The 72,089-nt window shown below is 40.1% G+C and overlaps 2 protein-coding genes across 2 annotated transcripts; both read left to right on the forward strand.

Annotated features, from left to right (window-relative positions):
• Nucleotides 1-26,444: 26,444 nt before the first annotated feature.
• Nucleotides 26,445-27,500, forward strand: LOC104114174 (uncharacterized). The gene is made up of 2 exons (XM_009624550.1): nucleotides 26,445-27,050; nucleotides 27,108-27,500. Exons 1-2 carry the CDS (start codon nucleotides 26,445-26,447, stop codon nucleotides 27,498-27,500), a joined length of 999 nt encoding a protein of 332 aa, XP_009622845.1.
• A 54-nt stretch (nucleotides 27,501-27,554) lies between these two features.
• LOC138902627 (uncharacterized) lies at nucleotides 27,555-28,906 on the forward strand. The gene is made up of 4 exons (XM_070190512.1): nucleotides 27,555-27,848; nucleotides 27,966-28,034; nucleotides 28,244-28,526; nucleotides 28,767-28,906. The coding sequence occupies exons 1-4, from the start codon at nucleotides 27,555-27,557 to the stop codon at nucleotides 28,904-28,906; spliced, it is 786 nt and encodes a 261-aa protein (XP_070046613.1).
• The last annotated feature ends 43,183 nt before the right edge of the window (nucleotides 28,907-72,089 follow it).

The following is a 72,089-nucleotide window of genomic DNA, read 5'->3' on the forward strand; positions in this document are numbered from 1 at the left end:
TGCACGGTACCATAGAATCATCCGGGTCACAATTCACACAGTGCACGCCCATACGACCGTCGCCTAGCATGTGCATCACCTCAACACCAAACACGTAACATGTATATTCAGGGTTCATACCCTTAGCACCAAGTTTAGAAGTGTCACTTACCTCGAAAGAGCCGAATCCAATACCAAACAAGCCAAACAATACTCTAGAAATTGCATCCCATGCATATCAACCTCTGAGCGACTCGACACTAGCCAAAAGTAAACCAAATACATCAAATAATGCATAAGGAAACAAACCCAACAGATAAAGGTCGAATGTTTAATCGAAAGTTCAAAGTCAACAAAAAGTCAAACCCGGGCAGGCCCGCACCTCGGAACCCCACAAAACTCATAAAATTTGACAACCCATTCAATTACAAGTCCAACCATACTAGTTTCACTCAAATCCGACTCCGAATCGATGTTCAAAACTCAAAAATTCACTCTATGAAATTTTAGACAAAACCCCCCAATTCCTCTCTTGAAATGATCAATCAAATGCCAAAAGGGAAGATAATTCATGAAATATAATCAAAACCGAGTATAGAACACTTACCCCAATCCATGTGGTGAAAATTGCCTCCAAAATCGCCCAAACCCAAGCTCCCCAACTCATGATATGAATAAAATGACCAAGCCCTCGATTTATAGCTTCTGCCCAAGCCTTGCCGCATGCGCGGAACAGTAGTCGGTTCTGCGGCATCGCTTTTGTGACCAAGAATACGCTACTATGAAGAACCACTGGAATCTCGCCCATCGCGCATGCGGGACAATCACTGCTTCTGTGATAACGTAGATACTGCCCAAAACGTCGCATATGCGATGCTCCCAAACACATCCCTTCTTCGCTCCTGGGACCACTAGTCCGCACCTACAGGATTGCATCTGCGACCAGCCCTCCGCAGATGCGGACACACCAGAACCAGCAGCCTCAGCCAATGCCACGTCTGTAACTCACCCGAGCTCCTCGGGACCTCTTCCAAATATACCAACAAGTCCCATAACATAATACAAACTTACTCCAGACCTCAAATCACACATAACAAAATCAAAACCACGAATCACGCCTCAAATCGAACTTAATGAACTTTCAACTTCCAAAGCTCGTGTCGAACCATATCAAATCCACTCGGAATGAACTCAAATTTTGCGCACAAGTTCCAAATGGCATAACGAAGCTATTGAAATTCCCGGAACCACAATCTGAACCCGATATCATCAAAGTCAACTCCTAGTCAAACCTGCGAACATTCCAAACCTTAAAATTTTCAACTTTCGCCAATAAATGCCGAAACCTTCTAGAGATATCCAAATGCAAATTCAGGCATACACCCAAGTCCAAAATAACTATCCGGACCTAATGGAACCTTCAAACTCTGATCTGAGGTCAAATACTAAAGAGTCAAACTTTGTCAACTCTTCCAACTTAAAGCTTCAATCTGAAATTTGTTCTTCCAAACTAATTCTGAAACACCTGTAAACCAAAACCAACGATTCACACAAGTCATAATACATCATACGAAGTTACTCACCACTTCAAATGGCTGAAAGAAATGCAATTGCTCAAAACGACCGGTCGGGTCGTTACATTCTCCCTACTTAAACATACGTTCGTCCTCGAACGTGCCTAGAGTCATTCCAAAGCCATCAAAATGCCGTGTAACCTTACCATGCACATACCCCGAGGTTGATACCACGTCAGCCTACTCCATATAGGCCCAAAAACACAACATAACTGAATATCATTACTTCAACCTTAGTCCGTAAGCCTCAGAATCCAATTTCCAGCATCCGGAATTTCCTAAAAGACGTGAATCTCGCATTTAAACATTGTATAAGTCTGAAACAAGCAATATCGAGCCATAACCATAACCCAAGATGTAATCAAATGATATACCAAACAACTCGTATAATTGTCGCAATAATTCCCAATCACAGTAGCTGCTCAAAACAAACTCAATATCGACCTCATATCAAGTAAAGCCTCATTCGAAAACTTTGTACACTGCCGATGATGAAAGAAACATGCAGAAACACATAACAACTCATCAGATCAACAAGTCATGGAGACCTCTCGCCTAACCAAAACCATAGCCCCAAATTCTAAGCTGACCTACGATATTACTCTTCCAAACACACTGTAATCAAATTCGATAGCAATCACTTCAAGCCCAAAGACTTCATCTTATCAAATACAAGCTACTCTACAGACATGCCACACCAATACTACCTAGAGCCTCAAACCGTGCAATCCGTGCACCAATATGCAAAAATTCAAATGCACTCAAAAATGGAAAATGACTCAAATGAGAGAACCGTCTCGCAAGCTCAACAAGAACCACCACAACGCAATGCTAAGAACCCATCACACACAGTATAACCAAAACACACGAATCTATCACAAAGGATCATATCCCATCATAACACTGCTACAATACGTGATCCATCCAAATACCGATCTCTATGAAATACCTCGAGCCCCAATGGTCAAAATCAACAACCACAAACAATTCGACATCAAGTACACATATGCATGACCATAACAATGGAGAACCAAACAACACAATATACCACGGCCTGAAAAGAACATAACCAAGGAAAAATCAACCATTCAACACCCCAATAACCATCTCGCTCGAATTTCGCTGCAAGGCCCAAACAGAACTGCATCACGTATGCATATAACCAATAAATCACAAACCTTCGTAGCATAGAAGAGTAACAAATAGAATATATCAAAACACTAACAAGTTCAACTCTAACCGAATACCACACCCCTCAACACTAACAGTTCTGAGTCAACAAATCTGACTTGATGTGGAATACACCTCCCCATTGGGCCTACCAATGGGGCACCCTAAATCAACTCCGGTCATCCCCAAATGGATAAATGGATCTCCAAAGTCCACAATGACCTAACCATAGCACGTACTACCATCTAGCTAACTTTGGCCATATCTTCACAGTCCACAACCCTGAAATAATCTGCTTCTGAGAACTCCCAGTCTCCAAATCCATAGAACACATGAATCACCATAGCCAATCCCAACTCCACCACTTGAATGACTAACACATCACTCATACATAATCATCCCCACGAGAAATACTTCTATTATTCTTCCATGACACATAGAAAAATATGAACATCAACAGTCGATCAACCAGACAAGTACCGCAATCAATACCAATGAAGCATTCGTAAGTCAAAACACAATGCGCTTTCTACAATGCGCACCCTTCTCAGGCAATACCAAGTAGTAATAGCGTTTATCTAGTCATCTGAAACCGTCCATGTTGTCTAAGAATTCATGACCTTCCCTTCAAAACTGAATCATGACCTTGCACATGCAAATCTCAATCCCACACAACATACTGCATCTATCATTCTATCATATGAAAAACACGAGAATCTCATAATCAACTCTGAGTCACCAGGAGAATATATACATGATCTGTCAGAAACCTTTCATTTGATCCCATCCAGGAGAAAATCACAATACGCAACATGCTCCTCACGCCGGTAGGAAATATCCATCTCAAACCCTGGTAGAAACCATCGAAAACTCTTCGAAATCACATTTCACATAACCAAGCCATCGGAACTGAATCTCTCTAACTCAACCAAGCCACGCAGGTCGCAAAACCCAAGAGTATTGCCACAAAACACCTATAGAGACTCACCACATCATAAGTACCCAAAGAACCAATCATATCTATTACCGTGTTGATCCACCCTACTACCAAGCTGTCCTATTTCTCTGAGTTCCTTTTGAATTACCCTCAAGTTGACACTTCTCCTTGCTAAAACACTACGATCCTTACCTAAAGCTTACTACAAGAGATCCTAGCCCAAAAGTACCATAATCGAGACACCCACTCTGAAGAGACCTTCTGTTAATCTAAAGTTGTTGCCTTCACCTTACTGATACTTAAATGTAGAATCTGCAATGATATGGAAATACCGCGAGTCTCGAGACTATCCAATGTAAATCTCAGATTCTAGCCATATACAAATCCAAAAAATTCTCAATTGCTACATATAAATCTTAAATCCATCAGAACCTTCTCAAGAGTCTTCCACTCTACTCAAATCTCCACTGCACCACCTAAACGGGCCGAATGACTTGTGCCCCATTAGTACGACAACACCCAAAGGACTAATCCATACCTCTAAGCAACCGAGTGAACCCATTTCTTTATCACATCACATCCACCATGAACAACAAACCTGAATCATTCCCAGATTACTACATATCCATAAAGTGTAATACACCATGTATCTAGAAATTTCCTTGCTTAAGTCATCCTCAAAACCAGCCCCTACAAGTCATAACCAATCCATAAGTATGCCTAAGACCAAAACCAATACAACACGCAACCATGCAATCAAATCGCCGATAGTAGACTCCCCCACTTGGCTCAAATTCATAGATCAAAACACTTGACGACTCACAATTACCATACTCTATTACTGCCATAATACCGCAGTGATATTCAACTAAGACCTTCATAAACTCATGTAACACAAACCATATAATACTTCAAATCATCTGATAAGCTCTCATCCATCCTCGTATCGGTCAGGTCAACTTTCTCAACCAATCCAAACTCAAATCGCAACACGTATTGCCACTGGTAGAAAAGAAAGCCTCCACACAACATCATAAAGATCACACATCTGTAGATTACCCCGCAGGTGATATCCCACCTACTTAGCCTCAAACTGACATCTCTGTATTTACAGCCATAACTACCATGCAATCACTTAATCTTCCTGATTCTGAACTCATCAACAAGACATGAGAATCTAATTCGTTCCACAATTAAACAACATGAAAGATCCTTCAACACACTCATAACTCGAGACTATACGTCACATCAAGATAGAATCAAGGACCCAATAGTATTTTTACATCTCAAGCAAACTCTTCTCGCCACATACAAACCATCTGAACGCATACCGCAATCACGTCATACTCATCACATAGCCATCCAACCACTCACCGATCCATAAATTCCACTCATATGGACACTACCAGACATAGAAGTCCAAAAGCACGTGCTCACACAACTGAAACTACCGAGCCTAAGTTGCGGTCCAAACCGAGCCTCATGTCCTCCAGACTGGCCCATCACCAAAACACATAAAACACATCTCGTACCTCTTCCATAGAATCACAAGCCGTCGATGCACAACTGATACCGAGCGCTCAGATGCGCATACGAGTGAGTGAAAGTAATTTAAAGAGATATGCTTCAAGTTGAATCAATGTCGCACGATAAGGAAAGAAAGATGGAAAATTTATCCTAAATGCCTTGTAGCCTCTCGAAGATAGATATGGACATCATCATACTGATCCGCAAGACTCTACTAGACACTTGCTCATGACTTGTAGAACCTATGAACCTAGTGCTCTGATACAAACTTGTCATGACCCACAATCCAACTAGTCGTGATAACACCTAACCAAACTCGCTAGGTAAGCCAATTAGCAATAATCCAATTCAAATGAGATTTACTGAGAAAATAAATGATGAAATAACTGAACTTTTATACACTTTCCAAGGACTGGTAGTACAAAACACGAGCTTCTAAGATTTTGAGTTTACAAAGATGGTATGAAATAAATACATCATCTGTTTGAAATATACATGAAAAGATTAATAATTCTAAAGTTACCAAGAACAAGAGGCAGCTATGACCGCAATGCAGGTACGTCTTCAATGCCAGCTCCCGCCATATACAGCAACATCAACATCCAAAATCTGCACGAAAGGTGCAAAAGTGTAGTATGAGTACAACCAACCCTATGTACTCAATAAGTAACAAACCTAACCTTAGGTTGGATGTAGTGACGAGCTTGGACAAAGGTCAGAGTCCAACACCAATAACCAGGAATAACTCGTAACAATATAAATAAACCAGCATAAGTAATAACTCAAAGAAATGATGCTCAGCTCATTCACAGATACAGAAAATAGGCATGCTTTTCAGGTATAACAGTAAAAAAACCCAAATCTTTCATCGAAGTCACCAAAATGTGTGTATATCAGAAAACTATGATTTTCTTCCAAAACTTTCAACAACAGATAAGATATTTCAATCTCGGATAGCATGAGGAAAGTACATCTCCATGCCTACATATCAATGTGCATGTGAAGTCATGAATGTCATAATACCGTATAGCATCAGAAAATGCATCGTTATGCCTGTATGTCAAATATACATGTCAATGCAATGCATCACATGTAATGAACTCATGTACTCATACTCTCAGATTACTCAATCTCACTGTCTCACACTCCCACTCATCATGCTCAATTCCCCAGCACACTCAGTCACTCAGCACTGTACGGTACCTGCTGCGGCGTGCAGCCCGATCCTATCATGAACAAATTCTACCAGCGCTCGCTGCTGGTATGTTAGACTCCGGAGGGGAGGATCCTGCCCAAGAACTAATATAATCCATCATGGCATATTGTGGCATGCAGCGCGATCCCATAAATAATATATATAAAGCAAATGTGGCCTGCTACGGCGTGCAACCCGATCCCATCAATCTCACTCACAACCCGGCCTTCAGGACCCAACTCAGTCATCAATCCCTCCAGTCTCTCGGGCTCACAAATCTCATGCCAAGCCCAAACAATGATAACATGATGTGACAACAAATGATAACAGAGACTGAGATATGATATGCAAATGAATAAATATGACTGAGTACGTGATTGCAATTGAAGCAAATAATTCAACAACAGAAATGACCTCAGTGGGTCCCAGTAGAATAAGTACATGACCTAAATGTGATTTCTAACATGAATCGCAGCTCAATTACTCTAACACGTAGGAATTTCATGGATAAAAACAAGATTGATAATTACACGGTACCACAGAATCATCCGAGTCATAATTCACACGGTGCACGCCCACACGCTCATCACCTAGCATGTGTATCACCTCAAAACCAAACACATAACATGTATATTCAGGGGTTCATACCCTCAGCACCAAGTTTAGAAGTGTTACTTACCTCGAACAAGCCGAATCCAATACCATGCAAGCCAAACAATACTCAAGAAACGCCTTCCCGTGCATATCAACCTCTGAACAGCTCAAAACTAACCAAAAGTAACCCAAATATATCAAATAATGCCTAAGGAAGCAAAACTGAATCGATAAAGGCCGAATCTTTAATTAGAAGTCCAAAGTCAACCAAAAAGTCAAACTCGGGCCCGCACCTCAAAACCTGACAAAACTCACAAAATCCGACAACCCATTCAATTACGAGTCCAACCATACTAGTTTTACTCAAATCCGACTCCGAATCAATGTTCAAAACTCAAAAATTCACTGTACGAAATTTTAGACGAAAACCCCCAATTTCTCTTTTGAAATCATCAATCAAATGCCAAAAACGAAGATAGATTCATGAAATATAATCAAAATTGAGTATAGAACACTTACCCCAATCCATGTGGTGAAAATCGCCTCCAAAATTGTCCAAATCCGAGCTCCCCAAGTCAAGATATGAATAAAATGACCAAGCCCTCGATTTATAGCTTCTGCTCAAGCCGTGCCGCAAGTGCGGAACAATAGTCGCTTCTATGGCGTCGCTTTTGCGACCAAGAACACGCTTCTGTGAAGAACCACTGGAATCTCGCCCATTGCACCTGCAGAAAAATCACCGCTTCTGCGATAACGTAGATGCGAACCAAAACCTCGTATATGCGATGCTCCCAAACACATCCCTTCTTCGCTCCTGCGACCACTAGTCCACACCTGCGGGATCGCATCTGCAACCAGCCCTCCGCAGATGCGGACACACCAGAATGATCCGAAACTACATCCGTAACTCTCCCGAATTCCTCGGGACCCCGTCAAAATATACCAACAAGTCCCATAACATAATAGGAACTCACTCGAGACCTCAACTCATGCATAACAACATCAAAACCATGAATCATGCCTCAAATCGAACTTAATGAACTTTTGAACTTTCAACTTCCAAAGTTCGTGCTGAACCATATCAAATCAACTTGGAATGAACTCAAATTTTGCGCACAAGTCCCAAATGACATAATAAAGCTATTGAAATTCCCGAAACCACAATCTGAACCCGATATCATCTTAACTCCCAGTCAAACCTACGAACATTCCAAACCTTAAAATTTCAAACTTTCGCCAATTAGTGTTGAAACCTTCTAGAGATGTCCAAATGTAAATCCAGGCATACGCCCAAGTCCAAAATCACTATCCGGACCTAACAGAACCATAAAAACTCCAATCCAAGGTCAAATACTAAAAAGTCAAACTTGGTCAACTCTTCCAACTTAAACTTCAATCATGAAATTCATTCTTCCAAACTAATTCTAAAACATATGAAAACCAAAACCGACATTTCACACAAGTCATAATACATCATACAAACTTACTTAACACTTCAAATGGCTGAACGAAATGCAAATTCTCAAAATGACCGGTCAGGTCGTTACAACTTATGAACTTCAAACTTCTCAACTAGCTCTGAACGTGCCGAATCATACATATACTACTCGGAATGACACCAAATTTTACTTACAAGTCACAAATCACCATACGAAACTATTTCTAGGCTCGAAATACCAAATAAACCTAGATAACACCAAAGTCTTCTCCAAACAAAATTTAAAGAACTTGAAAACCTTCAATGCGCCAACTTTCAACATTAAGCGCCGATAAGCTCCCGGATTACCTGAAACCCGATCCGAACACACAACCAAGTCCAAAATCATCATACAAACCTATTTGAACCATAAATTTCTGGTGTTGAGGCCATTTACTTAAAATATTAACTCACGTCAAACTTGGCCATCCTAGGCCACCATTAAGGAACTAAGTGTTCCGATTTTAACCCGAACCCTTCCAACCTAAACTAACCATCCCCACAAGTCATAAAATAGTAAAGGCACATACATGGAGTCTTAATTAGGGGAACAAGGACTTAGAAAAAATCGACTGGTCGAGTCGTTACATCGGCACTAACTCATAATCACCAAATTTGAACACCACCTTGGTCGGGTCCCAGAACTCTATCAGCAGATGAGTAAGTACCTTGTCTGCTCGGATGTTTAGCAAAGTGGTCAGTGCTCCTTGATGTGTCCTGATTTTATCTCCATGTTCTCAGCAGATATTCTTCCACTATTACTTCTGCTTGTGTGGTGCTCCCATCACCATATTGATCTCGGGGATGTTTTGGTTGATTTCCATTTCTGAAGTGGGTAAAGAAAGGGTTTGATAAGCATTTGCTTCCGATCTTAAGTGTCTCGTCAGGATTTGTTTGTCTTTCCACAGTAATTATGTCATTGGGTCAATGACCCGTTGATATTAGGGTGGCTTTCCTAATCGTGTGTCGATGCCAGGGATCGACTCACCTAAGGTTTATGCACTATGACCTATATTTCCTAGAGTAGAGTGTTTCCTACTTTTTGATTGGACTAAGGACTGAAAGAAGTTATGTCAGTTGAACTGACAAGCCATTCTCTGAAACTAAAGAATTTTGAAAGAAGGTTTGGAGGGGTGTAAAAGACAACCCTCACGCTCCATTATGTGTGATAGTGTATGGCCAAGACTCTATATGAAGGAGTGCGATGATAGTATATATAAAGCGGTAACAGCTACTGATATAATAATAACAGTCTAAGATAAGAAGACAGGCATAATAATGAGCATGTAAGGCAGGTAGGCATATAAATACAAATTAAATACAGTTAAAGCAACGTACAAGCAAATCTAAGTTTCAAGTCTAGTCTAAGTTTGCTAAGGTCGGAACCTAAGTAGGGTTTCCCCAACAGCGTCGCCATGTTGTTGCACCCTATTTTGTACGAGTCAAAATAAGATTCAACTTGTGGTTTCTCTATTGTTGATAAAAGAGAGTCGCCACCTAATATTTAAAGGTATACTAGGGCACCTATTTAATTACTAAAGTCATGTTCTTTATTATTCTGCTAATCTGTGAGATTTTGGGTAAGGGTTCTTGTTCTGGTAAGGGGAAGGTGTTAGGCACCTCTTAAAATCTACCCGAGGTACCTCCATAGGACTTAGACTGGGTTTAAAGGGTTAGTAGTTTTCATTCTGCTTAATTAGTGTTAAAGGGTATGGCTTACCGTATATCTAAGTGAGAATGTAATATTAATAAAGGGGATGTGCGACTTAAAAAGGGTATGAGCTTATAAGGAGACTTGATAAATAATGTTGGTATGTATAATCTGAAAGAGTTTTTTAAAAAAAAAATATGCACATGAGTGGTTTATAAAACATGTAGCAATGGGGATAAGTTATAAACACTTGTTTTTAAAGAATGGATGTTCAGGTAACTCTGAAAGATATTGTAAGAAAGTGAGCCTAAGATATACCTTGGCTTCTAAAATATTAGACTTGAGGAATCGTTTTGAAAAGCTTTGTTGGGCGGCAAAACTTATGTTTTGAAAGAGTCAATTTTCTTTTAGAAGGCCAATCTTGCGATTCAATTCTGGTTTGGAAAAAAGGGTTTCCGTCTTTTGATAAGCTATTTTGGCTTCAAAATTCTTCATGAAAGGTTAGTAAAACATGAAAGATTAATAACGTGAGCATCACATGATTATTGAATTGAAAACAGGTTGCTATCTAGTATTTCTTTTTGCCCTATGTTCTTTAAAGCTTGCCTAAATTATTTATGTAATTCAAAAGGTAAAGTTAAACATTAAATCAAATATGATGAGAGCAGTGTCATATACATGTAGAAGAATATATAGAAAAACCGGATATTAATAAAGCAGTAAGGGGTGAGGAGTGTGTCATGAACCCAATTTCCCTCAGTAGGATGTCGTGACGGCACCTAGTCTCTACGACTAGGTAAGCCTAACAATATGCGGAAACATCAAATAAAAACTTAAAATTTCAAAACATCAACAATTTCATCAATAGACTATAAGCTCAATACGTACAATTTTCCAAAACCGGTGAGATATAAGTCACAAGCTCTAGATACAATGTTGAACAATCCTATACATCATTGTCTATCAAAAACATAAAGAAATAAGAAAAACAGGGTAGAAGGGGACTCTGATGCCTGCAGGCGCGGGCAGGTGTAACTTGAAGTTTCCAAGCAGCAACATAATGCACTAATACCAAGGCTGATAGGATGTACCTGGATCTGCACAAAACATGTGCAGAAGCGTAATATGAGTACACCATAATGGTACCCTGTAAGTGCCAAGCCTAACCTCTGTAGAGTAGTGACGAGGTCGGGTCAAGGCCCTTCTGGAGATAATATGAAACAAGACAGAGATAATATGATATAATGAAAATGACAGGAAAGTGAACAATAATGAATTTACGGGAAATAACAACACGAAAGGAAAATAGGAATATTACATGTTAAGGAAAAACAAGAACCAAAAAATACAACAAATGAAGAATATCAACAGGTCACTCCCGAGGTACCTCCACGTAGTCCCAAATCGTAAAACTAAATCACAGTCTTTCCTTATATCACCACAGGAGCCTTTATATTTGGTTTTTGAAAATCATTTTCCCGAAATAGCATCCCGCGTTTAGCCCACCTTATCATACCGCATGGCTTCTGGTAGTTCCCCTTCTAGCCACACGTATCAAGCCCACCTTATCTCATCTCATACGTTTCAACACCCATAACTTATACCACCGCATGCATATCAATAATCACAACGGAATGGCAGAAACCTCATGCAACAATAACAATCGCACGGTAGAAACCTCATGCAAATAATAATAACCGCACGGCAGAAACCTCGTGCAAAAAATAACAACCAAACAGTCACCTCAACAATAATACGAAAGCCAAAACACAACAACTGAATAAATGATATTCCAAGGATAGCAATTTCAAGCAAAGAATTTCAACAGTTAAGTGATGAATACGAAAATCAAGAAAAGCAAGTAATTCAACTAAACATGTGATACACATTGCAAATTGGAGATAAGATAAGTAAACATGTGAAATTAGGCTAAACATGATGACTATAATGTGCTAAAGTAACTCAATAAAGGCATGAAAAGGAAACTATGTAGCAAAACCAAAATTTTCAACATTTAGCCCGTGTACGTACTCGTCACCTTACGTACACAGCCTTCACATATCATAAATTATCACTAAATTATCAAATCCTAAGGGGAATTCCTCCCCCCCCCCCACACACAAGGTTAGGCAAGTCACTTACCCCAAACCACGCTAAATAAATCAATTAGAAGGCCTTTCCCTTGATTTTCCAACTCCGAACGACTCGAATCTAGCCAAAACAATCTCATACTATAATATAACTACAGGAAACCTTGGCCCATGTCTTGGAACCCGACCAAAATTATAAAATCCGAACACCCATTTGATATTGAGTCCAACCATACAAGAATTACACAAATCCGATACCAAAATCTCGCTCAAATTCCCATAATTCGGCCTCAAAGGTTTCCTCAAATTTTCCCCAAATTTTCAACCCAAATCCTTAATTAAATGATGAAATCAAAGATATAAATATGAAAATTTAACCAAAACTAAACAAGAATCACTTACCCCAATCACTCCCTTGAAAATCTCTAAGAATTGCCTCCCACCGACCTCCCAAAATCAAATTGTCAAAATGAACTCAAACCCTCGTTTTGAAATATTTAAGTTTCTACCCAGACGTTATGCATCGCGATCGCGGAACCTACATCGCGATCGCGAATAACAAATAATCACAGCCTCCAAAATAGTCTACGCGAATGCTAAGACACTACTGCGAGCGCGAGGCTTACCCGACCTGACTCTTCGCGAACTCGTGTACAACTACGCGATCGCGTAGGCTTAAAGCCTGATGCCCAACTAACCACTCCTTTACCCGAACGCGTGAACCTTCTCGCATCTGCGATGATCTGAGACTCTCAAATCTACGCGAACATAGGCCTAATATCGCGAACGTGAAGAATAAATCACCACATGCTAGCAACAAATCTTCGCGGTCGCGTCCCTTTCTTTGCGATCGCGAAAGAGGAAACTAGGGGTGTGTTTGGTATGAAAAAAAATATTTTCGGAAAATATTTTCCAATTTTTCCATGTTTGGTTGGCCTAAATATTTTAGAAAATATTTTCTTCATGAACTCATTTTCCTCCCATTGGAGGAAAATATTTTCCAAAACTCCTTCTCAACCTTCCCCACCCTATTCCCCATCCCCACCAACCCACCCCCACACCCACCACCACCCACCCAACTCCAACCCCTCCACCACACCCTAAATAAAAATATTATTAATAGTACTTTCTTTTCATGTTATAGATAAAAAAAAAATTCACTTCAACAAATGAGTATTTTTTTTTCATGATATAAAAAAGTATGTTTTTTCATTTTAACAAAAAAAATACTTTCTTTTCATGTAGAAAAAGTATTTTTTTTCATTTCAATAAAAAAATATTCTCTTTTCATGATGTAAAAGAGTATTTATTTTTTCATTTTAACAAACTGAGTATTTTCTTTTCATGATGTAAAAAAAGTATTTTCTTTTATTTCAATAAAATGAGTACTTTATTTTCATGTTGTAGAAATAGTACTTTCTTTTTCAACCAAAAAAAAAGAGTATTTTCTTTTTAGTTATTGAGCACAAATTTCAACGTTATATTTGCGTAGAAACGTAAGTCAAAAATTAATCTGTTAACCATCTGAAACTCACCCGAGGCCCCCGGGACCTCAACCAAACATACAAACAAGTCCCAAAATATCATATGAATGTAGTCGAACCTTCAAATCACATCAAACAATGTTAAAACCACGAATCGCGCATCTATTCATGCCTAATGAATTTATGAACTTTCGAATTCCGAAACCAATGCCGATTTATACCAAAACAACTTCAATTAAACCCAAATTTTGCACACAAGTCATAATTGACAATGCAGACCTATTCCAACTTCCAAAACTGGGATCCGATCCCGATATCGAAAAGTCCACTCCCGGTCAAACTTTCCAAATTCTTCCAACTTTTTAACTTTCGCCAATTAACGCTGAAATGAACTACGGACCTCCAAATCAACATCTGGACATGCTCCTAAGACTCAGATCACCATACGGAGCTATTGGAACCGCCAAAACTCCATTTTGGAGTCGTCTTCATACTGGACAAACTACGGTCAACTCCTACGACTTAAACCTCCAATTTAGGGACTATGTACCCCATTTCACTCAGAAGCTCTCTTAAAACCAAAACCAAACATCCCGGCAAGTCATGTAATCACATAATGAAATAGAGGGAGCAATAAATAGGGGATCAGGGCTGATATTCTCAAAACGATCGGCCAGGTCATTTCATCCTCCCCCTCTTGAAACAAACGTTCATCCTCGTACGAGTTTAGAGACATACCTTAAGTGGTGAAAAGATGAGGATAACGGCTACGCATATCATGATCGGTCTCTCAAGTCGCCTCCTCGACTGGCTGACCCCTCCACTGGACCTTAACTGAAGCAATATTCTTCGACCTCAACCTTTGAACCTGCCTGTCCAAAATAGCCACCGGCTTCTCAACATAAGGTAGATCCTTGTCCAACTGGACTGAGCTGAAGTCTAACACATGCGACGGATCACCGTGATACTTCCTGAGCATAGAAACATGGAACACTGGATAAACTGTAGCTAGACTAGGTGGTATTGCAAGTTTGTAGGCCACCTCTCCAACCCTCTCAAGAATGTCAAAAGGTCTGATATACCTATGGCTCAGCTTGCCTTTCTTCCCGAACCTCATAACACCCTTCATGGGTGAAACCCGGAGAAAGACCCGCTCTCCAACAATGAATGCAACATCGCAAACATTCCGATCCGCATAACGCTTTTGTCTGGATTGGGTTATACGAAGTCGATCCTGAATCAATTTAACCTTTTCCAAAGCATCTTGAACCAAGTCTGTACCCAATAGCCTAGTCTCACCTGGCTCAAACCAACCCATCGGAGACCGGCACCGCCTACCATACAAAGCCTCATACGGGGCCATCTGAATGCTCGACTGATAACAATTATTGTGGGCAAATTCCACAAGCGGCAAGAAACTGATCCCAAGAACCCCCAAACTCCATCACACACGCACAAAACATATCCTCCAAAATCTGAATAGTGTGCTCAGACTGTCCGTCCATCTGAGGGTGAAATATTGTACTGAACTCCACCCGAGTACCCAACTCATGTTGTACGGCTCTCTAAAACCGTGATGTAAACGACGTACCCCGGATCGAGATGATAGATACCGGCACGCCATGAAGCCTGACAATTTTGCGAATGTAAATCTGAGCCAGCTGCTCTGAAGAGTAAGTAGTCACCACTGGAATGAAATGAGCTGACTTGGTCAATCTATCCACAATCACCCAAACTGCATCGAACTTTCTCTGATTCCGTGGGAGCCCAACAACAAAATCGATAGTAATCCGCTCCCATTTCCACCGAATCTAGCCAGAATTCATACTTTGAGAATTTTGCATATAACTTCTTTTCTCTCAAGGTCTGAAGTACAATCCTCAAGTGCTGCTCATGATCCTTCCGACTCCGAGGGTACACCAGAATGTCATCAATAAACACAACGATGAACGAGTCAAGATAGGGCTGAAATATGCTGTTCATCAAGTGCATGAATGCTGATGTGGCATTGGTCAGCTCAAAAGTCATCAGAAGGAACTCGTAATGTCCATATCGAGTCCTGAAGGAAGTCTTCGGGATATCTGGATCCCGAATCTTCAACTAATGATAGCCTGAATGCAAGTCAATCTTAGAGAACACTCTAGCACCATGTAGCTGATCAAATAGTCATCAATACGTGGCAATGGATACCTCTTCTTCACTATAACCTTGATCAATTGGCGATAATCAATACACATACGCATAGAACCATCTTTATTCTTTACAAATAAGACTGGAGCACCCCAAGGCGACACACTGGGCCGAATGATGCCATAATCAAGCAACTCTTGCAACTGTTCATTTAAATCTTTCAACTCTGCTGGGGCCATACGATATGGTGGAATAGAAATGGGCTGAGTGCCCGGTAACAAATCAATACCAAAGTCGATATCTCTGTCGGGCATCATACCCGGAAGATCTATTGGGAATACATCTGGATAATCTCTCACTACCGGAACTGACTCGACGGTAGGAGTATCAATACTGACATCTCTCACATATGCCAGATACGCATCACACCCCTTCTCAACCATCCGATGAGCCTTTAGAAATGAAATAACCCCGCTAGGAACATAATTTAAGGTACCTCTCCACTCTAACCGCAGTAGACCTGGCTTAGCTAACGTCACCGTCTTGGCGTCACAATCAAGGATAGCATGATAGGGAGACAACCAGTCCATGCCCAAAATAATATCAAAGTGTACCATACTGAGCAACAATAATCGGCTCTGGACTCAAAATCACCGAGAACAACTAAGCATGACCGATACACATGGTCAACAACAATAGAATCTCCCACAGGTGTAGACACATAGACAGGTGAACTCAAAGAATCACAGGTTATGCCCAAATACGGAGAAAGATAAGACAACACATATGAATAAGTGGAGCCTGAATCAAATAAGACTGATGCATGTCTATGACAGACCGGAACAATACCTGTGATGACAGAGTCGGATGCAACTGCCTCCGTCCTAGTAGGAAGAGCATAATATCTAGCCTGGCCTCCCCTCTAGGGCGACCTCTGCCTGCTCGACCTCCACCTCTAGCTGGCTGCACAGGTGGGGTGGCAACTAGTACGGCTACCATGGACTGAGAATCTTGAGGGCCCGGTGGAATACACGGAGCCTGAGTAGTCTGTGGAAGTGCACCCCTCCTGAGTCTGGCGCAATCCCTCACTATATGACGAGTGTCACTACACTCAAAACAAACTCTCAGAATACGAAGCTGTTGTGGTTAGCTCGGGCCTGATCGGCCAGACTGACCGCTGAAAGCACCCCGTGCAGGAGGTGCACTAGATAATAGCGGTTCATAATAGGGATCCTGAGGCCTAGGAGTGGCCGAAATACCGCTAGAAGCTGGAAGTACTGAATGAACAGCGCTACTCACATAGCCCCTACCATGACGAGCTACAGCTGGGGCACAAGTACCATTATATGTGCCAGACTCTCGAGACCTTTTGGCCTCCCTCTCCTCTCTCTCTCCTAAATCAACATACTCTCCAATCTCCTAGCTATCCCCACTACCTGCTGGTATGCGATGTCCATCTCCAACTCTCATGCTATGCTAAATCTGATACTAGGGTTGAGCCCCTTGATAAATCGACGGACCCGTTCTCTAACAATAGAAACCAAGGATGGTGCCTAGCCAAATCACTGAATCGGATTGCATACTCTGACACGGTCATAGAACCTGGCGCAACTACTCAAACTCTGTGTGCCACGCATCTCTAAGACTCTGGGGAACATACTTCGTCAAGAACATATCCGAGAACTGAGTTTAAGTGAGTGAAACTGCCTCGGTCGGACTACCCAACTCATATGCTCGCCACCACTGATAAGTTGCTCCCTTAAGCTGGAACATATTGACAGCAACCCCACTAGACTCCGCAGTACCCATCGTAAGGAGAAAACGGTGGCACTCCTCAAGAAAACCCAGGGCATCCTCTGACGCCAAGCCACTGAAAGTAAGAGGGTGGTACTTCTTGTACCTCTAGCCTGAGTTGCTCCTCCTCAGAAGCTACTGCCCTATCCTCGGGCTGAACTGGGGCTATGGGCTGCACTGGTATGACCTTTGGGACCTGGTCAACCTGGACCTGTTGATTTGGGGATACTGGTGGCGGGAGTTTGTGCTCCTCCCCGGGCATGAGATGTGGCAGGAGCAAGTGGTATCAACCCTGCTTGAGCCAAAGTGCCGAACATTCTCAAAAACTGGGCGAGAGTCTCCTGGAAAGCTGGTGCAGTAATAGGCATCTCAGGTGCCTAGCATCCAACTGGAGCTACTGGTGGCTCCTCTGTAGCAGCTCGCGCGGGTGCTCTGGCTGCACCACATGGACGTCCTCGGCCTCTACCCTGGCCCATCGTCTCGCGGCTCTAGTAGGGGGCACGGGTGCTTGGTCATCTGATCTAGCTGTACGTGTCCTCACCATCTTTGGGAGAATAGAAAGACAGAAATTTAGAATTTGAAGTCAAAGATTTCGCACGATAAGGAATCAAAGAAGTGAAGCTTTTCCTAACAGTTCCTTAGCCTCCCGAAGATAAGTACAGATGTCTCCGTACCGGTTTGCGAGACTGTACTAAACCTGCTTGTGACTCATAACACATATGAACCTAGAGCTTTTATACCAACTTGTCACGACCCCAATTCCCCTCCGTAGGATGTCGTGACGGCACCTAGTCTCTAAGAGTAGGTAATCCTAACAATATGCAGAAACATCAAATAAAAACTTAAAATTTCAAAACTTAAACAATTTCATCAATAGACTATAAGCTCAAAAAATTGCTCCAAAAAGTCGACCCGGGCCCACGTCTAAGAACCTGACCAAAATTATAAAATCCAAACACCCATTTGATATCGAGTTCAACCATACAAGAATTACACAAATCCGATACCAAAATCTCGCTCAAATCCCCTAAATTCGGCCTAAGAAGTTTTCTCAAATTTTCTCCAATTTTTCAACCCAAATCCCTAATTAAATGATGAAATCAAAGATATAAACATGGAATTTAACCAAAACTAAGCAATAATTACTAACCCCAATCACTCTCTTGAAAATCTCTCCAAGAATCGCCTCCCTCCCAGCTCCCAAAATCAAATTGTGAAAATGAACTCAAACCCTCGTTTTGAAAATATCTTACCCGACCTGACTCTTTGTGAACGCGTGCACAACTACACAATCGCGTAGGCTTAAAGCCTGATGCTCCAACTGACCACTCCTCTACACGAACGCGTGAACCTTCTCGCATCCGCGATGACCTGAGACTCTCAAAGCTACACGAATGCGAGCCTAATATCGCGAATGCAAAGAATAAATCACCACCTACCAGCAATAACTCTTTGCGATCGCATCTCTTTCTTTGCGATCGCAAAAGAGGAAACCAGATACACAGACACCAGAAAACATCAGCCAACCTCTAAGTCCAAAATTGATACATTAACCATCCGAAACTCACCCGAGGCCCCCGGGACCTCAACCAAACATACCAACAAGTACTAAAACATCATACGAACTTAGTCGAGCCTTGAAATTACATCAAACAATCCTAAAATCACGAATCGCGCATCGATTCAAGCCTAATGAACTTATGAACTTTCGAATTCCGAAACCAACACCGATTCATACCAAAACAAATCCGATTAACCCCAAATTTTGCACACAAGTCATAATTGAGATTACAGACCTATTCCAACTTCCAGAATTGGGATCCGACCCAGATATCAAAAAGTCCACTCCCTGTCAAACTTTCCAAAATCTTCCAACTTTCCAACTTTTGCCAATTAATGCCGAAATGACCCACGGACCTCCAAATCAACATCCAGACACGCTCCTAAGACTCGAATCACCATACATAGCTATTAGAACTGCTAAAACTCCATTCCAGAGTCGTCTTCTCACAGGTCAAACTATGATAAACTCCTACGACATAAACTTTTAATTTAGGGACTATGTGCCCCATTTCACTCAGAAGCTCTTCCGAAATAAAAATCAAACATCATATGAAGTCACGTAACCACATAATGAAATAGAGGGAGCAATAAATAGGAAATCAGAGCTAATATTCTCAAAACGATCGGCCGGGTCGTTACTGTGTAACTCTGGTTTGGGCCTAAAAGAGGTAGGCCCAGCAATCAACAGGAACAGACAGCAGTGGACTCCAACTTTTCAGATACATTGGTACGATGTTTGGGCCTGAGTTCCTTGAGAACTTAGTGGGCCCAATGGTTGCACATGTTCAAAAAACAAAGAGAGAAAGTTAGTAGAAATAATATTCTATAATACAACCATACATGAAATATGCAAGCAAATGACTTGAATAAATAACAACTAATAATAATTAAAAATCATGAAAGGTTATACTAATGTGGGGTCACATATGGTAAAGTGATTAACATTGAAAATATTTCGTTGTCATTAAATACTAAACCTAAAAGGAGTAATGGATGCTATTAGATTAGGACCCCTTTGGATCCCCAGACACTTCAAAGTTCTCAAGGGTCTTAAGGCCCGGGGCAATGCTTGTGTCAGGCAGAGTAACCCAACCAAAAGCTAAACTCTACTCCCAAATACCCCTAATCACTAACACTCACTCTTCCCCATAAGTTTAAGGTCCAATGAGGCACTTTCAATATAAATCAATCACCACAGTAATATACCACAGAAGTATATGACTTTCTCATGAGGACCAAAACAGAATACCATAAGACTGCAAAAACGGTTTATCTACATTATCCTAACCACATTTCCAAACTTAATGGATGATGAGCTTGTTAAGCAAGTTCAGAAGGAATATGCTTCAAACATACATAGAGGCAGAGATATTATCAAACTATTGTTAAGAACCAAACACCTGAGGCTAAGTATTTTAAGGTAGAAAAATACTTGGTTCAAGTCTGCAACAGAACACAAACACATTTGCCTTAATAGCCCTCAATTAGACTAGTTAACAGATTCGGTTTTAACTTAAGCCTTGCTCTTTAAATACACACACATGTTAACAATACTAATTGAGGCTTCTGAAAATGTTAACAGAGATTTGGACTAACAGTGGCAACTAAACATACGAGGGAATTAGGAGAGAGTATGTTAACAATCACAACTAAGATCCCTGAAGAGTGTTAACAACATTTCAGGTTCATTACTACAATTGATGCTTTCTAAAGAATGCGAATAAAGACACAAGCCAAACAGTTTCAATTATAAATGCAGATCAATAGCCTTAATCAAGAGGCATAGGTTGATAACATCAAATGGAGCATTCAAAGAATATTGACAGAGATTCAGAGGAACAACTTCATAGCCTAGGCTCTTACAAGTAGTACCAGGGATGTCATACTACAAATTAGAGTTTCTAAAGCATTGGCAAAGTTACAGATTCTCAACCTATAATAGAACTTCTAAGAAGATCAACATGATCATAAATTAGCAAACTATAATTAGAACTTTTAAGGATATTAACAAGGTCACAGGTTCAAAAATCTTATTAGAGCTCCTAAGAGTGCTTAACAGGGTCTCAAATAATCAATCCTACTTAACTTTAAGAATTACTGACATATTGACTTTTTTTTAAGAGTTTTTAACTTTAAACTAATCCCATTAAAATAAAGCAGGCTGTTATATCCAAGCAGTAGTAACAAAAGGGTTTCTTTGAATTTCACAAGTTAAGTCTAGTATATTTAAGAAAACTTGGTGAGGTTTCAAAGTAGCATGGGCATGTATATATAGTCATGAAGGACAAACAGAGACATAACTGAACACAGGGTTATAAACACATGCAAAGGACACTTAGCAGTGATCACATCATGGAAGTGTTAACAACAGTGTCATCATGTGAGGTCCAAGAAAGGATAAAGATATCGTCACATTAAGGGAAACATGCTAAGCATGTTTGGGATTGGGCTTTAGGTACAAAGGAAACTTAGCATCAGTGTTCTAAGTGAACAAATGTGTTACCATAACTTAAGTATATTTCGACAGTTCTGCATAACTTAGGCTAAATATAAAGCAATCTCAGAATCATACACAATGTAGCATGAAGATCCAACTAACTCAAGATTTGCCTACATAAATAGTCATGAATTCAATCATGTAATTGACAGAATTACAGAGATATATTAAAGAGGTAAGAATAGATTCAATAGTCATAAGCTAATGCATCACTACCATAACAATAATCTAATTCTCAACACTTAATAGGATCATGCTCTATTGGATTCTAAGTTATTGAATGAACCAATATAGAACGGTAAAATAATGTTTAGAACATATTAGTGTAACAGTCATGACAGTATTAATAGAACATAAGAGTGAGGTTTGGAACTAGATATTAAGAACATCAAGAAGTCATTTCAGAGTTAACGATAGACATGAATCAACATATACATATCAGTATCAGCATTAAAATATTTTTTAAGAAGTTCATGGTTGCTAAATCTACCTATCAGTCATTAACAAGCACATAAATAGCTAAAAGGAATGAACACATTATCAATAAGATCAATCAACATAAATAATAAAGCATTTCATATTCAAGGATTTAAACTAGTAAAAGAAGAACAAGTTCGAGGTTTTACTGACCTCCTTTGGGGAAGCAAACGAAACGAGTGTTCAAATTAGCCTTTAGGAAGCCAAGAGCTGAAGCTCTTAATTAGTAATACACTCGGAGTCAGAGAGACAAAAGAGCCGAAAATTGACCAAGAACTCAACTTAATCAAAATTTTCCTAAGCTCTATATTACGCATTAACTTCTCAGACGTTATGTGTAGCTATTAGGTGTATCTTGTTGTGTGTTAGGTGAAGGCATTAAAAGCCCCAATTTTATAGTGGATGTAAGCCTTAGGGTTTCATATTCAAATCAATAGTTAAATATGACGAAGGATAGATGATGATAGTAGAGAGGGTGAAATTAGAGTGAATCAGGGTGAATTAGAGAAAAAATGAGTGAGACTCTTACCTGAGTGTGTGACGGCCATTACAAGTGAAGATCCATCGGATAACGACCAGAGGTCCAGAGGTCATTGCACTTGACTTCCAGTTTAGAATAATCATTATGAGGAGCTCATGCGTGCTCTAATTTCATCGCAACATCAGAAGATTTGAAGACTGAAGTTTTATGTTTGTGTTTGGGTAAGAGAACTCGAGATTTTGATTCTGTAAGACGAAACGGGAAAGCAACGACGAGAATCGCGGATAGGGAAGCATAAGGAATAATTCTGAGTCAATATTTGTGACCTTGTACAAATTTGTGCAAGGTCTGTGGTTGATTCATTAATGGCAGGTCGAGAGAGTTTAGAGAGAAAAGGGAAATAGAGGTGGCAGAGTCAATAGCGAAATGATTTTATTGTTTTAGAGAGGGGCTGGTTGTCTCTAGGGATAAGAATGAGAGATGGAATGTGAGCCATTGGATCATTTAATCAACAACTTCGATTACTTTGAGAGTTGGGCATTTTAAAAATAATTTATGGAAAAACTTTGATGGGCGTTGGATTGTTGGAATGGACGACCCAAATGGTTTTTGTTTCTTTTGTGAGAGATTGGGACGGATGATGTGGCGAGGTCTGATTGGTTTAATGGGAGTGGCATAGATTGCCAAAGTGGAGAGGGAGGGGTTGTTTGGAGTGGGTATTTTCGGATTTGGGCTTGTCATTTGGGCCAAATAAATTTAAGAGATAGCCATTTTGTATTAAATAGAGAATTACAATTATAGCCTTTAGCTATTTTTAATCCCTTTTGAAATCAAATTACATAAACTTAATTATTTTTAATAAAATATAGTAAAATCATAATTATCATATACACTACTAATTATTGCAAAATAATTAATTATAAAATACTATATTTTCCAAATCTTAATCAATAATTTCGAGTTGTTAACATAGTAATTTAATTAATTAGAAATTAAGGAGTAATTAATTATAAAGCCTATGTGATGTTCATAAAAGTTATTTTAATAATCTTAAAATAGTAAGCATGATATATTTTGTAATTATAATACTAAATTATCAATTTCAAAATTACTAGTACAAAATTAATTTTGTAAAATAGATATTATTTATTGAAAAATATATTCAAAATATTCATTGTAAATTATTAAGTATAAATTAATTAATTTTGAAAGGGAGGGTCAAAATTGGCCGTCAAACGAGAACCCTAGGGAGGCGACTAGCAATTTCAAGGCAACTCACGAGAGCTTCCCTCCCATGGCTGTTCTGGCCACTGGCTAGCCTCTTGATGGAGCTCATCAGTCGTCTACACCTCCCCTACTAACCACTACATGCATTACACCCACAAATCCAATCCAAAACTATGCAAACCTGTTACAACCAAAAATATTAAATATGCCCATGCAAACCCTAGTCGTTGTTCCCATGAAACCAGTGGAATATTTACATGGGGGACCCATTATACGATGGAAAAAGACAGAAGTGAAGCAGTCACTCGTGAAACAGGGCTTGAAATTGGAAGTTCTAGGCAAGTTTTCTTATGGCAAGCCTGTGATCAACAAGTTGCGTAAAGTTATCCCAATTCAATGCGAGTTGAAAGGCGCCTGTTCTATAGGGCTTATTGAGGATAACCATGTGCTAATCAAGCTGTCACTTATGGAGGATTATGTTCACCTACTGTCGAAACTAGTTTTGTACGTAAAGGCACAAGGAGAGATATGGCAAATGCGATGTACAAAGTTGAACCCTTGGTGGAAACCAGATAAAGAGACAACAATAGCAATTGCATGGATTAGTTTCCCTGAGCTGTCACCTAACTTCTTTGGCAAGGAGTTCGTATTTTCATTAGCTAGAGTTGTTTGTAATCAACTTCATGTTGATTTAGCTACACAAATGGGACTAGACCTAGTTGTGCCAAAGTAAAAGTTGAGGTAAATCTGATTGCCAAATTCCCTCAAAGAATTAAAATTGCGGAAGAAGAAGATGAAACTGGGCCGGAGGAATCCAAGTGGATTAAAATTAAATATGATTATCTCCCAAAATAATGTAAGACATACAAGAAACAAGGGCACAATAAAGTAGAATGTTGGGCCATTCATCCAGAATTACATAGAAGGTTTGAGGATGCTGGTGAAGTTCAAGGGAGTGATAAGGAAATAGTTGGTACTGCAGCTGCTACCACTAATGTTCTTACAAGTGGTAAAGTTCTGGGAAAGCCTATTACAAATCTTGCCAAACAAGAATGGATGCAAAGGAGAAAGAATAGGTATCAAAGGGATAATAGGGGTTACATAATTGAGGATGCAAAGGATCAAGAAGCTGACAATGGAAAGGGAAAGAACAAGGTGAAAATATTTACAACAAAAGAACAAATTTGATGCACTTGAAATTGAGGAAGCTGATCCACCGGTATTACAAATTACAAGTGGTAAAGATGATGGAAAGTCAAAAGAGAAAGATAAGCAACAAAAGCTAAACAAGTCCAACAAGGAGAAGGAGAAGAAAAAGCTGGAAAATTCAAAGAAATCCATTCCAAGTCCTAAAGGAATTGGGATTACTAATTCTGAGGCTAAAGAAAGTGCTACAGGGAGTGGGGTGGAGATACAAAAGGAAAGAACTGTTGATTGGGTGCATAGAAGATTTGGTGCCCAACTAAGGCTATTAATGTGACAACTAATTATTCTGATCAATACATTCCCTCTCAAACGATGGGAAGTGACCTTAGGGCAGCTGTTTCAATTGGATCTAAAACCACTGGTTCTATGTTATGGAATGACAAAGTAGAGCTAATGGAGGAAAATACTAGAGTTACTTATGAAGATAATGTCAATTCTCAAAGGGTGAATATGCAGGCTATAGTACAAGCTGGAGTAGATAAAGGAGTGCCAAAAGATGTAGGAAAAGTTGGAGGAACAAGTGCAACAATGACACCTAAGATGCAGGGCAATGGAACAGTAAATCCTAGTGCAACTGGGGAGGTTATTCCCAATGTTGAATGTGTTCCGGTGGATATTTTAGCTAGGGAACAGGTTGGTAATGTTGATGCAAAGGTTTTACAAGATACAGTGAGGTCAGACATTGAAACAGTGGGTGACAAGCCCCTTGATCCCAATGGAACATTAACTTCTGCAAATAGAGCTATAGTAAACTCTAGTCTAGAATCCATATATGAGTTGCAAGTCACGATGTTGCAGCAATCTTTGGGAACTGAAGATCAAAATTCCATTGTGTTGAAGGAGACAAATGGAGATGAATCTCACCATGACATGGTACCTCATCAAGCAGGTGTAATTGAGCCAAGTCCCATGGCTTGTGCTTCTAGAGCTGGGCTGCCATTGCACATTCAGCTCAACATTCCTTTGACGCCTCTAATGCAAGTTTTGCATGACATTGTATCACGCGATGTTACGCCTATGGAGATTCAGCAGGCAATAGATGATCAAGAGCAAGTTGAAGAATAAGGTGATGAATCAACAACTACAAATTTTAAGGTAGTATCAAGGGAAGCATATTTATCTCCTAGGGCTGGAGATAAGAGTGGTAAAAAGGGAAGGAAACAAGGTCAAAACAAAGAGGTTCCTCAACCTAAAAGAATCTTGCCTAGAAGGGCAACTACACAAACTAAATGATGATTAAGACTCTAATTTGGAACATAACGCCTGTGAAAACACAACAGGCCTTTCAGAGGGTAATCAATATGCAAAGAGAGCATGGTTTTTTCATTGTTGGATTGATGGAACCTTTTCAAAATTTTAGATATATTCAGAGATACAGAAGAAGGTTAGGAATGGATGCTATGATGTCAAATATTAATGGTAAATTTTGGTTGTTCTTTGATATTATGATTGAATGGGAGGTGCTACTAGACACTAAACAACAAGTTACTATTAGAGTGTATCATCAGGACATTGGCAAACACATTATGATGACATTTGTGTATGCTAAATGTTCATCCTTAAAAAGGCTTGAATTGTGGGATAAGTTTTACTACTTATTAAGTGATATGGAGTTACCTTGGGTTGTTGGAGGAGATTTTAATATTATAATGCATGAGGATGAGAAGATAAGTGTCTTACTTATGTATCCACCTGAGTATGAAGACTTTGCATTCTGTGTAATCTCTTGTGGATTATTTGATCTTGGATACAAAGGCATCCCTTTCACTTGGTGGAATGGTAGACCAAACTCAGAAAGCATATTCAAAAGGTTGGACAGAATATTTGTTAACCTTCCCTTTCAGAATCTTTTCCCAAATATTGAAGTGGAGCATCTTATTAGGACAAGTTCTGATCATGCCCCTTTATTGATATGTTGTGGGGAAAAAGCTATGCTGTTTGTTAAGCCTTTTAAGTTCCTTAACTTTTGGATTAAGCATGAGACCTTCAAAGATGTGGTAAGGCAGAATTAGGTGGCAGACTTCATTAGTGATCCATTTTTGATATTCAAACAGAAGCTAAAGTGGGTGAAAGTTGCTCTATCCCAATGGAGTAAGCTCACATATGGAGACATCTTTACACAATTAGCCATTAGAGAGGATATTGTCAGGGTGAAGGAGATGTTATTTGAAGATGAACCAAATATTCAGAATAGAATTATGCTCCAAAAGGCACAAGCTGAATTGAAGAAATATCACAGCATTGAGGAACAGTATTGGAAGCAAAACGCAGGCATAAAATGGTTTGCTGAAGGTGTTAGGAACACAAGGTTTTTTCACAACCATGTGAATGGCAAGAGGCAGAGGCTGCAGCTCAAAAGAATTCAGAATGGAGATGGTGTTTGGTTGGAATCTCAAGATCTTATGGCTGATGATGTAGTAGATTTTTTCCAAAGACAGTTCACATAGGAAGGAGATATTACAAGCTTTGAGTTACTTGATAATGTGCCCAATATGGTGACTATGGATAAGAAATTGGAGCTTTGCAAATTTCTTACCATTAAAGAAGTTAAGGGAGCAGTATTTGCATTGAGTGGAGATAGTGCCAGTGGTCCTGATGGCTTTACTAGAGTATTTTATCAGCACTGTTGGGACACTGTATGGGAGGACATATTCAAGCTACTAAAAGAGTTCTATGGAGGTGCATCATTGCCAAAATTAGTCACTCATACTAACCTTGTGCTGCTGCCTAAGAAACCCCAGGTTCAAACGTTTTTAGACATAAGGCTTATAAGTCTAAGCAACATCATCAATAAGGTAATCTCTAGGGTGTTACACGATAGGTTGGAAAAGATCCTTCCTTCTTTGATAACCCCTAACCAATCTGGATTTTTGAAAGGAAGGAGTATATTTGAGAATATTTTGCTCACACAGGAAATTGTCACTGACATAAGATTGAGAGGAAAGCCTGCTAATGTTGTGATAAAGCTTGACATGGCCAAGGTTTATGATAGGGTGTCTTGGAAATATCTAATGCATGTTTGAGGAAAATAGGGTTTGCTGAGCATTTTATCAACATGATATGGAACCTATTGGCAAACAATTGGTACTTAGTACTAATCAATAGGCAAGCTTCAGGATTTTTCAAGTCCAGTAGAGGGGTGAAACAAGGAGATCCTCTGTCTCCAGCATTGTTCATTTTTTCTACAAAGGTGCTATCAAGGTCACTGAATAAGTTGTTTGGGAATAAGAGATTTATAGGATTTGGAATGCCAAAGTGGACTGATCCATTAAACCACTTGGCTTATGCTGATGATACAAAAAAATTTGCTTCTGCTGATCCTTACTCATTAGGGAAAGTAGTTGAAGTGCTCACAATGTATGAACAAATTTTCGGCCAGCTGATTAACAAGACAAAGAGCTCTTACTATATGCATACAAAGGTGGCAAGGAACTTAGTTGACTCTGTTGGTGCTATTAATGGATTTCAAAAAGGTAAGTTCCTATTTACTTACCTAGGGTGTTCAAAGTTTTACACAAGGAGGAGGAAGTAATACTATAATGATCTCATTGAGAAGGTGAAGGAAAAACTACACTCTTGGAAAGGGAACTACTGTCTTTTGAAGGCAAAGATACTCTTATAACTAGTGTGCTTCAAAGTTTACCAAAACACATTTTGTCAGTGTTGGATCCCCCTAATAATATGCTTGAACATTTACAAAAGATATTTGCTAGATTTTTCTGGACTTACTAAGGAAGAAGGCAGAAGTAGGCATTGGACCAAATGGCTAAATTTGTGTCTTCCTAAGGTGGAAGGAGGATTAGGATTCAAATCTCTATTTGATGTATCCAAAGCCTTATTTGCCAAATTGTAGTGGAGATGTAGGACCTCTAAATCATTATGGTCGAACTTCATATGGAAAAAATATTGCACGAAGGAGATGCCTATTGTTGTGCAATTTAGACAAGGATCCCATGTGTGGAGAAAAATGCTAGAGGCAAGAGAGGATGTAGAACATGAAATTTTGTGGGAAATGAATAGGGGTTCTACTAATGTTTGGCATGAGAATTGGACTGGCCTTGGTGCATTGTATCATGTAGTATTCCCAGAGTTCAATGTTAATGAAGATCTACAGGAGGTGGTAGAATTGAGAGATGAGGATGAGTGGAATGATCAGATTTTGGAGCAGAACTTCCCAGAAGACATTGCCGAGCATATAAGGCAAGAGGTGTACTTTGATAACTCTGATAAATACTAGGATACACCTAAATAGATGCCAACACCTTCAGGCAAGTTTACAGTAAGCAGTAATTAGCAAATATTGAGGCATACGGCTCCTCCAAATCCAGAATACATGCTGCTATGGACAAAAGGATTACCATTCAAGATATCCTTCTTCTTATGGAGACTATGGAAAGGGAGGGTGCCATCGGATGATTTATGGAGAAGGGGTGGATATTTAACCGTCTCTAAGTGTTGGTGCTTCCTACCACTACAAGAGGAAACTTTTCAGCATATATTTCTTACAAGTGATATCGCTACCAAGGTGTGGAAGTTGTTCTTACAAGTTGCAGGACTGGTGGTGAACTTGGTGCTAATTCATCAGGTTATTAGAGCATGGTGGAGTGCAGATTGCTGTGCTAAACTCAATCCATTGTTCCAAGCAGCTCCAGCCATTATTAATTGTGAGCTTTGGAAAAGAAGGAATACAATGAAACATGAAGGAGGTGCAATATCTTTTCATAGGGTAGTGCATAAGGTATACAAAACACTACACTATCTTTCTAGAGCTAGATATCCTTGATTGTCTAACATTCCTTTACTTTGGCCATATATGGTAAGATTCTTTGAAGAATAATTCGTACATTGTTACTAAAAGAATTACATGGCAGATGCTTTATGCATGGTGGTTTAAATGCAACACTGATGGTGCTTCTAAGGGTAATCCCGGACCAAGTTCATATGGATTTTATGTGAGGAATGATGCCGGGGATGTGGTATATGCAAAGGCAGAAGAGATATGGTGGTCAACCAATATTGTAGCTTAGGCAAAGGCAATTATTGAAGGACTTTCGTATTGTATGGATAGACAATTTTATCCTATTATCATTGAGATAGACTCATTGGTGATGAAGAAGATTATAGATTGAGAATGGGATGCACCTTGGAGTATAGGGAAGGAAGTGAAGAGGATTAAGGAGATGAAGAACCAATTCAATGTGATCTTTCAACATATGTTAAGGGAGGGCAATGTAGTAGCAGATTTTTTAGCTAACCTTGTATTTTCTTTTGCAGGTACATTAATATTCCAATAATTTACTGAGCTGCCTACTGCAGGAAGGAAACTAATCAATTTAGACAAGGCTCAAATTCCTAATCCTAGGATTAGAGTTGGAAAACGAAAAGCCCCAGATTGATGTGTGAAATTATACCTATAATGCCTGCTTATGTGTGCTCTTATGTTTGTTATATTCACATAAGGTTGAACTACTATCCAGTGGTATTAGCATGGTTTCATGCTCAGACTGAAAGTGGTTGGACACTATGTGGAATCACTATTGCAAGCAGGCAGCTCTTTAGGCTTTATGTGTTGCTGCAAAGAAAAACACCATATGTGATCATGTGTTTGATTATTTCTAGTAACAGGGTGGAGTACTTAATCTGCTGGATAGTGGATGGTTTTTTGACTATCTGTTTTGGATAGCTTATGTACCATATGGTGTTGTATCATTTCTAATTGGTATTAACATTTGTAACGACCCAACCGGTTATTTTGAGCATTTGCACTTCGCTCGGTATTTTATGAGAGTGAGTAGCTCCGTATGATGTATTTTGATTTGTGTGAATCATCAGTTTTGGTTTTCAGGTTATTCGGGACTGATTTGGAAGAATGATTCTCAACTAGGATGCTTTAAATTTGAAAGAGTTGATCAAGTTTGACTTTTTAGCATTTAACCTCGGATTGGAATTTTGATGGTTCCGTTAGCCTCGTTGGGTGATTTTGGACTTAGGAGCGCACTCGGATTATGATTTGGAGGTCCGCGGTTGAATTTGGCTCGAAATGGCGAAACTTAAAATTTTGGAATGTTTGATCGGGAATGGACTTTTTGATATCGGGGTCAGATTTCGATACCGGAAGTTGGAACAGGTCTGTAATGTCAAATGTGATTTGTGTGCAAAATTTAAGGTCAATCGGACGTGATTTGATAGGTTTCGGCATCAGTTGTGGAAGCGTGAAGTTTCAAAGTTCATTGATTTCGAATTGAGGTGTGATTCATCATTTCAATGTTGTTATGTGTGTTTTGAGGCCTCGAGTAGGTCCGTATTATGTTAGAGGACTTGTTAGTATGTTTGGACGTGGTCCCGAGGGGCTCAGGCATATTTCAGATTGATTTCGGATAATTTCCCTTCATGTTTGCACTGCTGTGTCCTGCTGGTTTCTGGTGTCTCAGTCCTTCATTCGTTCGCATGGCAAGTGTCGCAAACGTGTAGTGTATTCTGATGGCAGCAGCAAATCGTTCTTCGTGATAGCGAAGTATGTCTCGCATTTGCGTAGATTTGGGGCAAGTCCTCTTCGAATTCGCGTATGGAGGATCGTGTTTGCGTAGTGTTGAGGTTGGCAGCTGGTAATTTGAGCATACTTCTATGTGATCACGTATGGTTAGTCATGTTCGCGAAGCTTTAGCAGCAGTATTCATTGCGTTCGCGTGGAGTCCATCGCGAATGCGTAGAGTCTTTTGTGGCAGTGTGAGTTTTATTTATCGCGAAACGCAATAGTTTTCCCGTGTTCGCGAAAGAGGACGTCCGGGCAGTGTATATAGTACTCTATTTCAAAGGTTTCAGACATTTTTACATTTTGGGAGCTAGGGAGTTCAGATTGAGGTGATTCTTGGAGCAATTTTCATCACAAGGATTGGGGTAAGTGTTTTTTACTCGGTTTTGGTTATATTTCATGAATTTACCTTCGTTTTTGGTAATTGGATTGTGAATTTTAAAGAGGAAAATGGGGGTTTTGGCCTAAAGTTTCATAATGTGAATTTATGAGTTTTGAACATCGAATTGGAGTCAGATTTGAGTAAAACAAGTATAGTTGGACTCGTAATTGAATGGGTCGTGACAAGTTGGTATCAGAGCTCTAGGTTCATAGGTTCTACAAGTCATGAGCAAGTGTCTAATAGAGTCTTGCGGATCGGTATGATGATGTCCATACCTATCTTCGAGAGGCTACAGGACATTTAGGATATACTTCCCATCTTTCTTTCCTTATCGTGCGGCATTGATTCAGCTTGAAGTGTAACCCTTTGAATTCCTTCCACACATTCATATGCGCACACGAGCGCTCGGTATCAGTTGTGCAACGCCGGCTTGTGATTCCATGGTTAAGGTGCGAGATGTGATTTTGGCATGCTGATGATGGGCCAGTCTGGAGGACTTTAGGCTGGGTTTTGATGGTAGCCTGAGCACGGAGATTTTGATTGAGTGAGCACGTGCTTTTGGGACTTATATGTCCGTTGGTGTCCCTATTAGTGGAATTTGTGATTGGATGACTACGTGGTGAGTATGATGTGACTGCGAGATGTGTTCAAATTGTTCGAATGTGACAAGAAGAGTTTACTTGAGAGGTAGCAAGGACTATTGGGTGTTTGATTTCTATCTTGATATGGCATATGGTCTCGAGTTATAGGTATGTTAAGGGATCTTTCATGTTGTTTAGTTGTGGAGTGAAGTAGATTCTCATGTCTTGTTGATGAGTTCAGAACCAAGAAGATTAAGTGATTGCGTAGTAGTCGTGACTGTGGAAGGGTATAGAGAGATGTCAGTTTGAGGCAGAGCAGGTGGGTCATCTCCTGCGAGGTGTCCTGAGGTTGTGTGGTCCTGATGATGTTTTGTAAAGAGTTCTCTTTTATCAGTGAATGATATATGTTACAATTTGAGTTTGGATCGCTTGTGAAAATTGGCTTGACTATTACAAAGGTGAATGTGAGATTTGCAGATAATGCGAAGTATTAGATGGTTTGCGTTACAGGAGCTCAGGAAGGATTTGGTTGAATCTCACTGCGGTATTATGGTAGTAATAGAGTATGGACATTGTGAGTTGTGTGTGTTTGATCTATTGCTTTGAGCCAAGTGGGGAAGTCTGCTATCGACAAGTTAATTGCATGATTATGTATTGTATTGTTTTCGGTTTGAGGTATACTGGTGAATCAGCTATGACTGCAGGGTTTGAGAGTGAGGATGACTCGAGTAAGGAAATTTCTGGATACGGGTTGTATTACACTATATGGGTATATGGGCATTATGGAATAATTGAGTGGCTATTCGTGAAGAATGTAGTGTACATGGAGTAGAAAATTGCTCGGTTGCTTAGGAGTGTGGGTTGTTGGATTTTATAAATTTTGTCGGGTTCCGAGGTGCGGTCCCGGGTTGGGCTTTTGGTCGATTTTGGGCTTTTGAGTCAAGATTTGATATTTTTGGATCGGGATTGGTTCCTTTAGCATTGTTTGATGTACTTGAGTTATTTTTGGTCAGTTTCGAGCCGTTCGGAGGTCGGAACGCGCGTGATGGCATCTTTGGAGCATCGCTTGGCTTGCTCGGCATTGGTGGCATTGGTATTAGCTTGTTTGAGGTAGGTAACTCTTCTAAACTTAGTGCTGAGGGTATGAAATCCCGAAATACGTGTTATGTGATTGGTATTGAGGTGACGCACATGCTAGGTGACGGGAGTGTGGGCATGCACCAAGTGAATTGGGACTCTGTTTGTTTTCATGGCACTGTATAGTAGTCTTGTTTTGTTAATATCCATGTTTTCACCATGACATAAAGTAAATGAGCTGTCAATCATGCTAGATATCATGTTTAGGCTTTATTCCGATACTTTTGGGACCTATAGTGGTCGTTTCTTGCTGTCATTTCATTGATTTCATTGATACTTCATACTCAGTCATAAACATGCATTCATATCATATCTCAGTCTCAGTTGTTATTTATTGATACATCATATATCATATCTCAGACCAGTTCTGCGACCGCAAAAATGCCCTATATTTCGAAAACATTTCTTCAACTCCCCAACGCACTGTTCAACCAAAAAAGACTACAATCAACAATGCATAAGTCTACCCTGGCATTACGAAACCCCGGGTTTTAGGTTAAATATTTATGGGGCCTTACATATACACCCTTGTATCATTTATGACAAATAGGATTAACTTCTTATCATCTCAAAGATAATATCTTCTTGGATTTATGTGGACTAACATACAGCGTGATCTAATGTATGCAAATATGGGTTGTAACACCCTCCCCCCTTTAGGAACATTCGTACTCGAATGTAAGGGTTTATGGGGAGTCTAACTCATTGTGGATTTCGACGTAAATATTTGGCCGAGTATCCCCTATAAAATGGACACTTTGCAAGCGGTTAAACCAAACCAATGGCCTCGCAAGGCTATACAAAGCATTATGGATATGTACATTAACTGCATATCAATATTTTTTATTAAGGTAGAGTATTCTCAAGCTATTGTTTACCTCATAAAGCCGTTTAAGCTTCCATTGCGTCCTGCGTTCCCCCGGCATCCTCGTTATCTTCAATCTAGAATAAGTAAGGGTATTTAGACTTCATCTCGTCCTCTGCTTCCCATGTCATTTCTTCCGTGTTCTTGTTCCTCCATAATACTTTGACGGAAGCTACACCCTTTGTTCTCGGCTTGCGGACTTGTCGATCTAATATAGCCACTAGCACTTCTTCATATGATAGATCCTCTATAACTTGTACATGTTTGATAGGGATGCCCCGAGAAGGGTCTCCAATACATTTCCTCAACATAGATACATGGAATACTGGGTGGACAAATTCCAATTCAGATGGTAGTTCTAACTCATAAGCAACCTGTCCAATTTGTCGAAGAATCTTGTATGGCCCGATATACCGTGGACTCTGCTTACCCTTCTTCCCAAAATGCATAACACCCTTTATCAGTGAGATCCTCAGGACAACCCAATCACTAATCTCAAAAACCAGATCACGACGTCGGGCATCAGAATAAGAATTTTGCCTGCTTTACGCCGTCATCAGTCGTTTTTGTATCACTGTCACCTTCTCAATAGCTTGGTGAATCAAATCTGGACCACATAATTCTTTTTTGCCGATTTTGAACCATCAAACTGGATATCTACATCTCCTCCCGTACAATGCCTCGTACGGGGCCATTTATTTTAATACTGGAATGTTAGCTATTATTATAGGTGAATTCTATGAGTGGCTGATGGTCATCCCAATTGCCCTTGAAATCTAGAACATATGCTCGTAGCATATCTTTGAGTGTCTGAATGGTATGTTAAGTCAGTCAGTCTGTCTGTGGATGGAATGCAGTGGTGACATTCACTTGTGTGCCGAAACCCTTCTGAATTGACCTCCAAAAGTTAGCCGTAAATTGAGCTTCTCGGTCTGATATAATAGATACCGGCACACCATGAAGCCTATCAATCTCCTTGATATACAGCCTCGCATAATCTTCAGCCGTGTAAGTTGCCTTAACTAGTAGAAAATGGGAATATTTTGTAAGTCGATTAACTATCACCCAGATGGAGTCAAACTTATGATAAGAGTGAGGTAATCCAATAATGAAGTCCATATTGATCACCTCCCATTTCCAGGTTGGAATCTCTATATTTTGAATCAACCCACCGGGTTTCTGATGCTCGATCTTTACTTGTCGACAATTAGGATATTGGGCTATAAATTTTGAAATAGCCTTATTCATATTGTCCTACCAATACAACTCCTTATACATCTTTGTCGAGCCGGGATGGATGGAATATCGGGACTGATGAATCTCAAACATAATCTTCTCTCGCAGCCCTGCCACATCAGGCACACATAATCTTATGCTGCGAAATTCCCTCTCTCAATCGTACTCAGGTAGGGTCTTTATATTGTCGTGCTTTTACCTCGGCTACCAAAGACGATTCTGTCGTATTTTGTACAGTAACACCTCCGTCATCAGAGTCTAACAATTTTATTCTCATATTGGCCAGCTGATGAAGCTCTTTAGTCAACCCTTATCTACCTGCCTCAATGTGTACTAAGCTTCCCATTGACTTATGGCTAAGAGCATCCGCCATAACATTGGCTTTACCGGGAAGGTGCAATATCTCGACATCGTAGTCTTTCAGTAATTCAAGCTACTTTCGCAACCTCAAATTCAAATCCTTCTGCTTGAAGATGTATTGTAAACTCTTGTGATCTGTGTAGATGTCAACATGAAATGCCATATAAGTAGTGCCGCCATTTCTTCAAAGAATATATTGCTGCAGCTAATTCCAAATCACGAGTTGGGTAATTATTTTCATGCTTCTTCAATTATCTCGATGCATATGCAATCACCTTCCAACGTTGCATCAATACGCACCCCAAACCTATACCCGAGGTATCACAATATATCACATAACCTTCTATTTCTTCTGGGAGAGAGAGCACTAGCGCGGATGTCAATCGATTCTTTAGCTCCTGAAAACTACATTCACAAACTTCAAACCACTGGAACTTGGTAGCTTTTTGTGTTAACTTAGTCAATGGTGCTGATATAGAGGAAAACCCTTCTACAAATAGCTTATAATATCCTGTTAGCCCCAGGATGCTGCAGACTTCTGACGGCATTGTAGGTCTCGGCCAATTCTTCACTACATCTATCTTCTGAGTGTCGTCACTAATACCCTCATCAGATATCACATGGCCAAGGAATGCTACTGAGTTCAGCCAAAATTCACATTAGGAGAACTTAGCTTATAACTTACGATCCTAAAAGGTCTGTAATACTATCCGCAAGTGGCCCGCATGTCCTGCCCCCGAACGAAAATACACCAGAATGTCATCGATGAATACGATCACGAACACGTCAAGATAGGGTCTGAATACACTATTCATGAGATCCATAAAAGCTATTAGGGCATTTATTACCCCGAACGACATCACCAAGAACTCAAAGTGCCCATATGTTGTTTGGAAGGCTGTCTTCAGAATGTCCTTCTCCTTAACCCTCACATGATGATACCTTGAACTAAAGTCAATCTTGGAGATATACTTGGCATCCTGGAGTTGGTCAAACAGGTCGTCAATCCTTGGAAGTGGATACTTGTTCTTTATAGTAACCTTATTATACTGTCGATAATTTATACACAACCTTAGCGACCCATCTTTCTTCCGCACAAACAAGACTGGCGCACTCCAAGGTGAAGTGCTAGGCCAAATGAAGCCCTTATACAGCAAATCCTTCAACTGCGCCTTCAACTTTCGCAACTTTGCCTTTCAGGAGGAAGTCCTGGGAGTTCATCTGGGAAAACATATGGAAATTCATTGACCACGGGGATTGATTATAGAGTAGGCAGTTTCGCCTCTGCATCTCTAACGCGAACGAGATGATAAATGTAACCTTTTGAAATCATCTTCTTTCCCATAAGATAGGAAATAAACATACCTTTTGGCGTAGTAATGTTCCCCTTCAATTCAATGACGGGTTCACCGGGAAACTGAAACCTAACCATCTTCGTACGACAATCAACGTTTGCATAACATGATGCCAACCAGTCCATTACCATTATCACCTCGAAATCAACCATTTCTAACTCAAATAGATTCGCTAAGGTTTGACGACTACAAATCATCACTGTGCAACCTCTATATAACCTTCTAGCAATCACAAAATCTCCTATTGGAGTGGATACCGCAAGTGGTTTACTTATCAATTCAGATTCAACGCCAAATTTATTAGCCATAAAGGGTGTAACATATGATAATGTAGATCACTGATCAATCAGCGCATATACATCATAAGAAAACACAGACAATATACCTGTAACAACATCCTAAGATAACCCGAGATCTTGTCGACCTGCTAGGGCATAGGTTCAATTTTGAGTATCGCTCAAACTCGGCACTGCACCTCTACCTCTACCACAACCTATCAATTGTTGAAAACCCCGTGCTGGGGGTCGAACAGATGAGGAAGAACTGAACACAGATCCAGTCGGCTGAGCCATACAACCACCTCCTCTATTAGGACAATCCCGCATCATATGGCCTGGTTGTCCGTAAGAATAGCATGCATCAGAACCTTGATGGCACAGTCGAAAGTGGGCCTTGACACACTGATCACAACGGGGTTCTGGGGGTCTCGTCTGACTAGTATCCCTATGATATTGCGAGCCTGATGCCCGCAAACTCTTACCTGGACCAGAATAGATTGATCGATCATATCGAGGCCTCTAAAACTGTGGAGGAGCACTAGCTACAGGTGGCACCGAACTCCTTGAAGATTGGGGCCTGATACTACCCAGAAGTCACCAGAATACCTTGCAAATCTCGCCCTCTTATGTTGGCCCCTATCCTGCTCCCAATCTACCCTTTGCTAGCGCTTACGATCCTCTAGTGTCTGGGCATAAGCCTTAATATGGGAAATATCTATGCGCTCGACCAAGGAGGTTGTCGTGCACTCATTTATCAGGTGTGGTCCCAACTCGTTCACGAACAGGTGCACCCTATCTCTCATCTCGGCCGCCATATGGGGATCATGCCTTGCTAAAGAATCAAACTGCATACTATACTCTCGCACACTCATATTACATTGTCAAAGGTTCAAGAACTTATCAGCTCTAGATCGTCGTATCTCAACTGGCAAGTAGTGACGAAGAAAGGCCTAAGAAAATTCTTTCCACACATCTGGAGGAGCGTTTGGACCCCTAGATCTCTCCCAACTGTCATACCAGAAAATCGCTAAATCCCGTAACCGATAAGAAGCCAACTCGACTGCCTCAGTATCACTAGCATGCATAACCCGCAGTGTATGATGAGCCTGATCCATAAAAGTCTGTAGGTCCTCCTTGGGGTTTGATCCGGTAAACACTGGAGGGTTTAGATTAATAAAATCACATACTCTCGCCATAACCGGTCTATCAACAGCACTGGTATTTTGCCTCTGAGACTGAGCAGCCTAGTCAACAATTGCACCGCACTCCGTATATCCTAGTCTGTAGTGCCAGACGGAGGAGCTGGAGGTGTTGGGTCCCTCCTCATATCCACTGGTACCCTCTCCTGCAGCTGTGTCAAGACGTCTACTAATCGCTTGCTTCCTAGTCGAAGGCATCGTTGAAAGAAAACAAGGTGAATATTACAGATGAACACTTACGACTCAACTCTACGCACGATCTAGATTCAGAAAGAAGGTAACAACCCTAGATGTCATGTAGCCTCCTGATTATAAATGCGGTGCGCTACACATCCTTAATCAAGACTCTACTAGACATGGCTCATAGATAACCTCTAGGACAGATTTACTCTGATACCAAGTTTGTCACGATCCAAACTATAGGGCCATAAGTGGCACCCGGGTCATACATGCCGAGCACCAACGTACATTTTATCTAACCTTTATTATTATCTATAGGGGCCGACGAGATCAACATAAATGGTAGACATGAATCATGAACAACTAACAATGACAGATAATGGCATGAACATACATAACATGGGTCGACAAGGCTGTCATGAAGCTACATATAAGGTACAAGCCTACAAGCTGCCATGTGAGACTATAAAACAAAAATCAACCGACAAGGCTATCCAAACTATACATGAGTCGACACTTGTTTAAGAGCCTCTAAAGGAACATAAGTGCTGCAACATTGCCGAAACAGGTCCTTGACATAGCCATAATGCTTATATCAAAAATGCATACCAAACACAACGGCAAGTCCGTAGAATGGATCTCGCCAATAACCGCTGAACTGGGCAGCCTACTGTAGTGGGGGAGCTTCGTCTACCTGTCTATCGAGACTAGCAGCACGACATGCAGCGTCCACAAATAAAAGGAACGTCAATACGAATAAAGTACTGAGTATGTAAGGCAAGAAACATAAATCAGAAGAGTAATGTAAAGAGGGATAGAGAATATACAACCTGTAACATCTGAGTACCCTTGAGGGCGACTGACACGAAATGCATGATACATATATATATATATATATATATATGCATATCCCTTTAAAACCATACCCCACTGTGGGCAAAATCATCATCATATACTACCTGGCCTCGAAGAGGACTCGGTAAAAATGTACCAATACCATAAGGCTCGGTAGAATTGTACCCGACCACGTGGAGCTCGATAAAACTCAATTGATCAGTGGTTGCACAATAGGTGTCGTATCCGGCCAGCTATAGCACGGCTCGGTAGAGTAAAATACATACATATATATAATGTATGTTGGACTCATGTGATCACGTTCTAAAACTTTTGGAGTCACGTAAGGTCGGTAATCTCCATATACATTATTAGAGCTAATCCGTCATCATGAATCTTAGAGGAATAAGGAAATACCAACAATATTTGGTACATAAGAATAAGAGCAGCAACATCAACATCAATCTTTCCACAAGAAGGTAAACAATGTGAGTACTGCTAGCTTCTAAGAGTGGAGTATCTTTGGAATCTCATTCGTTACATTATGTACAATTGGAGTCGTGCAAGAGAAAGAAAGAGATAGCATCACATACATTGTATATACTGCCCAACCTCAAGCTATGCAAATCTCACGGCTCCTTAGTCTACCATAAGAGAAATGGTACTATCGTTATCATTTAAGCATCGTAACTAGTATATATCAACCGCAACCTATTTTACTATGAAACAGACAGCACATCCCCTATTTATAGGACTTCCCACAAGTTACAACAATCACCAAACATCCCAAACAACAACAACAATAGCAACAACAACAATATAATCCAATATGAGCTTCTCCGGTTATCTTAACAATCTTATTGTGCGGCAAGCTCATTTTTACTAATAACAAAATATAAATTAAATCCAACTCTTATTCCATAAATTATTTCACAACCTTCAGAACCTCATACATATATGTACGATATGACTCCTAGTTAAAAGCATCAACAAAATGACTTCCAAAACAGCCCCATACGCCTAGCACCCTAACTTTTATCATCAATCACTTGTGTTTCGTGTTTTCTTCTTCAATAAACTTAGTTAACACCTAGAAAAGCTTAAAAACATCAGATAAAACACTATCAAATTAGTTTTCATAATTTTCAGCCACCACAAACCATATATTTGTCCAAAAAACAATCCAACCAAAAAGATAACCATGTCTCATGTTCTTTCAAGTGCTATCTTGTGGGTTTTCACTCAAACAACACAAGATTAACCTTAGGAAAAATCAAGAAGATGTTATGCATACCTTTTACAGCAGCTACAACTCGAAACCCCATCTCAACTTAGCTCACAATAGCCCTCAATTACACCACAACATTATAGAAGCATTCTCTTGTAGTCTTTAACACATTTGATGATGATTTGAGTTGATTTCCCTTGAGTTTTGTTCTTGGGATCTTGGGATATTTTAGAGAGGTATTTGGAGAACTTTTGGACGAATTATGGGTGAGAAATGACCCGAAACGAGGCTGGAACATCTTTTAAAAGAAGTAAGGTCGGTGGCCGTCTCAAGTGGGTCCCAACCAGAGCTGCTTGCGCAGTCTCGCAAAAATGCAAATATCTCTCAACTCCAATGTCGTATCGATGAACGGTTTAATGGGTTGGAAACTAGACTCGTAGATATTCAATTTGGGGGGTAGCTCACTCAATAATTCCAAGTGAAATTTGAGAAAATCTTAGTATCTTTTGACCTAAAGTTTAAGTAAAATCATGAACGTAAGTTGCGACAACTTTTGTCGACTTTTGTTTCATAACTCGCTTGACTTCTAGACTTGTGATACGGATATTATATGATTCAAATACCTTAAAACATGACCTCTTTAGCATAATAATCTGTTCTAGTTTTACCCGAAAATACGGGTTACAACATCTTTCATTCGTTTAACTTCTAATACTTGTTAACCACTTTTATACACCCTTGTATCATTTAAGACTAATAGGATTAACTTCTTATCATCTAAAAAATAATCTCTTCTCATATTTACATCAACTAACATACGACGTGATCTAACGTACACAAATATGGGTTTTAACAGCCTTGGAGAAGGTAAAGTTGATTCAGGAGTGACTCTGAGTTACACGGATCAGAAGGCACATGATTTATCATTTATGGCGGGCGAGAAGGTTCTCTAGAAAGTCTGGCCGATGAAGGGTATCATGAGGTTCGAAAAGAAGGACAAGCTGAGTCCGAGGTTTAATTGCCCATTTGAGGTGCAGAGGCGAGTTGGGAGGTTGCTTATGAGGTTGCCTTGCCTCTGTCATGACCCCAAGTTTCTTTCGTAGGATGTCGTGACGGCACCTAGTCTCTAAGACAAGGTCAGCCTAAATAACATGCGGAAATAGTAAATAAAAGCTTAGAATTTCAAAACTCCAACAATATCGTATGTAAACTGTAAAACCCAATACGTACAATTCCCAAAACCTGGTGAGATACAAGTCACAAGCTCTAGATACAGTACCAAACAATCCTATACATCACTGTCTATAAAAATGTAAAGATACAAGTAAGAATAGGGTAGAAGGGGACTCCGAGGCCTGCGGACGTGGGCAGGTGTACCTTGAAGTCTCCAAACGAGAAACTCAACACGCTAATATTGGGAATGATAAGATGTACCCGAAAATGCACAAAAACATGTGCAGAAGCGTAGTATGAGTACACCACAACGGTACCTAGTAAGTGCCAAGCCTAACCTCGGTAGAGTAGTGACGAGGTCAGGTCAAGGCCCTACTAGAGATAATAAGAAACAAGACAGAAGATATAATGATATAATGGTAATTACAGGGAAGTGAAACCATAATGAATTTACGGAAGGCAACAACACAGAATCAAGCAGCTAGTATAACACGAAAGGAAAACAAGGAACACAACAACCAAACAAAGTACAACAAATAGAGAAAGATCAACAGGGGCACTCCCGAGGTCCCGCCTCGTAGTCCCAAATCATAAAAGTGAATCATAGTCTTTCCTTATATCACCGCTGGGGCATTTACATTTAGTTTAAAAATTTATTTTTTCCCCGAAATAGCACCCCCAGCTTTAGCCCACCTTATCACCGAATGCGTTTCAACACCCAGACTTTATACCACCGCATGCGTATCAAGAGTAACAACGGCACGACAGAAACCTCGTGCAAATAGTAACTACAACAGCATGGCAGAAACCTCGTGCAAACAACCAAACAATTATCTCAACAATAACACCAATGCAAACAAAAAAACACACAACTCAATGAAATGATATTTCATAACTTACACTTTGTCTCAATAAAAATCACTGCCTTGGCCACTCATACCAAACTCAACAACGAGATATTTTAAGGATAGCAAATTTCAAGTAAGAATTCAACAGTTAAATAATAAATACTGAATAAATGAAAGCAAGTAGTTCAGCAAAACATGTAGGGCAATTTATAAATAAGAGGTACAACAAGTAGACATGTGAAATTAGACTGAACATGATGGCTATAACATATTAACCTAACTCAATTGAAGAATGAAAGGAAACTACATAGCTAAACATCGGAGATTTCAGATTTAGCCTGTGTACGCACTCGTCACCTTGCGCACACGGCTTTCACATTTTACAATTATCACAACAATACCAAATCCTAAGGGGAATTTCCCCACACAAGGTTAGACAAGTCACTTATCTCAAACCACGCTAAATTAATCAACTAGAAGGCCTTTCTATTGATTTTCCAACTCCGAACGACTCGAATCTAGCCAAAATATTTTCATACTATAAATATAACTATAGGAAACTAATTTAAACAATGAAATTATGATATTCGCAAGGAATTGAAAAATTGCCCCAAAAAGTCGACCCGGGCCCGCGTCTCGGAACCCGACAAAAATTATAAAATCCGAACGACCATTTGATATCGAGTCCAACCACATAAGAATTATCCAAATCCGACCTCATTTCCCCTTTCAAAACTCAAGAATTTAGTCTGAGGATTTCTACACTTTCCCCCAATTTTAAACTCCAAAACACTAAGTAAAAGATATAATTAACCGTAGATTCATGGGAATTAATCAAAAACGAGTCAAGAATCCTTACCCCAAAAATTCCTCTAAAAATCCCTCATACATTTGCCTCAAACCGAGCTCTCAAAATCCCAAAGATGAAAATGAAGCAAAACCCTCAAAAAATCCCCTCTTCTGCCCAATTACGTCGCACATGCGACCACACTGCCGCATCTGTGGCTCCGCACCTGCGACCACACTACCGCATTTGCGGCTCCGCACCTGCGGAAAAACCATCGCAGGTGCGGACTTCACTTAAGCCCAAAGAATCTGCTTCTGTGGAAAAAGGCATGCACCCGTGGCTCACACACCGCACCTGCGCTTATGGACGCACCCACGATCCTCTCAATCACAGAAGCGAAGCCGCTTCTACGGAACCGTTTCCGCACCTGCGAGCCTAGACCTAGGCTGCCCTCTCCGCTTCTGTGCTCCCCCACATGCACACGTGAGTCCGCACCTGCGGTCATTTCCTCATCAGGTGCGATGACACCAGAAGATGGAAATTTTCAGAAATTGCACAAGTCCAAAAATGATCTGATATCGATCCTAATCACACCCGGGGGCCCCAGGACCCCATCCGAATATACCAACCAGATCCAAAACACATAACAGACCTACTCGAGGCCAAAAACCACATCAAACAACAAGAATTCAATGAATCACAATCAAAATTCAAGCCTATGAATTATGAACTACTGAATTCCGAAACCAACGTCGATTCATACCAAAACCACTCTGATTGAAAATAAATTTTGCACATAAGTCATAATTGACATTACGGACCTATTCCAACTTCCGAAAGCGGAATCAAAACAAAAAGTCCACTCCCGGTCAAACTTTCCAATGTCTCCCAACCTTCCAACTTTCGCCAATTTATGCCGAAATGACCTACAGACCTCCAAAGCAATATCAAGACATGCTCCTAAGTCCAAAATCACTCTATGGAGCTATTGGAATTGTGAGAACTCCATTCTGGAGTCATCTTCACACAAGGCAAACTACGGTTAACTCCTACGACTTAAACTTCCATTTCACTTCAAAACTCACCAGAAACAAAAACCAAACACCCCAGCGGGTCACGTAACCACACTATAACATAAAGGAAGTATAAATTAGGGGATCGAGGATAAAATACTCAAAACGGCCGGCCGGGTCGTTATATCCTCCCCCTCTTAAAACAAACGTTCGTCCTCGAACGAGTATAGAGACATACTTGAAGTGGAGTAAAGATGAGGATAACGACTGCGCATATCATGCTCAGTCTCCCAAGTTGTTCTTCGACCTCAACTTTCGAACTTGCCCGTCCAAAATGGCCACCGACTCCTCAACATAAGACAAACATGTGTTCCACTAAACTGTGCTGAAGTCTAACACATGAGACGGATTGTTGTGATACTTCCGGAGCATAGAAACATGGAACACTGGATGAACTGCAACTAGACTAGCTAGTAGTGCAAGTCTGTAGGCCACCTCTCCAACCCTCTCAAGAATCTCAAAAGGTCCGATATACCTAGGGCTCAGCTTGCTCTTCTTCCCGAACCTCATAACACCCTTCATGGGTGAAACCCGGAGAAAGACCCTCTCCCCAACAATGAATGCAACGTAGCGAATCTTCCGATCCGCATAACATTATTGTTTGGATTGGGCTGTACGAAGTCTATCCTGAATAAATTTAACCTTTTCCAAGGCATCTTGAACCAAGTGTGTACCCAATAGCCTAGTCTCACCCGGCTCAAACCAACCCACCGGAGACCAGCACTGCCTACCTTACAAAGCTTTGTACAGGGCCATCTGAATGCTCAACTGGTAACTGTTGTTGTAGGCAAACTCTGCGAGCGGCAAAAACTGATCCCAAGAACCCCCAAACTCCATCACACACGCACGAAGCATATCCTCCAATATATGAATAGTGCGCTCGGACTGTCCATCTGTCCGAGGGAGAAATGATGTATTCAATAGCACCCGTGTGCCCAACTCATGCTGTAAGGCCCTCTAGAACCGCGATGTAAACAGCGTACCCCGGTCCGAGATGATAGATACCGGCATGCCATGAAGACTGACAATCTCGTGAATATAAACTCGAGCCAGCTGCTCTGAAGAGTAAGTAGTCACCACTGGAAAGAAATGAGCTGACTTGGTCAATCTATCCACAATAACCCAAATTGCATCGAACTTCCTCTAAGTCCGTGGGACCCCAACAACAAAATCCATAGTGATCTGCTCCCATTTCCACTATAGGATCTCTAACCTCTAAAGCAATCCACCTGGCCGTTGATGCTCATACTTCACCTGCTGACAGTTTAGGCACCGGGCTACATATTCCACTATGTCCTTCTTCATCCACCTCCACTAATAGTGCTTCCTTAAGTCCTGATACATCTTTGCGGCACTTGGATGAATTGAGTACCGCGAACTGTGAGCCTCCTTGAGAATCAACTCACGCAAGCCATCTACATTGGGCACACATAGCCTGCCCTGCATCCGTAATACACTGTCATCTCCAATAGTGACATCCTTGGCATCGTCATGCTGAACCGTGTCCTTGAGGAAAAGCAGATGGGGGTCGTCATACTGACGCTCTCTAATACAATCATAAAGAGAAGACCGAGAAACCACACAAGCCAAAACTCGGCTCGGCTCAGAAACATCCAATCTAACAAACTAGTTGGCAAGGCCTAAGCATCGAAGGCTAATGGCCTCTCTGCTACCGGTAGATATGCTAAGCTGCCCAAACTCTCCACCTTGCGACTCAAGGCATCGACCACCACATTGGCCTTCCCGGGATAATATAGAATGGTGATATCATAGTCCTTAAGCAACTCTAACCACCTCCTCTACCGCAAGTTAAGATCCTTCTATTTGTACAGATGTTGTAGACTCCGGTGGTCGGTGTAGACGTCACAAGGGACACCGTACAAATAGTGCTGCCAGATCTTCAAGGCATGAACAATAGCTGCTAACTCAAGGTTGTTGACATGATAGTTCTTCTCATGCACCTTTAGCTATCTAGACCAATACACCGAGACCAATACGCGATGCATCGCAGCAGACAGTATAAGACCCCGAACCCGAAGGCAACACCAACACTGGGACTGTGGTCAAAGTTGTCTTCAGCTTTTGAATGCTCTCCTCTAACTCCACGGTCCACCAGAATGGAGCACCCTTATGGGTCAGATGGTCATAGGTGCTGCAATAGACGAGAAACCCTCTACAAATTGGTAGTAATACGCTGCCAAACCAAGAAAACTCCGAATCTTCGTAGCTAAACACGATCTGGGCCAACTCTACACTGCTTTAATCTTCTTCGGATCCACCTTGAACCCCTCACTCGATACTACATGACCAAAAAATGCCACCGAATCTAGCCAAAATTCACACTCTGAGAATTTTGCATATAACTTCTTTTCTCTCAAGGTCTGAAGCACAAGTGCTTCTCATGATCCTCCCGGCTCCGAGAGTACACCAGGATGTCATCAATAAACTCAATAAAAAATGAATATAGGGCTGAAATACATTGTTCATCAAGTGCATGAATGATGTTGGGGCGTTTGTTAGCCCAAAAGACATCACAAGGAACTCGTAATTACTATGCCGAGTCCTGAAGGCAGTCTTCGGGATATCTGGCTCCTGAATCTTCAACTGATGGTAGCCCGAATGCAAGTCCATCTTGGAGAACATCTGGCACCCTATAGCTGATCAAATAGGTCATCAATACGAGGCAATTGGTACATGTTCTTCACTGTAACCTTGTTCAACTGGCGATAATCAATACACATACGCATAGAACCATCCTTCTTATTTACAAATAAGACTGGAGCACCCTAAGGCGACACACTGGACCGAATGAAGCCCTTATCAGGCGACTCTTGCAAATGCTTTTTTAACTCTTTCAACTCTGTTGGGGCCATATGATAAGGCAGAATAGAAATGGGCTGAGTGCTCGGTAATAAATCAATTTCAAAGTCTACATCCCTATCGGGTGGCATGCCCGGAAGATCCACTAAAAATACATCTGGAAAATCCCTCACTATCGGAACTGACTCCACAGTAGGAGTATCAACACTGATATCCCTCAAGAAGGCTAGATTAGCATTACACCCCTTCTCAACCATACGGTCTTGGTGTGACAATCGAGATAGCATGATAGGGCGACAACCAGTCCATGCCCAAAATAATATCAAAATCTACCATACTAAGCAACAATAGATCAGCTTTAGTCTCAAAACCACCCAGAACAGCTAAACACGACCGATACACACGATCAACAACAATAGAATCTCCCACAGGTGTGGACACATAGACAGAAGAACTCAAAGAATTACGTGATACACCCAAATATGGAGCGAAATAAGATGACACATAGGAATAAGACTGATGCATCTCTATGACAGACCGGAACAATACCTGTGATGACTGAGTCGGATGCAACTACCTCCGTCCTAGGAGGAAGAGCATAATATCTGGCCTGGCCTCCCCCTTTAGGGCGAACTCTACCTGCTCGACCTCCACCTCTAGCGGTTGTGCAGGTGGAGTGGCAACTGGTGCGGCGACCATGGACTGAGAAGCCTGAGAACCCGGCAGAATACGAGAGCCTGAGTAGTCGATGGAAGTGCACCCCTCCTGAGTCTGGGGCAAACCCACACCATATGACGAGTGTCACCACACTCAAAATAAGCTCTCGGAGGATGTGGCTGCTTTTGTTGGCTCTGGCCTAATTGGCTGGACTGACCGCTGAAAGCACCCCGTACATGAGGTGTACTAGACAATGGTGGTGCATAATTGGGAGATTGGGGCCTAGGAGTGGCCAAAAATGGGAGTGCTGAATGAACATGGTGACTCACATAGCCCCTACCATGACGAGATTCTACTGGGGCACGGGTACCACTATATGTTCCAGAATCTCGAGGCCTCTTAGCCTCCCTCTCATCTCTCTTCCGATTCAACACCCACCATCTCATAATGATCCCCACTACCTGCTAGTACGCGATGTCCATCTCCAATTCTCGGGGCTATGCTAAATCTGATAACGGGGTTGAGCCCCTCAATAAATTGATGGACACTCTCTCTAACAGTAGTAACCAAGGCTGGTGCACGCCTAGCCAAATCATTGAACCTGACCGCATACTCTGACACGGTCATAGAACCCTTGCGCAACAGCTCAAACTCTGCGCGCCATGCATCTCTAGGGAACAAACTCCCTCAAGAACATATTCGAGAACTGAGTCCAAGTGAGTGAAGTTGCCTCGGCCAGACTACCCAACTCATATGCTCGCCACCACTGATAAGCCGCTCCCTTAAGCTGGAACGTAGTGAAAGCAACCCCACTAGACTCAACAATACCCATAGTACGGAGGATACGGTGGCACTCCTCAAGAAAAAACTGGGCATCCTCTGATGCCAACCCATTGAAAGTAGGAGGGTGGTACTTCTTTTACCTCTCGAGCTTGAGCTGCTCCCCCTCAAAAACTAGTGCCCTAACCTCGGGCTGAACTGGGGCGATCAGCTGCACTAGTATGACCTATTAGATCTGGTCAACCTGGACCCGCTGCTCTGGAGTACGGGCAATGGGAGTCTGTGCTCCTCCCCAGCCTGAGATGTGGTAGGAGCAAGTGGGATCAACCCTGCCTGAGCTGAAGTGCCGAACATGCTCAGAAACCGGGCGAGAGTCTCCTGGAATGCTGGGGCAGTAATAGGCATCTCAGGTGTCTGCCCACCAACTGGAGCTACTGGTGGCTCCTCTGTAGCAGCTCGTGCAGGTGCTCTGGCTGCACCGCGTAGACGTCCTCGACCTCTTCCCGGGCCCGGCCTCATGCGCCTCTAGCAGGGGGCATGGGTGTCTTGTCATTTGATACGACTGTACGTGTCCTCACCATCTGTGAGAGAATAGAAAGATAGAAATTTAGTATTCCGAAGTCAAAACTTTCGTACGATAAGGAATCAAACAAGTGAAGATTTATCCTATCAGTTCCATAGCCTCCCGAAGATAAGTACAGACGTCTCTGTACTGATCCACGAGACTCTACTAAACTTGCTTGTGACTCATAAAACCTATGAACCTAGAGATCTGATACAAACTTGTCACAACCCCAATTTCCCTCTGTAGGATGTCGTGATGGCACCTAGTCTCTAAGACTAGGTCAGCCTAAACAACATACGGAAATAGTAAATAAAAGCTTAGAATTTCAAAACTCCAACAATATCGTAAGTAAACTGTAAACCCAATACGTGCAATTCCTAGTCCCTGATGAGATACAAGTCACAAGCTCTAGATACAGTACCGAACAATCCTATACATCACGGTCTATAAACGAGCAATGCAGCGTGCTAATACCAGGACTGATAAGATTAACCTAGGTCTTCACAAAAACATGTGCAGAAGCATAGTATGAGTAGACCACAACAATACCCAGTAAGTGCAAATCCTAACCTCGGTAGAGTAGTGACGAGGTCAGGTCAAGGCCCTACTTGAGATAATAAGAAACAAGACAGAAGATACAATGATATAATGGTAATTACAAGGAAATGAAACCATAAAGAATTTACGGAAGGTAACAACACAGAATCAAGCAGCTAGTACAACACCAAGCAAAAACAAGGATTTTACATGTTCATGAAAATAACAACCAAACAAAGTACAACAAATAGAGAAAGATCAACAGGGGTACTCACGAGTTACCGCCTCGTAGTTCCAAATAATAAAAGTGAATCATAGTCTTTCCTTATATCACTGCGGGGGCCTTTAAATTTAGTTTAAAAATTCATTTTATTTTTCCGAAATAACAACCCGCGTTTTAGCCCAACTTACCATACTGCATGGCTTCTAGTAGTTCCCCTACTATCCACGCGTATCAAGCCCACCTTATCTCACCACATGCGTTTCACCACCCAGACCTTGAAACCATCGCATGCGTATCAGTAGTAACAACAGCACGACAAATATCTCATGTAAATAGTAACAACATTAGCACGGCAGAAACCTCGTGCAAACAACAAAACAATCCTCTCAACAATAACACGACTGCAAAAAAAACACAACTCGATGAAATGATATTTCACAACTTACACTTTGTCTCAATATAAACCACGGCCTTGGCCACCCACACCAAACTCAACAGCGAGATATTTCAAGGATAGAAAATTTCAAGTAAGAATTCAACAGTTAAATAATGAATATGGAATAAAAGAAAGAAAGTAGTTCAGCTAAACATGTAGGGCAATTTGCAAATAAGAGGTACAACAAGTAGACATGTGAAATTAGACTAAACATGGTAGTAACTCAATTGAAGTAACATATTAAAGTAACTCAATTGAAGAATGAAAGGAAACTACATAGCTAAAAACCAAAAATTTCACATTTTGCACGTGTATACACTTGTCACCTTGCACACACGGCTTTCAAATTTTACAATTATCACACCAAAACCAAATCCTTAGGGGATTTCCCCCACACAAGGTTAGACAAGTCACTTACCCAAAACCATGCTAAATCAATCAACTAGAAGGCCTTTCCCTCGATTTTCCAACTCCGAACGACTCGAATTTAGCCAAAACAATTTCATACTATAAATATAACTATAGGAAACAAATTTAAACAATGAAATTATGATCTTAGCAAGGAATTGAAAAATCACCCCAAAAGGTCGACCCGGGCCCGCATCTTGGAACCCGACCAAAATTATAAAATTCATACACCCATTTGATATCGAGTCCAACCATACAAGAATTATCCAAATCCGACCTCATTTCATCTTTCAAAACTCACGAATTTAGCCTAAGGACTTCTACATGTTTTCCCTAATTTTAAACTCCAAAACACAAATTAAAAGATGTAATTAACAGTAGATTCATGGGAATTAATCAAAAACAAGTCAATAATCCTTACCCCAGCAATTCCTCTAAACATCCCTCAAACCGAGCTCTCAAAATCCCATAGATGAAAATGAAGCAAAACCCTCGAAAAATCCCCTTTTATGCCCAGTTACGTTGCACCTGTGACCACACTGCGGAAAAACCATCGAAGGTGCGGACTTCACTTAAGCCCAAAGAATCCGCTTCTGCGGAAAAAGGCACGCACCTGCGGCTCACACGTCGCTGCACTTATGGACGCATTCGCAATCCTCTCCATCGCAGAAGCAAAGCTGCTTCTGCGGAACCGTTTGCACACATGAGAGCCCAGACCTGGGCTGCCTTCTCCGCTTCTACACTCCCCCACATGCACACGTGAGTCCACAAATGCGGTCATTTCCTCCGCAGGTGCGATGATGCCAGAAGATGGAAATTTCAGAAATTGCACAATTCTAAAAAATGATCCGATATCGATCCGAATCACACCCGGGGCCCCCAGGACCCCATCCGAATATACCAACTAGTGCCAAAACATGTAACGCACCTACCCGAGGCAAAAAAACTACATCAAACAACAAGAATTCAATGAATCGTAACCCAAATTCAAGCCTATGAACTATGAACTTCTGAATTCTGAAACCAACGTGGATTTATACCAAAACCACTCTGATTGACACCAAATTATGCACCCAAGTAATAATTGACATTACAGACCTATTCCAACTTTCAAAATCAGAATCCGGACCGATATCAAAAGGTCCAGTCCCGATCAAATTTTCCAAAATGTTCCAACTTTCCAACTTTCTCCACTTTACGTTAAAACAACCTACGGACCTGAAAAACAACATACGTACACACTCCTATGTCCAAATTCCCCCATACGGAGCTATTGGAACCGTCAAAACTCCATTTCAGATTCATCTTCATATAAGTCAAACTACGTTTAACTCCTACGACTTAAACTTCCAACTTAGGGACTATGCATCCCATTTCACTATGAAACTCACCCGCAATAAAAACCAAATACCTTGGCGAGTCATGTAAGCACAATATAAGATAGAGGAAGCATAAATTTGGGGATCAGGGCTAAATTACTCAAAACAATCTGCCGGGTTGTTATAGCCTCCTAGTCTATCGGGAGTTCCTTCGGTCTTCCATATACCAATGTTCTGAAGGTACCATGTCGATAGGCTGCATGTGTTAGATTACAGTATGGTTCAACTACATGAGAGTTTGGGTTATGAGGAGGAGCCAGTTGCCATTGTTCACAAGCATGTTCGCTAGTTGATTTCTAAGAAGATTTCTATAGTAAAGGTCTAGTGGATGGGTCAACCAGTCGAGGATGAGCCTTGGGAGGCCGAGGAGGACATGCGGAGCAGATATCCACAGTTATTCAGCACTCCAGATATGATTTTAGACCCGTTTAAGGATAAATGTTTATTTAAGAGGTAGAGAATGTAACAACCTGACCGGTCGTTTTGCTTTCTAGATCCCCGTTCCCCTAATTAAGACTCCAATATGTGCTTTTACTCTTTTATGACTTGCGGGGATGGTTGGTTCAGGTTTGGAAGGATTCGGGTTGGAATCGAAACACTTAGTTACTTAATAGTGGCCTAAGATGGCCAAGTTTGACTTGAGTCAACATTTTGAGTAAATGACCTCAGAATCGAGATTTGACCATTCCAGTAGGCTAGTATCATTATTTTGGACTTGGACGTATGTTCGGATTGAGTTTTGGGTGATCTAGGAGCGTTTCAGTGCCTAATGATGAAAGTTAGCGCATTGAAGATTTTCTAGTTCTTTTAATTTGGTTTGAAGTAGGATCTGGTGTTATCGAGGTCCGTTTGGTATTCAGAGCCTGGAAATAGATCTGTATGGTGATTTATGACTTGTACGCAAAATTTGGTGTCATTCCGTGTTGTCTACGTATGATTCGATGCGTTCGGAGCTATTTGAAAAGTTTGAAGTTCATAAGTTGATTCAATTTGATTTTGGGGTAAATTCTTAGTTTCAGTGTTGTTTTATGTAATTCGAGGGTTCGAGTAGGTCGGCATTATATTTATGGACTTGTTGGTGCAATTGTGCGGGGTCCTGGGTAGCTCGGGTGAATTTCGGACCACCGAGAGCCAAGTCTAAAAATATGCTATTGCTGGTTCTGGTTTCCTTCTTCGCGAATGCATCGTAGAGAAGGAATTTGGGTACTGGGCATATTTCCATTCACGTTCGGGGCAAGAGGTCGCGTTCGCGAAGGTATGGGACCGATAGCATTCACATTCGGTCCTCGGGTGGGCCAGCCACCTTTGCTCTTTGCGTTCGCGAAGCTCAGGATGGGAAAGCCTTCGCGATAACGAGACTTCCCTTACGTTCGCGATGACAGTTTTCAGGGCCTGGGCCAGCTATGCCTTGGCGATCGCGAGGCTTCTTCCGTGATTACGAAGAAGTGACATTTGGGCAGTGTCTTGATTTAAAGATGGGACTTAGGATTATTTTCCCATTTCTTATTTGTGTGGTCCGAATTTGGAGCTTCTTGGAGGGTGGTTTCATCAAGAATTGTAAGGTGAGTAACAATTTCTACCTAATGTAAGTTAAATACATAGATTTTGGGTAGATTTTAACGTGTAAAATGTGGAAATTTTAGGAGTTTGTTGAAAAATCTAGGTTTTGATTAAACATGGGATTAGACCATGAAAATGATTATGGAATTGAGTAGAAATTATCTATTTGTATTCGTAAGGTTATGGGTAATATTTATTTGTGAAACTTTCCCGAAATCGGGCACTTGGGACCGGGGGTGAATATTAGGAACCTTCCAAATTTGGTTGGGTAATTACCCTAGTGGTTAAATTATGAACTTTTGAGCAGCTATTGATTGGTTTATATGACTTTGATTAGCTTTGAATTGCTCGACTTCGTTTGGGGTGTTATAGTGTGGTTAAAGAGCCGGTTAGTGGACTTGAAAGCAAGGTAAGTCTCTTTCCTAACCTAGTAAGAGGAAATTTATCCCCATAGGTGTATTAATTGTTGTTTGCTACTTGTTGTGGGGAGCTACGTACGCACTAGGTCACGAGAGTCCATACGCAGCTATATCCATGTTATGTTCGGGTAGACATAGATTCATATCATGCCTTGATTGTGCAATTTATATCTATCATGTTTATTGATTTCCTTGATTAGGACTGCGATTGAGAATTAGAATAAGGATACTGATTTAGCCTCTTACTTTGAAAAAATAGGGAAATATTTGATGAACTATGGATCCGTGTCTTCTCGACTCGCATGTACTTTTGCGAGCAAGGTAAATTTCTCTGCTCTTATGGGATTGGTTTTTCACCTCGACAGTGAATTAAATTACCCTTATGTGATTGGTCCCTTCACCTCGGCAGTATGGTAACAATATTCTTATGGGATCGGGCCGTTCGTCTCGGTAGTACTGAGCACTACTATTCATATGGGATCGGGTCGTTCGCCTCGACAGCTTTGTGCTTAATACCTGAGACTAGATTTTATTTGGTAACAGTTGATTTAGTGCCTTGAAGGCCGGTTACGACATGTTTATTGATTGATATAGACTCATGTGTAGAATTACCGCAATTACTTCTATTTGTTTCGTTGCTACTTGTTGTATATTCTCCATGTCTACTTTATGTATTTCTATTAATGTTTGACCACTAGTAAGTGACAAGTCCACCCCTCGTCACTACTTCTTCGAGGTTAGACTAGATACTTACTAGGTACGCGTTGTTTTCCATACTCATGCTACACTTCTGCACTGAATGTGCAGGTACTGAGACATGTACTACCAGTGGTCACACGGGCATGTGCCTCTATTTTTGGGGGGCTACGTATGCACGAGGTGACGAGAGCCCGTACGTAGCTACTAGTTATGCCTATGTCCGGGTGGTTTTAGGCTCACATCATGCCTTGTTGATATTGTTATTGATTTATATTTATTGTTTGCCTTGAGAGGGAGCGAGATTGAGTCTGCTTATTAAATGTTTTGAAAGGAGTTGAAATTGAAGAACTTAAGATTTAAAAGGGTTTCATTTGAACTTCGTAATTTCGAAAAGAATTGAGGAATATTATAATAGCTGAAGAGATCTATGTGTAACCGCGTCACATGTATGTTTCGTGAGCGGGGTAATTTCCTTAAAAAGCTACAAGCTGAATTTTCCTTATTTTGGAAAGAATCAATAAAGAGATATGATTTTTATATTAAATTTATGTTTGACCGCGTCACACGTATGATTCGCGAGCGGGGTATTTCCTACTACTCTTATGGGATCGGGTCATTCGCCTAGCAAGGAATTATGTACCACACTCTCATGGGAGCGGCCCGTTTGCCTCGACAGGTTAATAGATGTATATATGGTTCGCGTCGTTCGACCCTCGATAGTGCACAATTTACTTTTATGTTGGATCGAGCCGTACGCCTCGGCATTTCCTATATATATATATATTATCCTCATTGAATCGTGCGTAACATTTGGCAAGAAGACAGTGTATCTGAGGGTTTTCCCTGATTTGAATTATGACAATAACCTCTTTGATGAAATCCACTATATCTATATATATATGCTCCGGTTACGGAGGGAACTAGCTAGTTGAGAACTTGAGTAAATTGTAAAGAGGGAAATTGTACCACGTATTTTATACTTGTTTGTTTCATATATTTACTGTCTCATATTCATTTACTTCTTTACTATACCTGATATTATTGGACCACTAGTAAGTGTCGAAGTCGACCCCTCGTCACTACTTCTTCGAGGTTAGACTGGATACTTACTGGGTACGCATTGATTTACGTACTCATACTACACTTGCTGCACATTTTGTGCAGGTACACATATGTTTAGTGGCGTTGCGGGCGCAGAAGCGCGGTTATAGAGGGGACTTAGGTGAGCTGCATTCTATACTACGATCCGCAGCGAGCAGAGTCTCCTTCAGAGTACTTACATTTTTCCTGCCCAATTTGTATTCCGGGCAGGTATTTTATTTTATATTCCTAGTTAATGCTCATGTACTTGTGACAACGGGTTTTGGAATGATTACGGGTTGTTCTGTATTGAATTTGTTAAAAGTATTATTATTTACTCTGTAAATCCCCCTTTCTTTACTATTTAAATTGAAGGAAAATATAATTTCAAAAGTAACAAAATAAGAACCCAATTAAGTATTTATTGTTGGCTTGCCTGACAGTGGTGTCCGGCGCCATCACGACCTCTATGAATTTTGGGTCGTGACAAAAAGTAGTTCAACTAATAACAAGAGTTCAACAGAATTTTTATTAGTTTTCATTATAGCAGGTGTTATCCAACTAAGTCACAGATTAACTAACAATACTAAAGCAATCAGGATTAACACGAGGTTAAACATTTAGTTTAATAAGAAAGGAAGAAAATACAACAAGCAAATCCAGAAACTACTAACATGCATCATGGACGAAGAGAAGACATCAAAACCACTACATAAGCACACGTAATTGAAAGAAAAAGGGAGGGTCAGTGTACACTGACCTTTTACAGAGCAGCAAACCAAGCAAAGCCTTTTATTTTTCCGTTTTGAATTCAAACTCAAGCTCGGCAGTATATGAACTCAGAACCGGAGAAAGAAAAGAAAATCAGTGAGAAATTTTGGGCTCTTTCCCTTTCATATTATATATTGTATTAGGTGATAGGTTGTTGTTAGATGAGAGCATTGAAGTCTACTATTTATAGTGCCTTCAGGCCTTAGAGTTCCGGCAGATTCAAACTTGTGGTAGTGGAGAATGAGGACTACCATATGTGTAACACCCCAAAAATTTTTGAAGAACTTAAGTGTAAAGCCCGGTAAAATTTGCAAAGAAAATAATGTTTCATGGTGCTGGACTAGGATTACGTGTTTGAGGATTGTAGAAATTCTTCACGGCGAGCAAGCTCGCCGCGGCTCGGATCTTTTGGGTTGAACAATGCACGAAAAAGTAAAGGAAAATTTTTGACAGAGAAGTGCATTTCTGCGGTCCATTATGCGACTACAGAATTACTCTGCGGACCGCATAATGGTGGCAGAGTGAGGCAGTTAATTGGGTCAGTTGGAAGCAATTATGCGGTCGACTATGCGACCGCATAACTTTTATACGGTGTACTATGCGACCGTAGAACAGTTATGCAGACCGCATAGTGACCGCAGACTCAGGCAGATTTTTGGTCATTTTGGACACCAATTATGCGACCGATATGCGGTCTAACCATTATGCGGTCGCATATGTGACCGCAAAACCTGTTCCGGAGCTCCATATTTTGTATTTTAAAATCCGACCCTACTTCGTTAAACGCATACAAAGGGTCATTTTTGAGCAAATATTCTGATGTTTTAGAGAGAAGGGAGAGTGTTTTAGAGAGAGAGAAAACCCTAGGCTAATTATTCATCAAGGCTTGCTCAAATCTTGGAAGATTAACAAGGAAAACCCACAAGTTCTTCATCTAAGACGTAAGGTTCCATACCCTAGTTTTCAATTTCGAATTTGGGTAGAAGATGGTTAATTAGTAGTATGATTCTTGGGTATGAGAGTATTATCTATACATGCATGTACTAAAAAGATTTGTGAGAATATTGTTGAGCTTAAATAAGTAAGGATTGGGTTGTGTAGTGAAGGAAATCTTGTAGAAGAACCTTGTGGTTAAATTTGCACACCTAGTATTTGATAAAATGCTCAAAAGAGCTGAGACCATGAATATCTTCCTAATTGTTGTTAAATTTTATTATGTCTCAAAATAGATTGGGATTGCTAGAATTTCCGGAATGTTGTAGTGATTTAAGGAAAACTCAATTGAGGTATGTTGGCTAAACTTTCTCTCTTGGAATTGAATTTAATAATGTTTCCGTAAGTTTCAAAGTATGGGTTGTGTATTAAAATGTGGTGGCTTGAATCGTATAAAAAATGAAAGCTAGTATGCCAAATTGTGTGAGAAAATCTCAATATTCTTAAGACTCTTAATTGCTCATATGTGTACCTAAAGTCTTGATTGGGAATGTCTTATTGTTGATAACCTATAAACATGGTTGGAAGTAAAATCAGTAAATTGGGAATATAAAGTGTGGCCAACGTGCCAATAGTGAAAGTTATACTTGTGACCAATGGTGCCAATGAAATGAAATAATGTGAGAAAGATTATAAAATGAGCTTTGAATTAACTATTCCAATATTGACTTCGACAATATAATCGGCTAAAAGTTAATGAACTCAAGTGATGCCCATATGTGGCTGTTTTAGCTAATGCTATGCTTTATAAGTAATTTTCAATGTGGTTTGCGTTCTTACATATTCGTGAGTGGAAATTGTGTATGATTTTAACTTGTACTTGGATTGCCAATCATTTTACTCCATTTATTGGAAAGAAATCGATTTTGTTTAAAGCCTTCATTACTAATGAATTTAAAGTTGTGATTTCGGGAATATTCTACTTGTTGATAATTATGATGAGATCTATGAAAGGGAAGAAATGAAAGTGTGAAATATGAAATACGGCCATTGCGCCATGAATAAAGAATCATAGGTATGGCCAAGAGAGCCAATGAAATAATAATGTTGTAAATGGTTGAAAGTACAGATTAGGTGATATGTGGTGTGAAAGGTTATGAGATGTACGTATTTGTACTTTTGTTTTCAATGTGTTATGAAACCCTATGGACGGTCTATGAAACGTATAGGTATAGTGTGTTATGAAACCCTATGGACGGTCTATGAAACGCATAGGTATATTATGTTATGAAACCCTATTGACGGTCTATGAAACGCATAGGTATATTATATTATGAAACCCTATGGACGGTCTATCAAACGCATAGGTATATTGTGTTATGAAACTTTATGGACCGTCTATGAAACACATAGGTATATTGTGTTATGAAACCCTATGGACGGTCTATGAAACGCATAGGTACATTGTGTTATAAAGTACATTGTGTTATGAAACCCTGTGGACGGTCTATGAACGCATAGGTACATTGTGTTATGAAATCCATTATGATATGAAATCCTGTGGACGGTCTATGAACGCATAGGTACATTGTGTTATGAAATCCATTGTGATATGAAATCCTGTGGATGGTCTATGAAATGCATAGGTGTATTGTGTATAAGAGGTATAGATGTACGGTATGAATAAACACTATGGACAGTTTATGGAACGTATAAGTGTATAATATGATATGTGAACACTAAGGACGGTCTGATGAGACACATTATTAATGCAGACAATAGGTGCCTCTTTTGTTGTCCATGTTTGTACAGGTTGTTTCAATTACATTATATTATGTGTTCCACGTATAGATCATATGGGCATTCTATTTTGAAAGAAGGTTTCTAGCTATACATACTAGTACTATTTGACAGTACTAACGTCCCTTTTGATGGGGGCGCTGCATCTTTAATGGATGCAGGTGGTTCTACAGCAGGTGGCATTGATAAGTGATAGCAGTACACTCCTTTCAGCCGATTTGGTGAGCCCCACTTCATTTTTGGGTCATGTATCTTTTGTTTCTCATGTACTTTGTGGTTGAGGTATAGCCGGGGCCTTGTTGCCGGCATTTCCATATTACTCTTCAATTGTACTTAGAGGCTCCGTAGACAGGTTGTGGGTGGTATTTGATGTTGGGAATTGGATTAGAACTGTTGGTATTTGGCAACATATTTTTCATTAAATCTATAAACTCATACTATTTTGGAAATATTGAATGATGTTGTTAATGGGAATGAAATAGAAGCGGTTAATGAAATCTCTTCAGTATTTGATTAACGGAGTACATCTCCTCTTTATTCACAAATGGATTTGGGCAGAATGAAATCTAACAGGCTTGCTCAGTCGTGTTCACTCGGTTGAGCGCCGGTCGCACTCCTCGATTTTGGGGCGCGACAATATGATGACAGCAAAATGAGTGAAAACTGAAGAAGACAGAGGAGAAAATCGTTGAAAGATTTACCTGAGTGAAGAATGGTCGTTGAAGGTGGGAATCCATCTGACAAAACCCCAATGTCTAGAGATCACCGCATTTGACATCTGGACATGAATAATGATGATGGCGCTGAAGAAATTCAATCATGCATGCCATGGATATGAAAACACAGAGGAAAGAACAGGCAGGTTTAGTGGCATAATTTGGGGTCATAGGGTTTGATTTGGTTTTTAATCCTATCGCCGAAAATGGAAAGAAATGGCAGGATTCGCAGATAATAGGGGACAAATAGGCATTTCAGGCTTGATTGAGATGACCTTGCACAAATTTGTATAAGATTTTGGAGATTGATAGGTTAGGACAGGCGGATGAGTAGAGAGCAAAAGGGGAAAGAGGGAGGCAACGTAGTATAGAAATGAATTAGGTTTTTGAGCTATGGGTTGGTTGTCTATAGGGATAAAAAGGGGTGGGGGTGATCTGGGTCGTTGGATCTTTAGATCAACGGCCCGGATAATTCAAGGATTAAAGGTTTAGAATGAGCAAAATTAGTGGCCATTGGATCTCCGTGTTTCGACGGTAAGGATTAAATCTGATGAGGTGTTAAAATTAAAAGGGAAAAATGAGATAAAATCTGGGCCGTTGATCAGATGAATCAACGGGTCAGATGGAATGTGCTTCTTATGTGAGTGATACAGACGGGTGACGTGACAAATTCTAATTGGTCCGGAGAGAAGGTCACAGATTGCCAAGGTAGAGTGAGGAGGTGTTTACACTGGGTCCGATTAGGATTGGGCTTGGGTATTGGGCTGGTTTTAGTTTAGAAAATAGCCATTTCGTGTTTAATTGCATAATTGCAAATGTAGACAATTGATCTCTAACCTTTTACAAATTAATTTAATTAAACTTAAATAATTCAAATAAAAATGTAATTGATATTAAAATTATTAAATATATTACTAATTACTATAAATTATCTAATTAATTGTTAAATATCCTATTTTCTATTTGTGACATTAATTTCGGATTTATTTAGAAATAGTACGTTATTTTGCCAAAATTAAGGAACGACCCTATTAAATTAATTATAAACCTATGTAATGAATATAAAAAAATATTTTAACAGCTTAAAAATTGTTAAAATAGTAATGATACTATTTTATAATTATATAATTACCAAATTACCAATTGACACCACTAATTACTTAACAAAATAGGTATTATTAATTAGAAAATATCTTTAACATATTTATTTGAAATTAATAAGTACATAAATTAATTTTTAAATGGAGGGTCAAAATTGGTCGTCAACAACAAGTAAAATAAATAAGTTTATTTATTTATGTCCCCTCATGGCAGCTTACATTTTACACATACAAGGCAGAAAAATAAATTAGCGAGTATTGCTCTCATGCTAACCTTGTCTTCTTGGATCTATCGGATAAGCCTATCTAGTAACTCCCTAATGAAGATTACGTCCATGCTTGGCCTTAGTCAGAGGCAATTCTCTATTAAGTGATTGGGCTGTCTGTTTGCACTAGTTTTACTTGGAAGAATGATGAATAATTTTGGATTAGATTTAATATATTTATAGGCAGGCATTGACACTAAATGGTTCATTTCCATATACCTTCTCATAATGACGTGAGTGTTGAGAGTTTCCAGAATTGATTTGATGCTTTGAATCAGCATATTGGATGAATTTCAATTAATTAGACAAGTCCTTTGCACATTGGCTGCCAATGCTTATTTATATTGGACATTAAATTAACTACCTAAACCAGTGGTTATCAATAACTCGTATGTGCTGTCGTAACAAAGTCTTGTGGCCAAGTTCCTTGCAGATGAAATATTTATTTTTGCCCTTTTTCCTGGTGCCAGACGAAATATGTAGAATTTTTGGGTATACGGATATGTACTGTAACCTTTGTATAGGAATTCTAGTTCCAACTATTTGGCCCCTCAATCGATTTACCAGAATAAAAACCATATACTAATATATAATATCCCATTATTCTATTGCAAACCAATGGCCTATTTTTATGGTGGTCTATTATACACTAGAGATCAAGTACTCTGCATAGAAAATCTGCATAGACCCAACTGAACAACGACAAAGAAGATGAGATGCAATTACTTACCACACGAAGGAATTATACAATACACCTCTTTAAATAAACTGTCAATCCAATGTACCACCAATTGTATCCCCAAATCGACAGATGTAAAAATTTGTGGTTCCTCTCCTAATCAATAAATTGGAAAGAATTTGGCTTTGAGAGGAATAAGGAAGAGGAGAGACAACCTCTATGTGTGTCACGACCCAAAACCAATAATAGGTAGCGATTGCACCTAACGCTGCCGTTAGGCAAGCCCACAAGTGAAACTACTATTTATTTGCTCTTTTTTTAACATTAAAATAAAAGTTTTCCTTTTCAAAGAACTAAATAAGTAAGATCTCATGCAATTGTACATGCTATTTTCTTAACAATGTACCAGCATATTAAGTACATCCACTGTAGTGATAGACGTGATAAGTACAAGAGTACATAAATGCTAAAAATCACCAAAATCTGGCGCCACAAGTGCAATCTAGAGAATATACAAAACTAATATAACTATTGTCTGAAAGTGATAGACAGAAGTAATAAACAAGGTAGAGGGAGACTCTGGTGCTGCAGATCGTAGAAAGGTAAGCAGCTCACCACTAAGTCTCCATAGCTGATCAGCTACGTGCCCGCATGACCACAGGTAGTACATGTCTTAGTACCTGCACATTCAGTGCAAAAGTATAGCGTGAGTACGGAAAACAATACGTACCCAGTAAGTATCTAGTCTTACCTCGAAGAAGTAGTGACGAGGGATTGACTTGACACTTACTAGAGGTTAAATAATAATATAAATACATAAAGTAGACATGGTGAGTGTACAACAAGTATAAATGAAGCAAATAAAAGTAACTAAAGTAAATCCACTCATGAGTCTATATCAAATCACTGAACATATCCTATCCAGCCGTGATGGTGCTAACTCAATTATTACCAAACCAAATCCAGTTCCGAGTATTAATCACGAAGTTGCCGTGGAAAACGACCCAATCCCGTAAGAATAGTGGTACTCAGTACTGCCATGGCGAATGACCCAATCCCATAAGAATAGTATTACCACCTTGTCGAGGTGAACAACCCGATCCCATAAGAGAAGTGTTACCAACCTGCTGAGGCGAACGACCCCATCCCATAAGAGTAGTGTTACCAACCTACCGAGGCGAATGACCCGATCCTATAAGAGTAGTGTTACCAACCTACTGAGGCGAACTGCCCGATACCATAAGAGTAGAGAAATTTACCTCGCTCGTGGAAACACTTGTGAGACGAGAAGGCATAGATTTATAGTTTATCAAATATTTTCCCACATTACCAACGTAGAGGCTAAGCCGATTTCTTTATTAAAAATAACCTCGATCTCAGTCAAAATCATGAAAATTAACACACATGATAGATATAAATAGCACAATTAAAGCCATAATGTGAATCTAAGTCTACCCGGACATATCATGAATATAGCTACGTACGAACTCTCGTCACCTCGTGCGTACGTAGCTCCCCACAACAAGTAGCACACAAAAATTAATACACCTAAGGGGATAAGTGCTGTCACATGACAACATTACTTGGAATAAACCAAAAGAGCATTTAAACTTACCTTGAACCTCAACGCACGAGTTAGAGGAAGAACAGTTCCACAATAAGTTTCATCGCACGATTCAAAATATCAAAGAAGGGTATTATTCCTAAATGTCCATGTAGCATCCTAATTATAGATGTGGTCGACAACACACCGATAATAAGGACTCTACTAGACACGGCTCCGAGACATCCTAGGACACTTTAAAACCTTAGGCTCTGATACCAAGTTTGTCATGCCCCAAAATCGAGGAGCGCGACCGGCGCTCAACCGAGTGAACCCGACCGAGCAAGCCTGTTAGATTTCATTCTACCCAAATCCATCCATGAATAGAGATAATACATGTTATCATTAATTAGACGAAAATGTGTTCATGTCTACATTATCAATTCATTTCCAATAGTTTCATCATTTTTAAAGTTTGAAATGGACAAGTAACACATCCACAACATAACATAGTTTGTCTTTCCCCAGCACCAATACACAACCCACACTATGTCTACAGAGCCTCTATAGATAAAGAAGAGTACAATGCTAATTTCGGCAACAAGGCCCCGGCTATACCTCAAATAGGATACACAAGTACAAAAGATTCATGACCCCGGAATAAAGTGGGGCTCACCAAGTCCACTGAGAAGAAGGTGCACTGCTATCACTGATCAATATCTCCTGCTGTGGAACCACCTGCATCCATTGAAAGATGCAGTGCCCCCGACAAAAGGGACGTTAGTACCGTCGAATAGTACTAGTATGTATAACTAAACACCCTCTCAATAGAATGACAATTAATACAAACAAGATTATCATAATATCAATGAAAGCCTTAATCAATATCAAACCTCAATTTAGGATCAAGACAGTGTTCAATTTAATTTTCATATCTCACATTGGGAGATTTTTAGTATTGATATACCATTGTCCACAATACCAGTGTTAACAATACCAATGCCACCGTACTTTTAGCACGGAGTCCGATCACGACCCGATCGGCTAGGCCATCTATTAGGGACATCAACCACAATTACTCTCAATATCAATACCACTATTTTTAACACGGAGTCCGATCACGACCCGATCGGCTAGGCCATCTCATTAGAGACATCAACCACAATTACTATCATTACCAATTTTCAGCACAATTACCACCATATGTGTTGCATGGTGTCGGATCACGACCCGATCGGCTAGGCCGTCTTATTTGAGACGTCAAACTTTTTATATCAATCATCGCATTTCATAATACTTTCACATATTTTCATTTCATTGGCACGTTTGCCATATTTAGTATTTCATGCTCACATTATCAATTTCAGATATCATCCTCATCATCAACAATAAACACAATTCAAATCAAAGTGTGTAGTACACATGTGAGCAATTTAGAGTCTAATGCACATAGAGATATTTCACAAAATTTGGCATAATAGCCTTCATTTGAACTTGACTTAAAGTCGAAACATTATTAATGCACATCCTATATTTTAACACATCCTCAATTGGTAACATAACATGAATAGAGCATTTGGGATGCTTGTTGAACATATATCTTTCAACCCAATCTTACTCGGAATAGCCAATTTCATAATGAATTACTCGGGAGTTACATAATTTACATGAATATCGTGGGATTCAATTCTAAGAGAAGAGTTTAGCCAACATACCTAACTTGAGATTCCTTAAACTCTAAAACATTCCGGAATTCTTAGCAATTTCAATCTATTGTAGAAATATAACAAATTGAATCAAAATTTGGAAGATGATCATGGTTCTAGCTCACTTGAGCATTTTATCAAACACTAGGTGTGCATAAGGTTTCAATTTCCTTTTTATGAAGGTTTCCATCATCCCACAACCCAATCTTTACCATTTTTAGCTCAACAATCTTCCTCCACCCTTTAATATCACATGCATGTAAAATAATCATCTCTCATGCCCAAAATTATCTTGCTAATTACCCATTTTTAGATGATTTCGAAATTAGGGTTTAGGGTGTAGAATCTTACCTCTAGGATGAAGACCTAGTGAGTTTCCCTTCTCAATCTTTCAAAACTTGGGCAAGAATTGAGGAACAATTATTGGAGAATACTTTCTCACTCTAAAATGTCAGATAATAGCTCAAAAATGACTTAAAAAGTGTATTTAACGAAATAGGGTCGGGTTTTAAAAACCCAAAAATGGAGCTCCGGAACAGGTTCTGCGGTCGCATATGCGACCGCATAATGGTTATGCAGACCGCATATCGGTAGCATAATTGGTTACAAAATAGCCAAAAGAAATGCCTGTGTATGAGGTCACTATGCGGTCCGCATAACAGTTATGCGATCGCATAATGCACCGCATAATAGTTATACGGTCGTATAGTCGACCGCATAGCTGCTTCCAGAATAGCCCTCACCTGCTCACTTTTGCGGCCATTATGCGGCCCGCAGAGTCATTATGCGGTCGCATAATGGACCGCAGAAATGCACATTTCTGCCAAAATTTTTCTTTTACTTTCCTGTGCATTGTTCAACCCAAAAGTATGAAGAATTTCTACAATCCTCAAACACGTAAGCCTAGTCCGGCACCATGAAATATTATTTTCTTTGCAAATTTTACCGGGCTTTACACTTAAGTACTTCGAAATTTTCTAGGGTGTTACAAGTTCCCTCTTACAAGGTTAGGCAAGAGACTTACCTCGGTTCAAAGTCCTCAATCCGGCTCCTCAACCACACTAGAACTCCTCAAATAATGCTGAGGACTCCGAAACTAACCAAAATCCGTGTAAACTAAAAAATATATGCTCAAAGTTCTTAATTTAGCTATTAGAGTAATTACCCAACACCATTTGGAAGATTCCTAAAATTCGCCCCATGCCCACGTACCCAAATTCTGAAATTTTTGAATTTAAATGTTACCCATCACCTCACGAACTAAAATATATAATTTATTCCCAATCACATGTCAAGACCCCAATTTTCCTCCGTAGGATGTCGTGACGGCACCAAGACTAGGTAAGCCTAAACAATATGCAGAAATAGTAAATAAAAGCTTAGAATTTCAAAACTCCAACAATATCGTAAATAAAACTGTAAACCCAATACGTACAATTCCCAAAACCTAGTGAGATATAAGGCACAAGCTCTAGATACAGTACCGAACAATCCTCTACATCACTATCTGTAAAAATGTAAAGAAACAAGGAAGAACAGGGTAGAAGGGGACTTCGAGGCCTATGGACACGAGCAGGTGTACCTTGAAGTCTCCAAACGAAGCAACTCAGCGCGCTAATACCAGGATTGATAAGATGTACCTGAATTTGCACAAAACATGTGCAAAAGCGTAGTATGAGTACACCGCAATGGTACCCAGTAAGTGCCAAGACTAACCTCAGTGGAGTAGTGACGAGGTCATGTCAAGGCCCTACTGGAGATAATAAGAAAACAAGACAGTTAATACAACACGAAAGGAAAACAAAGATTTTACATGTTAAGGAAAAAACAACCAAAACAAATACAGAAACTAGAGAAAGATCAATCGGTGGCCCTACTGAGGTACCGCCTCGTAGTCCCAAATCATAAAAGTAAGTCACAGTCTTTTCTTACATCACCGCGGGAGCCTTTACATTTAGTTTTAAAAATCATTTTCCCAAAATATCACCCCGCGTTTTAGCCCACCTTATCACATTGCATGGCTTCTAGTAGTTCCCCTACATGCCACACTTATCAAGCCCACGTTATCTCACCGCATGCGTTTCAATACCCAGACCTTATACCACCGAATGTGTATCAATAGTAACAACGGCACGACAGAAACCTCATGTAAATGGTAACAACATCACGGCAGAAACCTCATGCAAACAACCAAATAATCCTCTCAACAATAACACAAATGCCAAAACATAACAATTCAATAAATGATATTTCACAATTTACACTTTGCCTTAATAGAAACCACGACCTTTGCAACTCAACACCAAACTCTATAGCAAGATATTTTAAGGATAGCAAATTTCAAGTAAAGAATCCCTAAGTTAAATAATGAATACGAAATTAAGAAAGCAAGTAATTCAATTAGACATGTAGTACAAGTTGCAAATTAGAGATAAGACAAGTAGACATGTGAAATTAGACTAAACATGGTGACTATAACATGCTAAAGTAACTCAATTAAAGCATGAAAAGGAAACTACGTAGCTAAAATCGGAATCTCGACGTTTAGCCCGTGTACGCAGTCGTCACCTTGCGTACACGGCCTCCACATATAACAATTATCACAAAAAATACCAAATCCTAAGGGGAATTTACCCCACACAAGGTTAGACAAGTCACTTACCTCAAACCACGCTAAATCAATTAACTAAAAGGCCTTTCCCGAGATTTTCCAACTCTGAATGGCTCAAATCTAGCCAAAATAATTTCATACTATAAATATAACTATAGGAAACTAATGTAAGGCCCCGTAAAATTTCGCCAATGAATTTAAGGTTAAAATATGTACAGTTTATATGAAGGTACCACTTCTGATAATGTAATGATGGTTATGCTGAGATTTGTGTTATTGATATATTATGATACTTTGTTTGGTTGTGGATGAGTTTTAGGAATGGTTTTGGTGATTCTCTATCAGGTGGTTAGGCCCAATTACAAGGGAGACTCTGCCGAAATTTCTGAAAAATTTGGGAGTTAGTCAAATTTGGAGGATTGTGAAGTGTGAAGGAAAAGATGAATTATGTTGGGTGTTTTGGGCGGACTCAACTCCTCATTCGAGGTCGAATGATCCTAAGTGGGGGAGGATATAAGACCCCTTGCAATTTTGCCAAGGAGTTGATAGAATGCACTATGGAGTTGATAGAAATTTTGGCAAAAGAAGGCAGTTCTGCGGTCAAGTTCGCGACCGGAGAACCATTCTGCGGGCTGCATAATCATCACAGAGTTGAGCAGAGAATTTATTGAAATTTGAAGGTTGTTCTGCAGTCCATTATACGGTCGAATAGTTGTTTCGCGGTCCGCACATCCATCACAGATTTGGCATGAAGAATTTTGGAGAGTGATTTTGCGGTCCACTCTGCAGCCGCATAAGTGATCTGCGGACCACATACCTATCGCAGACCGGTCCAGACTATTCTTGTTTTTGGTATCACTTTCACGGTCCATTTTACGGGGGCCGCATATCTATTCTGCGGGTCTATTCTGCAACCGCAGACCTGAGTTCAGAGGGTCTTTTTCCTATTTTTATAACTCGACCAAATTATGATAAATAGCCTTAGGGGCTCATTTTGGAGGAAATGTCCGATGATTTTAGAGAGAGGTAAGAGTATTTTAGAGAGAGAATGAGGAAATCTAGCATTCTAATCACCTATTCTTGCACCAATCTTCAAGAATTAAGGAAGCCAATCACTAGATTATCATCTATCCGGCTAAGTCCTACTCCTAAGCTCTCATGCAAGAGGTTATGAGTTCAAGTATATTATGGGGTTGGAAATAGGCCATGCATGTGACAATAGGTTGTAGTATGTGGGGTTAATGAACCATTTTGGTTAGTTTCTTATTTAAATTGGTTGAGGGAGGAAAGGATTACCATTGTAGAGCTTTGTAGTCTATTTTGCATACTAGGTGTTTGACAAAATTCCTAAGAGAGTTACACCATGGGAATCCTTCTAATTATTAACCGATTTTCACTATCTTCTTATAGATTGTTATTACTAGAAGTGTTGGGGCGTTGTAGTAACTTAAGGAAATCTCAGACAAGGTATGTTGGCTAAACTTCTCTCTTAGAAGCGAATTCCATGATGTTCCCATAAGTTTCTAGTTAGGTTCGCCCAGGTTCCTAATTCCCATGTTCCGAGTTGTTCATAATAATTTTGATTATCCCAAGTAAGCGTTATGTTTAAAGATGTACATACTCAAAACGTGTCCCAATTATTCTTATCTCATTATGATCTCCTTCAGGAATGTGTTCGAGTATGGTTTAGGTGTTAAAATGTTATAACTTCAATTCACATTTCAAATGAAAGTTCACTATGCTCAATTTGGAAGAAAACAAACTCAACGTGCTTAAGACTCATATCGCTCATATACATATTTGAGGTCTCGATTCCAAATGTCCTTAATTGTCGATAACTTATGATGATGTTTGGGAAGTGAAAGATGTGAGAATGAGATGTAAAACGTGGCCATGGTTGTTGTAATCAGTGCAATTGAGTTATATTTGTGTTTTAATCATAAGTGACCATGCTCCCCTTTATAAATATTTCCACTGTGATTTAAGTTCTTACATACTCATGAGTTGATATTGGGCATTGTCCTTTTAGCAAAAAGTATTTCAAGAATAAGTGGTGTACCACTCATTTATGATTTTAACTTATGCTTCAATTGCTAGTCATTTTGCTCCATTCTTTGGAAAGAAAATTATTGTGTTTAAAGCCTCCATTACTAATGAACTTGAAGTTATGATTTCTGGAATATTCGATATGTTGATGTTTGTGATGATGATCCTTGAAAGTAAAGAAATAAAAGTGTGGTATATGAGATACGACCACAGTGCCATGAATGAAGAATCATAAGTATGGCCAAGAGAGCCAAAGAAATGACGATGATGTGAATGGTTGAAAGTACTAATGAAGATATATATAGTGTGAAAGATAATGAGGTGAATATAAAATATATTTGTACTTTTGTTTCCCTTATGTGCAAAATGAAATATTTTTGGGAGTATCGTTAGTCACCGAGGAAGGGTAGGTTGGAATAACCTAACCCCGAAACTACACGTGTTGGTGTAGGGTGCAGCGTGATTATTCGCCTTATTTGGGATGAGAATATTTCCCTTTATTGGGATGAGATGATTACTACAAAAGGGTGATGGCAATCCACACGACATTGTGGTGAGACGGCCTAGCCGGTCGGGTCATGATCGGATGCCATGCCGCACACATGGTGGTGATTGTGCTGGAATTGTAAATGTAATTGTGATTGAGATTGTGATTGTGATACACCTCCACCCATACACATTTGGGTGAGGCGGCGGGGCCACTTTGTGTTGAGATTGTGATTGTGATACACCTCCACCCACACATATTGGGGTGAGGCGGCATGGCCGCTTTGTGTAAGAGAATGTGATTGTGATTAGACCTCCACCCGCACACATTGGGGTGAGGCGGCGGGGCCACTTTGTGTAGATAGAATGTCTTTGGGTGAGACGGCCTAGCCGATCAGGCCGTGATCGGATTCCGTGCTAAAATGTGGTGGTATATCGGTACTAATGATCTCTCAACCAAAAATATATATTATATCCGTATTTTTAAAGTTGTTAAGTTTTAAAGTTGGAATTTGGATATTGTTGATTGTTACTTGTTGTTTCCATAATTTTTCTCCCTTCTTATATTGGCGTTCTATTTTGAAAGGGGACATTTAGCTTTGCATACTAGTACTATTCCATACGTACTAACGTGCTTTTTGTCGGGTGTATTGCATCTTCAATGGATGCAGGCGGTTCATCAGCGGGTGGTCGTGATCCTCATTAGCAATTACTCTCTACTCAGCACGTTTTGGTGAGCACTACTTTTCTTCGGGCTTTATGTCATTT

This window comes from Nicotiana tomentosiformis, chromosome 12 (genome assembly GCF_000390325.3).
Source record: "Nicotiana tomentosiformis chromosome 12, ASM39032v3, whole genome shotgun sequence".
Taxonomy (NCBI): Eukaryota; Viridiplantae; Streptophyta; class Magnoliopsida; order Solanales; family Solanaceae; genus Nicotiana; species Nicotiana tomentosiformis.

Coding starts and splice junctions, on each gene's coding strand:
- LOC138902627 (XM_070190512.1), top strand. CDS start 27,555: ATGGATAAGAAATTGGAGCTTTGCAAATTTCTTACCATTAAAGAAGTT. Junction 27,849..27,965: donor TAAGCAACATCATCAATAAG/GTAATCTCTAGG, acceptor TTGCTCACACAG/GAAATTGTCACTGACATAAG. Junction 28,035..28,243: donor TAAAGCTTGACATGGCCAAG/GTTTATGATAGG, acceptor TTTTCTACAAAG/GTGCTATCAAGGTCACTGAA.
- LOC104114174 (XM_009624550.1), top strand. CDS start 26,445: ATGGATGCTATGATGTCAAATATTAATGGTAAATTTTGGTTGTTCTTT. Junction 27,051..27,107: donor ATGAGACCTTCAAAGATGTG/GTAAGGCAGAAT, acceptor ATATTCAAACAG/AAGCTAAAGTGGGTGAAAGT.